Source organism: Benincasa hispida, chromosome 7 (genome assembly GCF_009727055.1).
Source record: "Benincasa hispida cultivar B227 chromosome 7, ASM972705v1, whole genome shotgun sequence".
In the NCBI taxonomy this organism is placed as follows: domain Eukaryota; kingdom Viridiplantae; phylum Streptophyta; class Magnoliopsida; order Cucurbitales; family Cucurbitaceae; genus Benincasa; species Benincasa hispida.
Genome location: NC_052355.1, coordinates 7,517,896 through 7,586,105, shown reverse-complemented (window position 1 = coordinate 7,586,105; position 68,210 = coordinate 7,517,896). Strand labels below are relative to the sequence as shown.

General features: G+C 35.0%; 3 protein-coding genes and 1 long non-coding RNA gene across 10 annotated transcripts; 2 read left to right on the top strand and 2 right to left on the bottom strand.

The window, feature by feature from the left end:
- Positions 1–7,704: 7,704 nt before the first annotated feature.
- LOC120081212 (DNA repair protein XRCC2 homolog) lies at positions 7,705–45,527 on the top strand. Of its 5 annotated transcripts, none has more exons than XR_005482725.1 (11): positions 7,705–8,024; positions 8,200–8,353; positions 10,147–10,259; positions 19,748–19,818; positions 23,930–23,992; positions 32,951–33,085; positions 33,468–33,521; positions 42,253–42,370; positions 42,526–42,616; positions 44,379–44,415; positions 44,509–44,522. XR_005482725.1 is itself a non-coding variant. In XM_039035912.1 (11 exons), the coding sequence occupies exons 1-11, from the start codon at positions 7,848–7,850 to the stop codon at positions 45,204–45,206; spliced, it is 1,020 nt and encodes a 339-aa protein (XP_038891840.1). In that variant the 5' UTR covers positions 7,722–7,847; the 3' UTR covers positions 45,207–45,527. The 5 variants fall into 5 exon arrangements, 4 of the variants coding, with proteins under 4 accessions (XP_038891840.1, XP_038891842.1, XP_038891843.1 ...); XM_039035912.1 differs by lacking the exon at positions 42,253–42,370 and adding an exon at positions 45,183–45,527 and having other exon boundaries at positions 7,722–8,024; positions 44,509–44,609; XM_039035914.1 differs by lacking the exons at positions 32,951–33,085; positions 42,253–42,370 and adding an exon at positions 45,183–45,527 and having other exon boundaries at positions 7,722–8,024; positions 44,509–44,609.
- LOC120081213 (40S ribosomal protein S23-like) lies at positions 20,226–22,205 on the bottom strand. The gene has a single exon (XM_039035916.1). The coding sequence runs from the start codon at positions 21,828–21,830 to the stop codon at positions 21,396–21,398; it is 435 nt and encodes a 144-aa protein (XP_038891844.1). The 5' UTR covers positions 21,831–22,205; the 3' UTR covers positions 20,226–21,395.
- Positions 24,617–32,907, top strand: LOC120081214. Its single transcript, XR_005482726.1, has 3 exons — positions 24,617–26,097; positions 26,180–26,663; positions 26,745–32,907. It is a non-coding gene; the product is annotated as an uncharacterized LOC120081214 (long non-coding RNA).
- A 4,225-nt stretch (positions 45,528–49,752) lies between the features above and the next one.
- Positions 49,753–54,476, bottom strand: LOC120082114. 3 transcript variants are annotated; one of them, XM_039037346.1, is made up of 8 exons: positions 54,316–54,476; positions 53,896–54,198; positions 52,786–52,920; positions 52,011–52,067; positions 51,382–51,462; positions 51,177–51,260; positions 50,799–50,933; positions 49,753–49,990 (listed from the first exon to the last, which is right to left on the bottom strand). In XM_039037346.1, the coding sequence occupies exons 2-8, from the start codon at positions 54,193–54,195 to the stop codon at positions 49,925–49,927; spliced, it is 858 nt and encodes a 285-aa protein (XP_038893274.1). In that variant the 5' UTR covers positions 54,196–54,198; positions 54,316–54,476; the 3' UTR covers positions 49,753–49,924. The 3 variants fall into 3 exon arrangements, with proteins under 3 accessions (XP_038893274.1, XP_038893275.1, XP_038893276.1); XM_039037347.1 differs by lacking the exon at positions 51,382–51,462 and having other exon boundaries at positions 54,316–54,475; XM_039037348.1 differs by lacking the exons at positions 51,177–51,260; positions 51,382–51,462 and having other exon boundaries at positions 54,316–54,475.
- Between the last annotated feature and the right edge of the window lie 13,734 nt (positions 54,477–68,210).

The window sequence follows — 68,210 nt, the reverse complement described above, 5'->3', positions numbered from 1 at the left end:
CCTGGATTCATTACTTGAGAGAACAACCTTTCTACTAACCCTAAATCGGGTAAGTGTGAATTCCATCACACACCTTATGTCCTTAGCTATCTACCCAGTCTTACCCCTGAAATGGGAGGCTTATTGAGCCAGCGCTATTGAGCCAACCCTCATCTATGTCAATTCAAGGATAATCCCAAATAAATAGGAGTTCATAGTTAGCTCAGGATTAAGGTTGAGTTACCTAGGTCATATATTTGACATAGACAGTCTTAAACGGTAAACAACATTATAAAGTAAGAGTGACTTATTTCTTGGTTCGATCTTATGCAAACTCATTGCATATGATGCCCCTATTTCTCATGTCTCCACATGAACGATTCAGGATCACATCATTTGTACTATCTACAAAGCGGGTAGTATCCAATAGTGTTACAAGAATAAGGTACCCAACCTTGTTCATATACTATAGACCGCTTTGGCTATTTACTCGAACTTGATCAATATTTAAGTCTCCACATAAAGTTCAAGTATTCATGTAATATCCCTGGATATTAGTTTATTGGATTTAGTCTTTATAAGTGCAATTTACATTTTCAACAAAAACTTTATTGAATAAATGACAATAACATCTTTTATTGATTATAGAATATGTTTAACTTTATGAGTTTTAAGACATACAATCCAACAGTAACACCATTGGTAGGTGGCCTTACAAGAAAGGTGGAAGGCCTTAGTGGTGGAGTGGATGACTCCGTGGAAGATGCAAGTTGTATGCCAGCTGCTCTAGATCATGAATGAATTTCTATTGTCTAACCCAAATCCATAGCATATTGATTAGGATCCATTGAAGCTGGAGTTGAATTTGAAGAGGATGGGCTTTTGCCTTTTGAAGAAGAAGGAGAGGCTATTGCCCTCTTATTTCACTCGCTCAATATTTGTTTTCAAACAAAATTTTTTACATCCAAGTATGAATTTTGATGCCCTAGAATCAAGTTTAATGGGTAAATTTCTTATTGATATTTCTCCTTGGAATTTTATAACACAAAGAACTATTACCAACAATTCCTTTTTTTACTTAGAGTATTTTTTTTAGTATCATTCCAAATTCCTGATTGAAATCGAACTATTGATTCAAACTTAGACACTATTTGACGATTCCTCCATATCCTCAGGCATCAAGTTTCCACTATAAGATTTGCTTTTGGATTTATAAGGCTTAAGCAAGGAATTTATTTGACTAAAGCCTTAATCTTTTAAACAACTTAAGTATGTTTTTTCGCCCATTATGGTGGATTATTTTTTAATCTTTGAGAAAGTGATTTGCAAATGGGCCTAAGATTTTGAATAAAATCAGACACATAGTTCAAACAGTCCAAAAACCTTTGAAGTTGGATTTTGTCAAGGATTTGGTCTTAGACATTTGAAGCAAACTCTATTGACCTTTGAATGGGCTTAATCATACCTAGGTGGATTTCAAATCCTAAAAATCTAATTTTGGTTTCAAATATTTGATCCTTGGTAGAGAGATTACCAAATAATGTCAACGAAATATTAAGGTGTTTGAAATGTTTTTCTATATTTGGAGAGAAAACCAAAACATTACAATATAAACTATTGCAAAATCTTGAAAATGACACTTCATTTTGTTAAATAAATAATTGGTAGAATCGAAGTTTATCGTCGGCCATAAACCCTTGCTACATAAATAATATTTATAAATCACCGAACGAACTACTTATACTAACTAGTAGTACAAGTGGCAAGTTCGAAGTCGAACCTCAGGGACGCACGGAAGTTCATCGAAGCACATTTTTAGTTAAAGAGATAGAGGGGAGGGGAAAGGGTTGGTATGGATTGATAATTGAAAGTGCATAAAATAAAGTGCGAGAAAAAAAAATAGAAATGCAATTAAAGGAAACGACCTAGCTTAGGGGATTTGGAATTGACCATCGCAATTTTTGTTCATCGAGTTATTTAAATGCAATTTTAGTTTCTTGACTATGCGTAGCCCAATTGATTGGAATCCCAATCAATGGTCCTAATTACCTAATTAAGCAACATGCATAGAAAATGAATCCGCTCCATATAAATTAATGAATCACATTAAGTTCTAGGGATAACGCTAGGATGAGTGTTCAACTTTCAATGTCTAATCAAATATTCAATACGATTTCTCTCTAGGTTGATAGGAGCAATATTATTCTTTTTAGGCAACATATCTCAGGCCTAATGAATCGCAAGCCTAACTAACCTATTGTTTCCAATAAGATTGACCTATAATTTCATGTCACATATTACAAGCTAATCTTCAAATATTAGAATCACACAACAAAATCATTGGTTGTCAATCAATAATAAAACCATGCAACTCATGAACACAAAATTCATATCAAAACCTATAGGCAAGAATAAAAAGAACACATTCAAACAAAACTCCCAAAAACTACATTGTTTTAGAATCCCCTAAACTAGAAAATAGCTAGAACTTACCCTCCCATGGAGATGGAAAAGACAAATCTCGGCATCGTTCCATTAGTTAAATGAGATGGGGAGAAAAAGAGAGAAAAATACAAATGGAGAGGTGAGAAGAGGAGAAAATCGGCCTAGGAGCCGATTGGAGGTCCATCCTTCTACCCTAAATCGAAGACATATATATATATATATAGCAGCCATCGTAGTGTCGCGACGTTGCGCGCTCGTCCGTTAGTCATAATCCGAAGCATCGTGAAGCTACTATGTGCTTCAGCAACAATCAACTATGGCCTTGTAGTGTTGTGCAATGCTCGTTTGGGTCTTGCAACGCTTCGTCCAGGGGCATTTTTATCCATTCACATCCTTTTGAAGTCTGGTTGCATAAATTAGCTCCTAATTGCTCCGAATTAACCCCGAATAGCTTGTAATGATGGATTCTACTTCCAAGATGCTCGATATCTATAAAATCACTAAATAAATACATTAAACATAGTAACGACCTATAATTAAGAAAAGGAAAATAACACATTTTTTGTGCTATCAATAACTTTTTGTACAAATAATTTACGAATTATGAAACCATGAGATTTAGGGCATCAACCCCAACAATCTCCCATTTGTCCTAAAACTAGTGAGGTATAGGAATACAAAGTATAAACAAGGTACAATAAATAATAAACTAGAGCATACAATACGCGCCTAGTAACATATTTCCCATTTTCCCTAGACTAGATGATGTAGGTCTCGTAGACCTAGACTCTCCAGGTGACCTTCAAACACTTTAGCCGTGAGAGCCTTTGTAAATGGATCAGCAATATTGTGCTCCGAAGCAATCTTCGTAAGGATCATGTCCCCTCAATACACAATCTCCTGGATGAGATGATATTTGCGCTCAATGTGCTTCCCTCTTTTGTGGCTCCTAAGCTCCCTGGAATTAGCCAAAGCACCACTAATATCACAATAAAGGGTGATGGGCTTTGACATGTCAGGAACTACTTCTAGATCTGTAAAAAGTTCCTGAGCTACGCAGTCTCCTTGGCAGCTTCACAAGCCGCTACATACTCTACCTCTATGGTAGAGGCAGCAATGCAACCTTGCTTGTGCTTCTCCAAACTATAGTTTCTCTTTTAAGAGTGAACACTGATTCTAATGTGGATTACCTAAAATTCCTATCAGTCTAAAAATTAGAGTCAGTGTATTCTATAAGGATCAGATCCTTAGCTCCATACATAAACATGTAGTCTTCCGTTCACCGAACATACTTGAGGATGGTCTTAATTGTTGTCCAGTGATCTAATCTTGGATTGGAATGATATCTACTAACAATCCTCACTGTGTCACAAATGTAGGGTCTAGTACATAATATTGCATACATAAGGCTGCCAACAACCGATGCATAGGGAATCCATCTCATTTCCTCAAATTCTTGAGGTGTCTTAGGACACTGTTCCTTAGACAATAAAATTCCATGCTTGAAAGTTTCATGAGTTAATATCAAGGTGAATGGAGAATGTGTTATAGTAAGTGGGAGAAAGACGTGTGTCAACACATCATGCGGTCTCCTTCATTGGACCACGAGGTCTAAATATACAAGTTCCAAGGTTTCTTTGCTCTATAACCCTTTTCAATAAAAGATCTTTTTGTCATTTTTCCTTTAAGGCGCTCACATATTGGTAAAAAGTTTTTTTCTAACTCACTTAGAAGTCCAGTTTTAACCAATCTTTCAATCCTATTGAGATTTATGTGACCTAATCTTAGGTGCCAAAGATTGGCATTTTCTGTAGGAGAAAACTTTTGTCTTTATTTTGAGTTGTTGCAGTTCTGAATATTTCAGTATTTAGAAGTGCCGTAGTTGCTAACAACCTTAGCACATAAAGGTTACTTTCTAAATTTGCAGAACAAATTTGAACACCATTCTTGTAAATAGACACTTTATCTATATTGAAATTAAGAGAATAATGTTGTTCAAGTAAACACTTTACAGAATTCTTCTTCAAACTTAAACTACATAAACATTGTTTAATAACAAAAAAAGGTTTTTGTAAAAGTAATCTAACGCCTTCAACTGCTATTGCTGAGACAACTTGCCTAGTTCCAACTCACATCGTCATCTCACCAGTCCCGAGTTACTGTCATGAACTAATTCCCTGAAAAGAAGAACAAACATGATTAGTGACCCCTAAATAAATTATTCAGGTCGAATCATCATTCTCCACTAAATAGGTTTCCAAAACTAGTAAATCATGCTTACTTTGTTTGACATTCTTTTTCTCTGCCAAATACTTAGGACAGTTTCGTTTCCAGTTTCCCTCCTGGTTGTAGTGGAAATATTTTTCTCTGGAAACCTTGACTTTTCAGCCCCTCTGGGCCGCAACAGGGTTAGCTTTATTCCCCCAACCTCCCTTTTTATTTTTTTATTTTTTTTATTGCCAGATGAAGAAGACATAAATTTTGTTCCATAAGTCGAACCTCCGTAGAACTTCTTGGAGGAAGTGACAACATTTATCTCTCCCTTCTGTTCTTTTACTTTCATTAATGATTGGTAAGTTTGTAATATATTAAGGAGGGTGGTCAGGTTGTAGTCTATCTTGTTCATAACAACATTACTATAGAACTGAATGAAACTCTCAGGCAAAGTTTCCAAAATAAAGCTAACCTGATTGACCTCATCGATGACGACCCCGTTCATTTCAGCCACATTAAAATGGACCATCGTGTTGAGAACGTGTTCTCTAACAGATGTCCCCTCTTTTATATGGGTATTAAAGCTAAACTTCTAAGCGTCATGTTTAAGCTGTGAGGACGGTTGTCCAAACATCTCATTGTTGACGATAACATATGTCAGAGGGTACATCTAGTTATTACAATCCATTGCAATACCAACCAACATTGTGCCTTTATACTCACCCTTCAAATGAGTGCCATCAACAACGATCACTAGACAACAACTCTTAAACCCTCTTAAGCAAGGACCTAGTGCCATGAACACATATTTGAAGTATTGGGATTCTTAGTTCAATCTTAGAAACGGTCCCCAAATTTTCAACCTTCAAAGCTTCACCATGAGCATGCAACAGGGCGTAAGATTCCTTCGGGGTACCCCTTGCAAGAGCGAAAGCATTTTCTTTTGCACGCCATGCCTTGTCGTAACTTATGTTCACATCATATTCCAGTCGTATATCCTCAATGCTATGGTGTGGGGTTTCAGCACGACCAACGCCGAACTTATCTTTTATTAATTGGCCAATTACAAACATACTAGCTCGCCTATAGTCATGATTAAGGACTTGAATCGAGCATGTGCGGGCAACTGTATATTTGTTGATCTTGGAAATGTCATAACCATCTATTCTAACTGCACGTATTCCCCACTTCATGTCTCGTGGATACATCAGACACTATAGTTTTTTTGTTTGATTTCCTAGCCTACAACTTGAAATTATTCTTTATGGCCAACAATGACAACCTCATTTTCACACCGTTCTTGCAAAAGAAAATTTGGCCTTCCTAAATATCCAATTCAGATGTAGACTGCGGTTGCATGATCATGTCTCCATTTCTCACAATACTCGCAAATAGTCGAACTTCAGGAGGACAACTCTCTTCTATTGCCTCGGTCCTCTGATGCACATTACCAATAAAATGACCAAAGTCATTATGAAAAATTGGGGTCGGAGTAAGGATAAAACCACCATTTTTAGTAGCCAGAGTCTCATTCATAAGGTTCTTATTCACGATGTTCTCATTCACAATGTTTTCGTTCACAACATTCTCATTCACAACATACTCATTCACAATATTCTCATTCACAACATTCTTATTACGACCCCGCTTTTGGCCATGAGTATACAAATCCCATGGATTCGTGTTGTCGTCTCCCATCGACACCGCTGATGGAAAAGTATCTGGTTCATTATTAATATCACCCACACATATTGGTCCACATTCTGCCTCTATGTCATCAAATTTTGCCACTTGATAGATTTTTTTAACACTTATGAATATCGGTGGTCTGTTACGATCCAAATCCAAAAGTAGAAATTTAACATTGTGGTCGTTCATAAAAAATACAGGAGGACATTCACAATCCAATTTATATCAGTGTTATACGTGCTAATTTCCATAAGGTCAAACAATCGATCCCTCAATTCACTATACTTCAATGTCATTGGCACTATAATATCCTTCAAACATTCTCCATTATAACATTGTTCCTTCTTATCCCATGACCCTCCATATTGAACAAACAGTTGCTTCTCGTCCATCATTCAATACACAAATGAATAAATTTAAAATTTTAGATTTTGTAAAACTCTCGTTATAACTCTCGCTACTTCCTCTCGTTTCTTCTTCTCTTTAACTATCGCTCTCGTTCATTTTTCTCCTTTAATAGATTGTACACGGTATTTCCTTCCTTATGTTGGACTAGCCTCACTCTCGTTTCTTCCTCTCGCCTATCTATAGTAGCATAATACCAACTCACAAACAACCATTTCCTATCACGACTCGTATGATTTAAGTAAATGAGAAACAAGGCAGTGCATGTGTTATACTTACTTGGAGTGTGAAATTTCTGGTATGTGTTGATTCAACAACGATTAGAACGTTACAAATTCGTATTTTTGGGAAATTTTGTAGCTAAATGTTATGGGTTTTTTTTAGAGAGAACGTTTTATGAGAATGAATGATACTCGATTCGGTCAAAATGTTTTGTTATCTTAGTGGGACTTAAGCGCGTATAACACATTTCATTAAGTTGATTTGAAAGAATTGTGGGTTTTTCAAAGTATTCAAAAATTCGTACAACGGCTATTAATTACATGCAAATTGGCGGGAAATTGATAAAGAATAAGATGCAGAAACGAGAGAAAAGAAGATGAAGTGAGAGGAACGAGAGAGTCAGACTGAAAATTGAGATTTAAAACGTACGATTTCTGTCCGAAGATGAACAAGAGGAAGACACGAGAATAAGAGGTAAAAAACGATAGGTATGCGCGAGAATCCTAGTCGAGTGCTTCCTATGGGCAATCCAACGAGAGGAATGAATGAGAAACGAGATGAACGAGCGAGAATTTGAGATGCATGCGTCTTCGAACGTTTTGAGGACTAAACAAATATTTCACACGTAACGAATGTCATCAGAAGGCCAAAATTTAAGCAGATTTGAAAGATGAGATAAATTTAGAATGAGCCTCAAAATTTGACCCATCCGTACGAAATTCCCGACTAAAAAGCTCAACCCACAAGTATATGCCTCGGTTAGAAGTGCCCATCTCCGGTTACGGTTAAAAAAAGAGAGAGAGAATAAAAAACTCGAGTCACGTTGGTTGAAGTGGCTCGGCAATTTCCCTCCAAAGCCCTAGGCCGCCGGTCCGGCCAACAAGGGGGTCGTTATGGCGCTCAGTCAGTGGATCGACGGCGATGAGAGCGCCTCGGAGATGCTTGCCAGAGTTCTCAAAGAACGAACCTCCTTGGTTGTTCCGCCTCTCCACAGAGTTCCTCTCCGCGTTGGCAATGTGGTCGAACTTGTTGGACCTTCTGGTTCTGCCAAAACGCAGATCTTAATCCAGGTCCAATTATCAAGTTCAATCTCTCCATTTGAACTTCTTGCATGATTTATATCCGATATATCGATAAAAAATTGATGGTGATTTACCTCGAAAGCATTTGAGAACAATTTGTGTGCCATTAAAGTTAGACCGCTTTTGTCTTACCAAAAGAAAAGTAGACTGCTTCTGTGAGCAGGCTGCTGTTAATTGCATTCTTCCAAAGGAGTGGAATGGGATCCGCTATGGAGGCTTGGAGTGCTCAGTGGTGTTCATTGACTTGGATTGTCGTCTTGACATCACAAGGCTGTACCAAGTTCTGAAGCTTCGAATTTTGGAAGCCATTAGCAACGGTGAGCTATTTGTGCCATTTAATTTTGATAAAATGTTAAGTTCAAGGTTATATTGACGAGCTGCAATTCTGCTTAATGATATCTCTTAATGTCTTGGGGTTATTTCTAGGATTTGTTGCGTCTTCGAATTTTATTATTCTGTACGCGCGTGTCTTCTTCTGTTATACATTTTAATATAGAGCAAGAGCTAGCCTCGATGACGTCTCTTTTGCTTGCCTGTTAAGAAAATAGCGCTCTCCAGTCTCCAAACAGAAATTTTGACCGCAAATAGTCCCTTTATTGAAAAAATAAAAGACCACCTTGGAATCATGTTCTCTCCCCTCTCTCCTCCCTTCCCGTGCCATAAACTGCTACCATGACACCTTTACTTGATCTGTCCAAGTTCCTGCCCACCACGTCTCGTGCAAAATAGAACAAAGCGATCTCGATAGAAAGAAAATCCTTTTCGATTGAAGTAGACCCAACCTCTCGAGGCACCCACATTGAATCTCAGAGTCTTCCAAAGACAAAACTTCTTCCTTATAGATTCACTGGAGTACATTGGATGGATCACATATACTCTTAAGTCCCTTCTTATTGCACCCTTGAACCAAAAATTCCTAAAAGAAATAAGCGTAGATGATCTAATAATTTGGATTAAGAAAATCTCCACAAAGTAGCCTTTTGGTTTCTTACTAGCCCAGCATAGATACACTAGTGATATGATTGGGGTGTTCCTCCTTCATCTGCTTTTTTGTGAGAAAGGTTGCTATTTATGGCTTGTTGAGGTGTGCACTATTTTATGTGTTCTTTGGGGGAGCAGAATAATAAGGTGTTTAGAAGATTGGTGAGGGATCCCATGTTGAAAAAATTGGTGAAGGCTGGAAGTTGATAGATGATAATTGAAGGAAGATGATAAGTAGAGGATGATCGGCTGGAAAGGGAGGACAGTACACAACGATATTAAAATCCTTACGAGGAAGTTGATGGATGGCAGAAATCAACGGTTGACAACAATTAGAAGAAGTTGTGAACAGTTGGGGCTTGAATAGTCAGGAGAAGGCTTTTTTTTTATAATAACAACTTTTAGGCACCCTTTAAAGAAAGGGACTCCAACTGTGCACAATATACCTAAAGAATAATTACAAAAGATCTTCGAAATCAAAGTCCACAAAGATACATGAAAGCAGGCAAAGGACCTAATCATCGAAGGATCCCTTTTCAAACCCCTAAACCCCCCCACCCCAAGATCCATAAAATCGCACACGCATGTCATAAAAGAAGGCCCTTCTACCCAAAAAGGCGGATTGAGGAGGAACTCCTCGATCATAGCACTAACATGACTGTGACGAGCATACATCATGCCAAACGTTTGAAGGAAGGACTCCGAAATATTACTTGCAAGATCGTAGTCAGGAGAAGGCTTTGCGTCAGTCACAAATGGAGGGAAGTGGGCTTTTGGTTGGATGGGTCTGAGATGAGCAACTGTAGTGAGATGATGGCAATGGGTAGTGACGATGACAATTGTGGCTTTCAGAAGCTAAGAATGGCGGGGAGGGAGGAGAGAGGAGGCTTCATATTTCTAGTCTCCTTAGCTTTCGAGAGAGCTCTTCTTTGGTCTTTACTTTTCTTTCAGAAGTTCGAGTTTTGGGGATTTTGTTTGTGGAGTATGTCAGTTGATCTGGTAGTTTTTTTTTGGAGGAGGATTTTAGTCAAGTTTTTCCTCATGTTGGTTATTAATTTCAATTGATATGCTCTGAGAAAACTTTATACTTAAAGGTTTATGTGCTAAAATTAGGGCTAAATTTTTCTAGGATCCTCAAGCACAGGAGATCAGGAAAATTTTGATGCATTACATGCTACATGCTTGAGAAGATTCTTTTATATCCGTTGCTATGACAGTTTTGAATTTCTTGCCACTCTCAAGGTAAGATTCTTCTTATTTAAAAGAAAGTTAGCCTTCTGCATGCATTTCATTCAGACAATTTTTTTATTTTTTTTAATAAGAAACAAATTTCATTGATAAGTGAAATAACAAAAAGATGAATGGATCTTATCCATAAAAAAATGAAGGGAGTAAAGCCTCAATCTTTGCCGAAGAAGTAGTTAAAACCATTTGTAGAAATGTTAAATTTACAGTAACTCTAAAGCTTATAGTTTTAGGTTCGATGGTGATTTAATATAGTATCAAAGTAGTATGTCTTGTGTTTGTACACTTTTAGTTTTCATGTCGTCTCCTCTTTGGGTGTCAGCTTTTTTTGTTCCTTGGAAGGTGAAAATTCTAAAAAAAGGTGAAGTTCTTTATCTGGTCGTTCGTGGACGAATCAATACCTTGGATAGGCTCTTGTGGAAGTTTCCATTATTGGGTCGTTTTTGTTGTATTTGTCGGAGAGTGGAAGAAGATTTAGATAATTTATTTTGGAGTTGTACTACGTTTACTTGGTTTGGAACTATTTTTTTGAGTGTTCGACATAGAGATGTCCACGGGGCCGGGGAAGCCTTCTCCGTCTCGTCCCCACCCTCCTATTTCATTCCCCTTCCCCACGAAATTCCCCACAGGGATCAGGGAGGGGATTCCTCATTTTTTTTTTTAATTTAATCATTTTTTAAAACAATTTTTAAATTATTCTCTACCAAATAATTTTTTACATTAAATGGGCCATTTCCAATATATTTTTTTATTAAAAAAAACACTATAAGATTTCAGAATCTTAATAAAAACAATAATATTCTGCAATAGTCTGCAATAGTTGACTAAAAAATAAGGAATGCTGTCGGATAATTGAAAATTCTTTGTTGATAAAAGGGCAACAAGATTGGGCTGGGTTTGCTTTATATTCCAGACTAAGAAGAGTAAAACAGAGTGTTAAAAAGTGGCTGACAAAGCATGAAAAATCACAGAAAATCAGAGAAGAAACCTTGCTGAAAGAAATCAGTGAAAGAGACCTCCAAGCCGACAGCTTTGAGAACTTTTCAGTAGAAGAAGATATGAGATTATCCTTAAAGGCTGACCTAACATCTCTTTACCAAATAGAAGAAAGAGACCTAATCCAAAAAAGCAAACTGAATTGGCTTCTTTTGGGTGATGAGAATAATTCCTTTTTTCATCGTTCCCTTGCAGCTAAAAAAAGGAAGAATCTTATTGCTGAATTATTCAACGAACAAGGATTGCCAACCAAATCTTTCAGAGAGATTGAAACTATTATATTGGATTTCTTCTCCAATTTATACACAAAAGGACTCAGGTACTCATTAAGTTCCTTTAAATTTGGCTTGGTCAAAAGTCTCAACTGAAGATAACACTCATTTGATTACAAGATTCAACATAGCAGAAATTAAAAGTGCTATTCAAGCCTTAGGTAAAAACAAGGCTCCTGGACCAGATGGCTTCACAGTAGAGTTTGTTCTTCATTTCTGGAATTTGTTGAAGGATGGTTTTAGAGATGTCTTCGAGGAATTTTACCTCAACGGTAAACTCAACTCTTGTATTAAGGAGAATTTCATTTGCTTAATTCAAAAGGAGGAGGAAGCAGTAAGGATAAGAGACTTTCGACCTATAATCCTTTCTACTATTATTTATAAGATAATAGCTAAGGTGCTTGCGGAAAGGCTCAAGGTGATCATGCCATGTTTAATAAATTCCACTCAAAGCGCCTTTATGGAAGGAAGACAAATCTTGGATCCAATTCTTATAGCCAACGAGGCCGTTGAGGAGTATAGAGCTAAAAAGAAGTAAGGTTGGATACTAAAGCTTGATTTGGAAAAAGAAAGTACTCCATGAAAAAGGTTTCCACTCAAAATGGATATCTTGGATTATGGGTTGTATATCTAATCCTAAATTCTCCATATTCATCAATGGAAGGCCTAGAGGAAGAATATTGGCATCAAGAGGAATTAGACAAGGAGACCCCCTTTTCTCCTTTTCTTTTCCTTTTAATTAGTGAAGTACTTTCAGCCTTGATCAAAAGAATTCATGAAAAAAGTTTGTACGAAGGTTTTGTGGTAGGAAAAGATAATATCCATATCTCAATTCTCCAATTTGCAGACGACACTCTCTTATTTTGTAGAAACGACGATGGAATGTTAGAGATTCTCCGGAAAACTCTTACATTATATGAATGGTGCTCCGGTCACAAAATAAATTCGGAAAAGTCAGCCATATGTGGAATTAATATTGAAGAATCCAAGCAAGAAGCCGTGGCATCAAGGTTAGGCTGTAAATCTGTACAGCTGGCTTTTTTATACTTAGGCCTTCCTTTGGTCAGTTATCCAAAGAAATTAGACTTTTGGCAGCGGGTGTTAGACAAGTTTCAAGGTAAACTCGATAAATGGAGAAGGTACAACCTCTCAAGAGGTGGTAGAGCAACTCTATGCAACTCAGTGCTTTCAAATCTACCGACCTATTATATGTCTTCTTTCTTAATGCCAGAAAAGGTCATTTCTTCAATGGAAAGAATCATGAGAAATTTCTTTTGGGAAGGACATAAAGGAGGAAAACTAAAATCATTTGGTAAAATGGGAGATTGTATAAAAAAAAAGTTGAAATGGGGGGCTGGCACTAGGAGGTTTAAAAAACAGAAATTTGGCTCTTCTTGCCAAATGGGGATGGTGTTTTTTCCATGAAAATTCTTCTCTATGGGCACAAGTAATAAGGAGTATTCATGGCAAAAGTTTTGGTGATTGGCACACTCTGGGAAAGTCCTTCTGTAGCCTCCAAAGTCCTTGGATTAACATATCAAAAAGCTGGTTGAAAGTAGAAGTCTTGGCTGTCCTCAAACTGGGAAATGGTAGCAGATTTGCTTTCTGGCTCGACTCTTGGGCTGGTAATTCACCCCTTAAACTCAGTTTTCCCTCTTTATTTAGAGTTGCTTCCAACCAAAATGGTTCTATTATGGACCATTGGGATTCACAATCACTCTCTTGGTCTTTACCCTTCAGAAGACTTTTGAAAGAAGAAGAAATACATGAATTTCAGACATTGCTTTCCTTGATTTCCAGCATAAAGCCTTCTTCCAGGCCTGACTCTCGATCTTGGTCTTTAGAAACAAGTGGTTCATTCACGGTAAAATCATTGTCTAACCATCTTGCTTTGGCCTCACCTATTGACACCCACCTTTTAAAAGCTTTGTGGAAGACCAATAGCCCTCGAAGAGTGAACATTACAACTTGGATCTTGCTGTTTGGATCCTTAAACAGTGCATCAGTTCTGCAACACAAGCTGCCCTCCCATTTTATTTCTCCGAATCAGTGTGTTTTATGTAAATCAGCAGGGAAAGACTTACAACACTTGTTCTTTGACTGTTCCTTCGCAAGAAATTGTTGGTTAGTCCTTTTTAAACCATTCAACATCAGTTGGGTGTTTGACTTTACTTATAAATAGAATGTTCAACAGTTACTCACTGGTCCTATCCTCAAAAAAGCCCCAAATCTGATTTGGTGCAATGCAGTAAAAGCAATATTAGTTGAAATTTGGTTGGAAAGAAATCAAAGAATCTTTCAAGATAAAGAACACACTTGGTTCTTCCGCCAGTCGCCAAACCTAATGCTTCTCAATGGTGTTCTCTTTCAAAGCACTTTGAAGCCTACTCACTTCAAGACATATGTTTGAATTGGCAAGGATTCATTTTCCCAGTTTGAATATGGTTCAAGGAGAAGGATCAACACTACCCAATTTTGAAGACTAAGTAGCTAGATTTTTTTTTATGATTCTCTTGTTTCCCTCTTAATTTGTATTTTGGCCATAAAAAAGAGGGCATTTTCTCTGTTTTTTCATTGTTCTGTAAGCTTTATATTTTCCGTCTTTGTCTAAGTTCTATGGATATGATGAGGAAGCTAAGGGGGTGTCAACCTAGTTGAGATGCCCGGGTGCGTCTCCTGATCCCGTATCTTGTATTGATCCTATTCAAGTACACATCTCTTGTACTTTCTTTTTATGAATTAATATAAAGATTGTTTCCTTTTCAAAAAAATAAAAATAAAAACAATAATATTCTATATGAAAAAATAGAATTAAAATATTTAATCTCATAGTTACTAAAAGTTAAAATTTAAATGTTATGATATCATAGCCTAGGCTTAACTTAAATATTAAAATATCTATATCTTAGAAATGTAGTAAAATATGAAAAAGTTCGGATGAAATTTAGAAAATAGCTAACTATTGAAGCTATTTTTTAATATAAATAAATAAATAAGTATATCTATATCTATGTATATATAATATGATTTTATTATATATGTATAAATACAATGAGGAGGGGTGGGGGTAGGGTTAGGGAATACATTCCTTGTCCCCCTCCCCATTTAGCCAACGGGGAGAAAATTCTCCCCGCTTCTTCCCCCATACCTGGTGACCACACGCAACACTTTAATACACACTAGCAGGGTAAACCATCAAACGACAGCACGCAAGTAGGATTCCATGTATATATAATTCCCTAAAGGTTTTAAAACGACATACCTGGCGATGACGAAAGATCCATTTGTGGCCATAAGGAACAGATTAGACTCACGATGTAAGTCAGTCTACAGAACCTAAAACTTAGGCTCTGGTACCAACTGTAACGACCCTAATTTCTTACAATATTCTAGGATGCTACTTCCTGCATGCATAGACTCAATCGTACAATGTCTTTTAAATCATCAAATTAAAGAGCCAAAATTTTTATTTAATAATGCTCAAATGAGCAAGGATGGGAAAACATAAGTAAATAATGGTAAATAAACTAAAGAAAAAATAAAATAAAATAATTTACTGGTCGGGGTACCCCTAATTTCTACTAAAACAAATGTTAAAAATTAAATAGTCAAATAATAAAATTAATATATTTTGCATAATAATGAAAGACGCCTAACTCCTAAACTAGAATTTCAAACATAATACTATATGCGGAAGCAGTGAAACGTCCTAATGGCCAGGTCATGGATCTCTCTTGTCATTCGCCAGCCTGTTGTTACTCTTACCTGAAAAATAGGGAGAGAAAAGGGTGAGTATAAAAATATACTCAGTAAGTGGTTCACTACTGGGCCCACTCAGTGACCTATTAGTTTATCCATTGGACCAAAAATGCACAACGACATCATAAACATAGGCATAGGCATAAGGGGCGAACCTGAAGGCACGCTTTCATAAGTAGTGACTCAAAGGTCATTGCATAATTACAAGTGGTGATCCCAAAAAGGACACCGTACTTAAACATAGGGTGTGGCCTGAAGGCTCACACATGCGATGTGCATGGCCCAATGGTATACTAACAGTCACAAAATCTCATATGGGCATAAGCTTACGAACATCAGTACATATTTAAACATAAACATACAATCAAGGTCATGACTCAACATTAAACTTTAACCCCATTCCCCATATTTCCATCAACTGTTTCAGCCTACTCATAATTCATACATCAAGCCTTAGCATATTATATAACTCATACAGCAGTACTCACTTCAGGCCTTAACACATTATATCCATGCTTCAACCTTATCACAGTATCCTTCAATCCTTACATCCATATCCATCACAACAAGAATAATTCAAATTCAACTTATCGAATTCAGCACAACACCCATAGCAGATTTCATATATGAAATAAAATATTTCACAGCAGGCCTAACAACAGCAATTCAGCAGTAACCCTTACCTCAAGATAACGCACTGTCCAAACAAGCCTACTCCGCTTGAAAAGTCCTTCACCGATAACATTCCTGAAACCAATAACAAATTAGCCCCAAGAATCCCCAAATGACAATGGGCTGCCAAAAACAACTTACCTTCAACAGACCGCTCGGCTGGACTGCCGCGAATCGACGACAACCGACACTATTCCGGTGCACAAAACGAACGAGGATGCTCTGACGCGTCGTTGGCGCTTCGCTATTGACGTGCGGTGGACGAAAAAAGCGGCGCGGAAGAGGCTCGCGCGGTTGGCCCGCGTGAAAACAAAAGCAACGGTGCGGCTTGCGTCGGGTCGAACGCGGCGGATCGGAAAGAGGAGACGACCCGGCGAAAGTGACTGTAGCAAGGGGGGGGGGGTGGGGGCGCCTGGAGGAAGAAGAAGAAGGAGGAGGAGAAGAAAGGAAAGGGAAAAAAGAAAAACCCTTTTTAATTTTTTTTTTGCCCTTTTTGCACGCATCCCACAGCCACTTAAAACCCTACATCTCTTCTAAAAATAACCAATATTTCCCCCCCCTTTCATTTTTTTTTTTACTGAATAACTTTGGGACGTTACAAATACAACAAAGAAGGGAGAGATGCTACAACTCAATTTATCATGCGTTGGATTTATCAAGCAGGTATTCCCTTGAATACAATTTGGTTGAAAAGTTTTCAAATAATGATTGAAGCCATAGGACTATTTGGACCTGGGTTGATACCTCCTTATCATGAGGCTAGAGTGACATGCTCAAAAAAGGAAGTAGAACATACAAAAAATTTAATGAGTAACCATGAGGTTGAATGAAAAAAAAATGGTTGTTCTTTGATGTCTGATGGGTGGATTGATAGAAGAGATAAAACCCTTATAAATTTTTACTGCATTCTACAATGGGGACATTGTTTTTGAAATCGATCAATGCATCTTCATGCATCAAAACTGGAGAAAAAGTATTTGAACTCTTGGATAGCATGGTGGAAAAGATAGGAGAAGAGAATATTGTCCAAGTTGTGACTGATAATGCCTCGAACTATGTCCTAGCTGACAAATATTTGGAAGCAAAGCGGCCACATTTATATTGGACACCACGTGTTACCCACTATTTAGATTTGATATTAGAGGACATTGGGAAGATTGATCAGATCAAAAGATATCTTAAAAGGGCTATAGCACTAAGTGGTTTTATTTATAATTACTTGTACGTACTTAACATGATGAGAGGGTTTACCAATCAACATGAATTGGTGAGACTGGCGGTTACATGTTTTGCAACATCGTTTTTGACCCTAGCAAGTATCCACAGGAATAAAGCGAACTTGAGAAAGATGTTTATTTCTGAGAAATGGACGACTTCCAAATGGGCAAAAGATCCAAAGGGAAAGAGAGCAGCCGACATCGTTTTGATGCCATCCTTTTGGAACTCAGTGGTCTACACTTTAAAGACATTTGACCCATTAGTTCGAGTACTTAGATTTGTCGATGGTGATAAACCTGCAATGAGATATATCTATGAGGCCATGGATAGGGCAAAAGAGGCCATTAAAAGTGAGTTTAATGATAATGAGATGAAGTACAAACCAATTTGGGAGATCATTGATAGAAGATGGGATTGTCAACTTCATTGACCATTACATGCTGCTGAATATTATTTGAATTCATCACTTCTCTATGACCACAAGGATAGAATTATTCAAGATGTTGAAGTCATGAGTGGTCTTCTTAAAGTTGTGCCAAGATTGATACCATCTACTAGTGATCAAAATCAATGCACAGTGGAATTAGAGTTATATTCTGAAGCTAAAGGCATGTTCGGCATTGACTTAGCAATCAACACGAGGAAAGTTAAGATGCCAGGTAAGGACATTCCCTACTACATTAATAGTGCCTGTATATAAGTATGTTATTTTTAATCATGTCAAATGTGTGAACAACATCATGTGGTGGGCTCTTTTATTGGTGGTAGTACTCTAGTTTTTTGCAAAAATTAGCCATGAGAGTCTTTAATCTGATGTTGTTAGCGCCTTCTAGGTGTAAGCGCAATGGAGTGTTTTCGAACATGTAAGTGATCATTTTTTGTTTTCTACATTATTAATTTAAAATTTAAAATAATTTCTAACTCCATATTGGTTAATAATCTATAGATCATACAAAAAGAGGAAACAAGTTGGAACAGAAGCGCCTTAAATGATCTCGTTTATATAAAGTATAATCAAGCACTTAAAGAGCGCTTTGATTTAAAGGATCAACTTGATCCAATCTCCTTAGATCATATAGACGAGAGTAATGAATGGCTGGTCGGAACATTGGATGAAGAAAATAATGAAGCTGAAGTTGACAATGAGCTAGTTCTTGATGACGACGACCACACATGGGAAGATGTAGCTCGTGCTAGTGGCATTAGAGAACCCTTCACGTACACTAGATCAAAAGGAAAGTCAACTGCCTCTGCCTCCACTTCTAGAGTACAAAAGCAAACACCAACTATACAAGTGTTTAGTGATGAAGATGAGGACCACGATGAAGAGGAATTAGACATTGAGGAGGACGATGGCCAAGGGGGAGCAATAGGCGAAACCTTAGATTTAGATGGGGATGATATTGAATTTGACGTTTGATCATGTTTTGAACTTTTACTTTTAGAGTTTTGTTCACTTTTATTTATTAGATTACTATTATTAATCTTTGAGGCTTTGATATTTGTATATAAATTTATGTTCTTCTTCTACATATGTTATATATTTATTTATTTAATCATTGCACCTCGCTTCGCTCAGGCGTCGTCTTTTTTTCGCCTCTCGCCTTGAGGCAATCAAGGGACTTGTCGCCTTGAGGTGCGCCTTGCGCTTTGAAAACACTGTCAGTGACTAGTGGAGGCCCTTCCTCTAGGTTGCTCCTTTTTGTGGCCTTTGTTTTTTTGTATGTCCTTGTTTTCTTTCATTTTTTTCTCAAAATAAAAGTTGTCCTTTTATTAGAAAAGGATATAGTTACATAGAAAGGGATAGCAACAATGCAACATTCTGTATTGGTCTCTCTTCTCTCTCCTTTTGCTACTTGGGCTTTTCCCCTTTCTATTTAAATCTAGGTATAGCAACAATGCAACATTCTCTATTGGTCTCTTTTCTCTCTTCTTTTGCTACTTGGGCTTCCCCCTTTCTATTTAAATCTTCGGGAAGTCAAGATCTCAAGGAGTGCTAGAAAGCACTTAATTACAAATACTCAATTGATACAACTCTCAAAGTTTAGGGTTATAAATTGATTTTTTTCCTAAAAAGTTATTGACCTGCAGTATAACAAAATGTTAGAAAGCACTAAATTACAGAGAGTCAACCTACCTCCACAACTGAAATCTCTTCGACTAGCCAATTTCTTCAATAATTTACTCCATGATGGGCCACCAAAAGAGGCAGTTTTAAAGTGACCTCCTCGTGGTAGACCAAGATAAAGGAAGGTAAGGATTCAACCTTATAGTGAAGCGTGGAAGCTACAAGAGACGGCTTTGTATCTTCTTTATTTAACCCTCAAATGGTAGATTTCTCCCAGTTTATTTTAAAACCTGATAGGCATTCCAAAAACCTGATGGTTGTTTAAAATTTCACTGCTTTTCTTCTAATAAAATTCCACTTTCTTGATCAAAATATCCAGCACTTTAAGTTTCCTTTTTTTATCAGCCGCTGTGCTTTTTTTAGCTGGCTCTCTACAATTATGTGTGTCCTCCATTGTATAAAATTCGTCTGTATAATTCTTTAGAGCTTTTGGATTTCAGACCATGCACCATAAACTTCAAAAAGAAAGAGATGGTCTAGGAGTTGGGTTACATCTACTCGTGATTGACAGGTTTGTGCTAAAGTTAATTTGGAACCTTGCGATGTGTCTTCTGCTAGATAGAATTTTCAATCTCCTTATTTTCGATATATTTCATGAACTTGAAAAGATAAAGATGTATACATTATTATATATATTTTCTATGCCAAAGGACTATAAATTGGTTTTGCTAGCAAGAGTATACTTTAGTCACTTCCATTGTTTTTTATTTATTAGTTATTATTATCATTTTTTGGATAGGAAACAATGAAATTGCTCAAATGAAACAATACGAAAGATGTATCCACCCAAAGGGGTTACAAAAGATTTTTCCATTTTGCAAGGATAGTGTTTAAGCAGTAATTGCTAAAACAATTCATAATGTACACCAGAAAAAGAATAAAAGATTGCCGTATCTAAAATGTTCTGTGGTGTGCATGTATCTTGAAAAGTCCTTCTCACTCTATATTCCCCAGAGGACAGCCTTGATCAAAAAGGTCATAGAGTAGCTTTTGTGGACTTGAAAGGGTGATTGTACTGAACCAAATGGAGCCAATCTTTTGGCAAGAGCCGGCAGGACAATGCTCCATCCAAAGGCAAAGAGTATCGACCCAACCTTTTCTTGTGCAGGAGCCACAAATAAGGATCTGACAGAGTGATCCCCCCAATTTCTGGCAAAGACCACCGATTTGGAGAAGGAGATACCCGAGGACATCTTTTCTGTAGCCTGTCAAAAGTATTGTGGCAAGAGTGGCTGATTTCCCATAATCAAATCTTTGATTTTCTTGGGGCAAGGACTCTTTCCACTTTTTCACGTATATCTCTTTATCGATGTTTTGATACCCAGATACGAGGCTGTTGAGTAATGATTTTATAGAAAAGTTCCGGCTTCATCAAGCTTCCAAGTCCATTTGTCCCGACAGTCTGAACTGAATGGAGGGAATTTTATTGTGAGGGCAGCCCATTCCTCAATTTCTTCTTCCTTGAGATGCTGACTTAAAGTTCAATCCATGAGCAATTCGCCGAGTCCCATGCTTATGCCATAGAAATATTCTTTGCTCCAGATAATGCATACAGATGCGGAAAGGTCAGACGAATGATTGGTCTCCTTTCCAAATATCATTCCAAAATGAGGTGTTCTCCTATTTTCAACTTTGTTTTGAATGTTCTCATAGACAAGAGTGAGAATGGATATTCTTCCATGGGCTCTTAGTTGCTTTATAGAGGGAGGCGGCTTGTAAAGTGTTGAGAGCCACATTTGTCTTTAATCACCTTTCTCCATAGAGCATGCTGTTCAAGCTGAAATCTTCATGTCCACTTAGCCAACAGGGATCTGTTTCGTTGTAAATCAGTGATGCCCAGTCCACCTTCAGAGCAAAATGGAAGGAATTCAGTCAAACGATGTCAAAAATCAGACTGCAAGGAGGGAGGCAATAACTACATAATAGTCCAAAACAACCACTAATTAAATCTGAAAATTACTCTAAAATCATTGATGGAAAACTATAAGAGGATGATGAGCTTTGCAAGCAAATTTAAGACTTTGGCTTCTCCTTCTTCTCCTTGAAAAGAGCAAGAAGACACACACCAGACACCTTCATGAACTTGGATCAAACACCAGGAATATCTCTGGCCGCATATCCCTTACGACCGAATCCGACAATCAACACTTCATCATTTTCTTTAATGTAACTGAAACATCCGTGATTGGGTACGAATGCGGCAATCTTCTTTCCATTTTTGATAAGTTGAACCCTGGCACATTTTCTAATGGCAGAATTTGGCTGCTTAGCCTCAATACCTATCTTTCCCAACACAATGCCTTTAGCATGAGAGGACCTGAAAAATGGCTTCTTCCATTCATTGCCAAGGTGAGACTTCTTATAGGCCTTGTCAGCCCATCTTTGCCTTCTACGGTGGGACTTTAGCTTGCACCCAGCTCCCATATCCCTTGTCTTCTCCATGTTTGCAGAGAGAGCGGCTTTGGGAGGGCTTCGAAAATTTAGGACGAGGAGCTGCCTAGTCTTCGCCCAGTCCACCTTCATTAATAGAATTTTTGACTTTTTCCCATATTTACATGGGAAAGTTCCTTTTGTCTGTTGCTTGACTGGAGGAAGTATTGAAAAATTTTCTCCATGGTTTCCACCACTATTGAAGATGCCAACAAGACCCAAATGGTATTGGCGAGAGTGAGACTTAGGCGATGCTGGTGATTGTGAAACTTAGATGAAGGCTACAATTGGCGAGCAAAGGGGAACAGTTGATGGCGAAGTTGATCCCCAAAGGTGAGACCGACAAATTGGATCTGATGAGTGCTGACGTTGGGACTCGTGAACACAATTGGAGAAACCCATAAACACCGAAAATGAAGAGAGGGGCGATGGGACCTACGAACACGATGAAAGAGAGCAACGATGGGACTTTGCAAACAAGATGATGAGGACATGCTTACAATGTCTAAAAATCGTTGGAGGCGTATGCCTTGAGGCGTGCCTTGAGGCATGCCTTGAGGCTAGGCGGCTTCTTCATGCCTCAAGGCATGCGAATCTGTTAAGAATAATGAGGCTTACGCCTCTGTCCATAAAGGCATACGCCTTTTTTAATAAGCACTGAGGGTTATGCGGACGACAACAACTTAATTGAATTTTCAAATACCAAATGCTTATTTAAAACCACACTAAACAACATTGAAAACCACACTAGACAACACTAAAAGACAAAGGTTAGTGGGCTAAACAGAATTAGTGGAGTTGGAACTTTTTCTTCAATTTTCACTTTCAGCCGGAAAATTCTACCAGTGGATTTGGCATCAAAGCATCCAAGTTTAGATTATTTTCCCTCCCTTTTTATCTTCATAGTTACTGTCCAATTTTAGAGAATTTTTTCCCCAACTTTTGAATTTTTTTATACTTACTTTTTCTAGACCACAAAGTTTTTATTTTACACATTTTTATGTATTCTTTATTTTCCCAAATAAAGATTTTTATTTAGAAGATCTTATAGTGATAATGATAATGATAATAATAAGATATTTTTCTCTCATGATTAATTTTCAGTATGTCAGGTAGTTTAAACAATATTATAATGTTAAGAACATATAAGATTCTATGTTTTATGATTTAATTATGATTCTTAATTTAAAATGAGGCTTACGCCTCACCTCTTCAAGAGAAAACACCTCGAGCCACCTTAAGCTTTTTAAAACATTCATGGCTGAAGCCCAAGAACGTCGATGATTTTGGTGGAGAGTGATTTCACCGGTGAGAATGGTGTCACTGGAGGTGGCGATGATGGTTGGCGGCTAGAGTTATGACGACTCTGATACCATGTTATTTTTGGAGAGAGATATTTCCTTATTCTAGAAAATGGCCCAATAATGGATAACTATAATGCAATAGAAATTCCAATAGAAAGGTTGACAAATGCTTTAAAGTCTTGGTTTGCCATTAACAGAAGTGAAAAGTGGGACGGAGTCTTTGAAATCCTTGGATAATATCTCTTGAGCTTGGTTCAAATTGAAATTTGGCTCCCTTTAATCTTGGTCGAGATTTTAAATGTTGAAGGTCGGAAAGGATTCAATGCATTTTCAAGACAGGTCACTTCATTGGTTAGGCCGTTTTGAGTTTGCTAGAGTCAAATCCTCCCCTTGGTGCTCTCTTCCCAATTTTTTATAGTCTATTCAATTCAAGTCATTAATTTAAAATGTAGTGCTTTATATTTTCTCTTTCTATCAGTCAGCCTATATTCTCTTGTTAAGTGTTTGCATTGTACTTGATTTCACTTCTGTTGGATACTTTTGTTTTGTCTCCATTATTGTATTTTGAGCATTAGTCTCAATTCATTACTTCAATGAAGAGGCTTGTTTCCGTTTCAAAAAAAAAAATAAAAAAAAAATCAGGGAATTACAAAAGTAAAGGATATCTAAAAATAATTAAGAGATAGAAAGACTAATGTTTTAGTCTAAATGCAACAATATTATGCACAAATCTACATACTAAGGTGCACATATATGAGAATTACAAATTTTTTTCTTCTGTTCAACGTTTTGTAAAATTGTTTGCTTAATTTTTATTAAATAGTCAATCGTAAATATTAACGTTGAATTTGGGAATCATTCCTTTCTTTTCTTTTTTTTCCTTATTAGTATTGGAGCTTATCATTGGGTTGATCGTGTCTCTTCATCCTTGCCTTTGTGGGGTCACAACAGGTAATGCCTTTAAATTTTAAATTGTTTAATTCTATATATACTTATTCACATTATCAAATCAGAATTCCCAATAAAATTTGAGAAAAGGAGACTGTTAGTTGCCACCTATTTTCCTTCCTGGTTAGACTTTTTTGGGTGTTCCAATTTGTCTTCCATTAACTTCTTATTGTGAGTTACTGCTAAAGTAGGTTTGTGAGAGTTTCCAGCTACTTTCTGTCGTGATTTTTTTTTTTCCTGAGCATGGATTTCAGCTCCTGACTTATTTCTTAGTTCCTCATTCTCCTTGATTGGTTTTTCTCTTTACAAGTGTGCCTCAACTAGCTTTCATTCTTACAACAAAATGCGGAGGATATTACTTCATTTTAATCTCACTGTCGATTTGAAGAACAAGACTCAGGAAAGTTGATTAGACATACTCGGATGTTTGGAAGTGAACTAGAATTGGAGTGTGTAAAAATCAACTAAAAATAGGAAAAAGGTTGGTATGCTCTCTCCTCTCTCATCCTTCCTCTGTCCTTTTCTCTGATCAGTAATCCCGAGCTCTTTCCGCACCTTCTTCCCTCTTTTCCAGCCACTTTCATCATACTTTCTATTCTTGCTTTTGTTTTGATTCATTATAGAGGTCAAAGGTTGCAATTCTTTTATGTTTGGCATGAGGACTCTGGATTTTCAGTGGAAGATTTCTAAAAAAGAAAACAGAAAGTAACCTTCAGCATGCAGTCGATATTATGGTTAGAAAGGAGATGCGTGATCTTTCTAAAGAGAAACCACAGGCATTCTTCTTTAAAAAGACTTTCCTGAAACAGGGAGTTGCACGATTAGCAAAATTTAGATCCAAGGCAGGTTGGTCTGCGGAAATAGCATTTTGGCCTTCTTCAGGAGGTAGATGGAATATTCATATTCCTGCAGGTGTGAATAATCAAGGATGACACTCTTTTGCTGAATTGATTAGTTCCAGTTTGAAGGATAGCTGCCCCCTCCTTCAATAGAGTCCTTTGCTTGAAGTTGATAATTCTACTATGGTTGATCTATATCTTCTAGAAGGCCCTATGCAACTAAATTGTGGAGAGGCAGCAAAGGTAAAAGAAAGATCAAGCCCCCCTCCCTTTCCAGTTTGGATTAGAAAAAAGAAAGAAAGAAAAGAAATGTTGGATTTAAATCTGAATTCTTTGATTGTGGTAACGAGATTAATGGAGTTCTATACATGGCCTGAAGTTAAAACCACCTTAGAAGATTTTTTCCCAAGGAAATGTTACAATTAATCCCTTCTGTGATGACAAAGCACTGATCAAGTTTCATATAGAGATTGATGAGGAGTTCTTGGAAGGTAAATGGTATGAATACGGTCGGATGCATCTGCAGCTTGGGCATTGGTCAAAACAAAGTTCATTCCATCCCAAAAGCTATCTCATGTTATGGTGGTTGGATTTCAGTTAAGAATCTTCCTTTACCATTTTGGAAGAATTCTGTTTTTGAAGCTATTGGGCAACATTTAGGTGGTTTAGTGGAGATCTCATCAAAAACACTAAATTGTTTGGAGTGTTCATCAGCCTACATTAAGATTGAAGAGAATATTTGTGGTTATATCCCAACCTCTTTGGATATTGAAGACTTATGCTTGGAAACGTGGCTATTGCTTTTCAATTTTATTCGGATGTCCCCAAAGGGACAAAGTGGCTATTATTTTTGAAAGTTCGGATCTTTGATCTCCCAAAACAATCAGCGGCTTGCAAAAGATGTTTTGGGGCAGAAGACTTTTCGAATTCCTTGGATAAAATCTGCATTAAAGAAGCAATGATGAATGAAGGATTCTTGGTCGACACACTAAAGGAGGGAATTAAAGTATCGGAAGGTATTCCAGAGGTCATTACTTCAGGGAAAGAAGGAATTTACTCGGATAACATGAGGAAGGTTGAAAAGACAAATTTGCCTGTTGATTACCATTCACAGCCATTTATTAATTCGGAGAGAAAATTTCAGCCCAGACAACGAGGAGAGAAATGATTCTTCTTATTGAAAATTCAATTCCAGGCCAAGAAGACAATTCGACTCTCTTAATTCCTAAAGACAACCCCAACTGCAATCTTGAAGGAGACAACTCAAAGGTTATGCCTGAAACAAAAAATCAAGATATTGCTTCAGAAGTTTAAAGGTCCCCCTCTAAAATCTGCTATGTTCTGCCTTCAGTTCAGGATCCGGATTTTCAAAACGAAATTGTAGAAGAGCTTGAGTTTGAGCAAGATTTCCATTACATTAATGAAGAGGCTTTGAGCCCCAAAAATCTGGTATGTTCATCACCTCGGACCTGTTTTCAAAAGTTCACACATACAATGGATTTCTTGGTGCACCACTCTCATAATCTAGATGATCTAGAAGATAAATGTGTTCGAGTACTCATTCCACAAGGTTCAAGACCTTCAAGAAAACGTCATTCCTCTCCAATAATCATTCAACACAATTTCAGGGTTCTAGGGTCAAAAGTTTCTTTCGTTCAAGGCTCCTTTCCTCAGGAGTATAAGAAGCCTTCTTCTCAAAGTCAGAAGACGAATCATATATTAGTATGAGTAGTGAAGATTCCGATCATGATGAGCCTGAAAATGTTGAAGATTCTTCTACTGATCAAATGGGGGAAGCATACAGAGCACTTTCCTTTCAGTGGTAACAAACTTTTGTAAGTGCTCCATAACTTTCTCCATCTCAAATTCCTTCCAAATTTTCCTCTTTAGTGACCGAGTGTGGTTTTCAATTGCAGGAAATAGCACCTCCTAAGGAGGTGTCATAAGCATGAAGATCGTTACTTTGAACACGAGGGGACTTAATGACAAATCCAAATAGTCAGTTTTTAAGCATTTCTTACAAAATCAGCATCTTGATTTAGTTCTGATTCAAGAAACCAAGCGACCTATTGTTGATGTTCAATTTGTTAAATCCATATGGAGCTCTAATGACATCGGCTGGACATTTGTGGAAGCAATCGACAAATCTGGAGGTATACTTACCATGTGGGATGGAAGCAAAGTTACGCCTCTGGTTCTTGAAAGGCGGTTATACACATTTTTCTGTTAAGATCGTGACTCAATGCAAAATCACGTGCTGGGTGGCAAATGTGTATATGTTGCATCTGAATATAGGGAAAGAAGGCATCTTTGACTGGAACTTGTTTCAATTTCTAATTATTACGAGGAAGCTTGGTGCATTGGAGGAGACTTCAACATAACAAGATGGAGTCATGAAAGATTCCCTATTGGAAGAACTACAAGAGGAATGATAAAGTTCAATAATTTTATCCAATCTATAGGGTTATTAGAAACACCATTATCCAATGGAAACTTCACATGGTCAAGGGAGGGCACTTCGAAATCACACTCTCTTCTAGACAGATTCTTCATCAATAAAGATTGGGATGATTTGTTTGATAACTCAAGAGTCAATAGAAAAGCAAGGCTATTCTCGGACCACTTTCCCTTGCTCTTAGAGGCTGGAGCAGTCTCTTGGGATCCTTCCCCTTTTCGATTTTTCAATAGTTGGATGAGGATTAATGAGTGCTCGAAGGTCATCCAAAAGGTTTTGGCTCATGATCGATCAGACGGTTGGGCAGGCTTTACAATAAGTCTCAAGTTGCGCAAGGTGAAAGATAAAATTTAATCTTGGTTTGTGGACTATGAACTATAAAGGAAAAGAAAAGAGAGACTTATTATCTTAATTGACTTTTTTTTATTCAAAAGCCGAGAGAGACGACCTTTCAAATGTTGAATTGGATATTAGACTTGCCATCAAGGGAGATCTTATGAATTGGTACCTTCTGGAGGAGTGGAACTTAATTCAAAAAAGAAAATTGAATTGGTTAAAATTGGGTGACGAAAATACTAGCTTTTTCCATAGATTTCTTTGAGCAAAGAAGAGGAAGAATATGATTACTGGATTAGTTTCAAGCAATGGGTCAATATTGCAATCTTATTGGGAGATTGAATCCGAAATCTTGAGCTATTTTGCTTCCTTGTATTTGAAAATTCTAGGTTCTCGGGCCATCCCTTCTGATATTTCTTGGAATCGTATGTCGGCTGTCAAAATTCAGCATTAATTTCCCCCTTTTGAAGTGAGGAGATCCTTCAAGCAATTAAATCTCTTGGCAAAAACAAAGCTCCCGGTCAGATGGATTTATAGTTGAGTTTTTCATTGAAGTTTGGCAGAATTTAAAGGCCGTCTTTCAGAAAATGTTTCAGGAATTTCACTCTAGTGGAAAGCTGAATGCTCACATCAAGAAGAACTTTATTTGCCTAATTCCCAAAAAGATTGACTCGTCACAAGTCAAAGGCTTTAGACCTATAAGTCTAACTACCTCCACTTACAAGATTATTTCTAAAGTACTCGCTGAGAGGATTAAAAAGATAATCCCAAGCATTATCTCTAATACATAAAGTGCATTTGGAGGAAGACAAATTCTAGACCCCGTTCTAATTGCCAATGAAGCAGTTGAAGACTATTGAGCAAGTATGAAGAAGGGGTGGATTCTAAAGCTAGACCTTGAGAAGGCTTTTGACCGGGTTGATTGGAGTTTTTTAGAATGGATTCTTAATCTTTTGGGGTTTCATCCAAAATGGATAGAATGGATTAATGGGTATGTTCAAAACCCAAAATTCTCTGTGTACATCAATGGAAGACCTAGAGGACGCATTCAAGCTTCAAGGGGAATTAGACAAGTTGATCCACTATCACCATTTCTTTTCCTCATCATTAGTGAAGTGCTCAGGGTATTGGTAAATAGAGCTCATGACAGTGGACTGTATGAAGGGTTTTTGGTTGGCAAAGACGACGTGCACTTATCAATTTTGCAATTCGCAGATGATACTCTTCTCGTTTGCAAGCACGATGAAGCCATGTTAGACATTCTTATTCAAACAATAAGTTTATTTGAATGGTGCTCCAGACAGCAAGTTAATTGGGAGAAGTCAGCATTATTTGGAGTCAATATTGATAAGAATTCTTTGATCTCTACTTCCACTAGGCTAAGTTGCAAAGTGGGCAAGTTTCCTTTCACTTCTCTCGGCCTACCTCTTGGTGGATACCCGAAACAACACTCTTTCTGGCAGCCTATTATTGATAAAGTTCACCTTAACCAAGATATAATTCAACTTAAACTTGATAGATGGAAAAGGTATAACTTGTCTAGAGGGGGTCGTTTAACCTTATGTAATGCAGTTTTGGCCAATCTTCCCACTTCCCACTTACTATATGTCTATATTTCAAATGCCTTCCTTGGTGATCTCAGAGTTGGAGAGAATTTTATGTAAGTTTTTTTGGGAAGGTCAAAAAGGCAGCAAGCTGAACCATCTGGGAAAGTGGGAGTTAGCTTCTAAATCTCTAATTGATGGTGGCCTAGGGATTGGTAATCTGAAAAATAGAAATACAACCTTGTTGTTCAAATGGAATTGGAAGTTTCTTAAGGAACAAGACTCTCTATGGTGCAAATTTGTTAAAAGTTGGAGTTGATCCACATCTTTGGCACACATCAGGCAAGCTTGTTTTAAGCCTGAGAAGTCCTTGGATCAGCATCTCAATAACATGGAGTAAATTTAGATCCCTTGAAAAGTTTAGGCTTGGTAATGGAAGGAATATTTTCTTTTGGACAGATTCATGGTGTACTAAAGTTCTTCTCAAGGACTGTTTTCCTAAGCTTTTCTGAACTGCTTCATCTCCAAAGGGTAGTGTTAATGATCATTGGGATGGGACCCAAATATTGGTTCTTGGAACCTCTTACTTCGTAGGAAACTTAAGGAAGAGGAGATCGTTGAAGTTCAATAGCTGCTAAGTAGAGTTGAGGGTAGCAGAATTTCATCTTTATAGGACTCGAGATTGTGGTCTTTGGATGCATCAGGAAGGTACTCGGTGAAATCCTTGTCAAAATATTTGATTGCTTGTTCTCCGATTGATAAGGTGTGTTACAAAGCTCTTTGGAAATCAAAGAGTCCCAAAAGATTCAATATTTTGGCATGGATTCTTCTATATGGTTCCCTTAATTGTTCATCCACTTTGCAACACAAGCTACAGAACAAATTTCTATCACCCTTGATCCGTCCTCTTTGCTTAGACAATGGAGAAGACATGCAACATTTATTATTTGATTGTTCCTTCTCAAGAAATTGCTGGTGAAAATTATTTGCTTGCTTCGGTGTGCAATGGGTTTTTGGGAACACAACTAAAGACAATGTTCTCCATTTGTTGGTTGGTCCTTCTCTTACCTCTAGAGCTCAGAAACTATGGTCAAATGCAATTAAAGCTTTGGTTTCTGAGATTTGGTTTGAACGTAACTAGAGAATTTTCCATGATAGTTCTAAAGATTGGCTTGACAGATGGGGTCCGCCCGCCTCTTAGCTTCTTCTTGGAGTTCGCAATCTAAGCTTTTGGAAGATTATTCCATTCAGGATATTTGTCTTAATTGGAATGCTTTTATCTTTTTTTATGTAATCAAGCAATTTAGTACTTTTGTATCCTCTTAATCCTTGTATCTTGTCATCGTATTGGAAATAGTGAGGGTGCTATGGGGGTGTCAACATAGTTGAGATGTCTGGGTGCGCCCCTGATCCTCAGATTTTGATTGTCTTGGTTTGCTATTTTGTCTCATTGTAATTTGAGCCTATTGGTCTTTTCATTATATCAATAAAAAAAAATCTATTCTAATTTGAAAAAAAAAAAAATACTCGGATGTTTGATGATTTTTACCACTATGATTTTTTGATAAGAATAGCTTTCATTGAGAAAAAAATGAACGAATATACGAGAACACAAAAGCCAAGCCCACGAAAAGGGGGAATCCCTCTACAAGAAGGGACTCTAGTCATACAAAATCATGACTATAGAATAATTACAAAAAACCTTCGAAATCGAAGCCCAATGTGAAACATAAAAACGAACAAGAGACTGAATTTTTCTAGCATCCCTCTCAACCCCCTGAACACCCTACTATTCCTTTCACCCCGCAACTCTAATAGCACAAATGCTTGCAAGCTAGAGAAAACGATCTTTCTCTCCAAACGGTGGATTAAGGATGAACTCCTCGAACATATCCCTAACATCTTTGTAACGAGCACACATCATACTAAACGTTTGGAAAAAAGAGTCCCAGACAAAGCTCGCAAACTCACATTGCCAAAGAATATGATCTAAGTCTTCCTTTACCTTCCAACAAAGAATACAACAAGAAGGCCCAACCAGTGATGACATCTTCCTAACAAGTCTATCCAACATACTAATACGACTGTGAAGAACGTGCCAAGTGAAAAAATCTCATATTTCTAGGAATCTTAATCCTCCACAGCGACGAAAAGACTGACCCACCCAAAAGAAAAGGATCAACCAAACATTGGAAGAAAGACTTACATGAGAACCCTTCCAAAGGATTAGGGCTCCAAACTCTCAAATCTCTCCTCCCAAGACGAAAAGGGTGACTCTCAAGAAGAGAAAGGAGAACAACTACATTCTGTCGTTTACCTATCGGAAAGTGCACCACGAAACCCGAAGGAAAACGAACAAAAGCTCCCTATCCACACAAGAAAATTAGCCACAAAATGATTTTTAAAAGAAGTCAAATGATTTTGCACAAAAAAAAAAAATTAAATAAATAAAGAAAGACAAATGATACAACTGCAGAAATAACTCACAAAGATGTCTCTCCCCCAACCTATTGATCTTCCCCAAAATATGTCTTTCTCCCATCCCCCACCGCACACTGGATCCAAAGAACAAAAAGCAGGGGGCTCTTTCGAGATATCTTTCTAAAGATTCCGATAGGTGTCTTTAATCCCTTTAGCCAATCACTCGAAAGGATTGGGGCCATGTTTACTAACAATAATCCTACGAGAGAATTGGGCTCAGAGGAAAAGCGCCACAACCATTTGGCTAAAATGGCTTTATTACGAATCCTAAGGTTCCCAATTGCTAAACGCCCCCAATGAAACCGGTTTTTCGATAACCTCCCATCTTATTAGGTGCAAGCCTTTTCCTTTTCCTTCATCAATCCCCTTCCAAAGGAAATCACGCAGCAGTCTCTCCGAAAGCTTACACACTTCATCCGGAGCTCTAAAGAGAGAAGAAATAAATCAAAATACTACAACCCACTTTAGAAAAGAAACCCTTTTTCCAAGAGGCTAACCTACTATGAACTTTGTCCATCACGGGATCCCACAGAGAAACATACTTCAGATTATTCCTGAGAGAAAGGCCTAGGTAAGAAGAAGGAAGGCTCCCAACCTTATCCGCCTCACTATTGATACCTGTTGAAAATAGAGGGTTTTAGCCCTAAGGGCATTTTAGTAATTTAGCTTTGCCCTGGTTTGTACTAGGTTTCCCGCCAGTCTATTTATATCAGTGTATTCTCTTGTATGAATTATTAGAAAATAATAAAAAGTTCTCTGTATTGTGGTTTTTTCTCCCTGTTCTAGGATTTTCCATGTAAACGTTGTGTGCTCTTTTCTTCTTTTACTTTCATCAATACCCAAGACACAACAGTACTTTGATTAGTCCCTTTCACAAGGTTTACTAAAATCATCTCTCTTTCTATTAAAGAACAGATTAGACATCCTAATCTAGGGCATCCCAGTCTTTCTTTCTTAAATACTTATTTTTAAATCAAATTTTCTAGTTAAGGGCGTAATCTCCCTTTCCTTGTCAGAGAATGACTTATCTCCCTGGCCTATAAATTTTGTAGGGCCCTTTTCTTTTCAATGACGTGATGGTTTCTCACTATTAAGGGAAAAAAAAAAAGGAAAACTCTTCCCCCTAATGCTTCATGTAGATATCATCAATAATAAAAGAAAATTAAACCACACCACATCCAAGCCAATGATAATTTTTTTCTCTTGTGCATACATTCGTGACAATCATCCAAACAGAAAACGTGTTTCAACTATGTACAACTGTATTCCTTGTGTTATGACAATTGTAGATATTTACTCTCTGTAGGAAAGGCTTTTCTCTTGCAAATGTGCTAGAAGCTGCTGTAGAAGAGGTTAGAAAGCTTTTGCTGGTTCATCCGAGTATTGTTATTGCTTCAAAAGCAACCATTTTTGGGAATAGATCTTCTGACATAGTTAGACGGTAAGTTTAAGGTCGAAAGGGACTTGTTTTCTCCTCTGTGAAACAAAAAATTGAGTAACATAGTCTTAACCCTTAAGGAATTATGTTTCTTGTACTTTACTGCCTGGTTCAACTGCTATACTTTACAATTGGTGATGTGTGCCTAGTCTTAACCGTTTCATATTTGAGATATGAATGCTCGCCCTGATCCATATACTTGCATACACATGGTCAAGTACTCTGACAACTTGTTACAATTCTCTAAAACTATTATGCTTAAAATTGCTTGAAGACTTGCTTTGCAAATTTGGAGATCTAAGATATGAATCTACGTACCACCAATTCTTTTGTAATTCTTGTCCATTTTTTGGTTGCTTCATTTTGATTCTCCTTTATTGGATAGGAAACCACTACCTTCACCGTTTCTTCCATCAAGAATAAAGAGAATGATGTTATGGTAGGCGTGACCTTGATTTTCAAATTGATCAACTTTCGAGGCATTGATATAAAATGAGAACTGTAAGTTTCAGTTTAAATGTTCTAGCTGCTAAGAGCTTTAGAGAGGCGAAATAGCATAACCAACCATTTGAACAAGCCGAACCAAAATGAACAAATTGTGAAGCAGAGGATTTTAGGACTTTTTAATCCTAACAAAACAAAAATCTAAAAAATATCTTCCATTGCAATAGACCACAGAATCTTTAATAGCCAAGGAAAGACCAACGAGTAACTGGAAAATATATTCCAAGTCTCTATATTGAAGATAATCCACTCAACAAGAGAAAATCCGAGATCTCTCAAGACCAACGTCTAATATAGAAGAACTATTTGGCTACCACTTCCAAACTTGAAACTGCTAAAGAATTCACTTGTTGCCCCAATTTTGAGATATTAAGTCAAGGGCAGTATTGACTTCGGTGAAGTTGCTGATGAAGATGATTAGAAACTCCTTTGATGAACTCCTCTGCGATATTAAGCCAAGGGTGCGTGAGGTGTTGAAAATTGCCCTCTGTTGCCTCGATTTGTCTTTGATTTCAATTTTCAGCCCTTCTGTGTGATCAGATTTGACAAAACTCGGTTGTGAGAATATTTGGACAAGTTGGTTTTTCTCATTGTTTCAATTTTGTTTTTTTAAGGTTTAGTTATATTTTCTGATTTTTTTTTGCAGTTCAGTTCTAATTTGGTCTATTGCTACTTGTCATTTGTGTAGCTTGTTGTTTCGTGCTACTTACAACTTGTTTCTGTGGTTATCTTGGTCATAATCGGCTTGGATTCGAATTTATTTTGTGAAATGATTAGAGTTATTTCATTGGAGTTCATATTGGATTTTCAGAAATTGGGTAGCCGTATGATTTTGTAATTTTGATTAGATTTTGTTTTTTCACATCCGTTATTAACTTATGGCCGGACAAGAACGTGTGGTGATGGCTAATATGGTTATTCAAGAAGCCATTCTTAGTTCGTAGTTGAGTTTGCTAAATTTCAACAATACCAGAAATCATCAAAAACATCTTCATCATTTGCACGTATCCCTACTACAACCATTGCAATCAGGTAACATGAATCATTGTCTTCTTTCGTCCTCTACCCAGTGAGTCATAAACTATGATGCTAGCTCCTATGATGAGTAATCCCAACTTATTTACCACCATTTTGTCATCTACATTCCTTCTAAGTGTTACCTTAGCAGATGGATCAAAATATTATGTTCTTAGATCGGGTAGAGTAAATCTCACTCTATCTCTTTCTTTGTCATATGTCCTACATTTGCCTCAATTTCTACATTTTTCACATTAGAGTGATGTCACCATCAACAATACGGATTTTTTCATTGCAATACAAAGGAGAGTATGATTCAAATAACTGAGAAGAACTGGTCCTGTGATCAGAGACTCTAGAATTTATAATCCACGAAGATGAATGAGACAAGAGAGAGCTTGAAGACAATTACTTGATTGTGTCAAGGAAACACTAACACTACCAGATGATGAATTAGTCTTTAGCAGTTTTAGAATTTGATCAAGTTGCTTTTCATTGAATGGGCTAGAGTCAACCAAATTGGCATTAGAAGTATGCTGGTTGGAATTCCTCTTACCTTGCTTAGAACTTTTCCAATTCACAGGTTTTCCATGAAATTTTCAAAACGTTTCACATAGGTTTGTTGCAGTAGTTACACTAGACATGAGACTTTTCATGTGTCTTGTTTGATTAATCGGAAGCTTTTATTGTAGTATTGTCAATCATGATCGCAGAGCTTTTAATTGAATAAGTAGTCTCTTTGCCAATCTTAACATTATTGCGACTTTCTTCCTTGGAAACTTAAAAAAAAACATCATTAATAGTTGGAAGAGTGGTTTTCGAATTATCTGCCTTGAACCTCATCAAACTTAACATTCAGGTGAACAAAATATTTGTAAACACGTCCATATTCCACAATTTTCCTATAGTGCTTTTGATCTCTTTTGACTTCCATTCATATGTATCAAAGAGGCCAAGTTCTTGCCAAATCCTTTTTAAGGAGTTTAAGTATTGTGTAATTGAGTTACCTCCATGTCGTATGCCACTTAATTTATGTTTAACTCAAACACTTATGATTGGTTTTCCAAATCGAAATGCATCTGAGTCACACTATCCCATAATTCTTTGGTAGTAGAGTAATACATATAGTTACAACTAATGTCTTCTACCATGGAATTTATGAGCCAAGTCATAATCATGGAATTTTCAGCATCCCACCCAACAAATGAAGGGTCATTGTGTCTGGTGTGGTTTTTCTCCAGTAATGTAATCAATATTTCCTTGTCAATGAACATATACTTGTACGCTTTGGGACCAATGGAGAAAATCATCCCTATTAAGTCAAATGGTGGTTATTTGGATAGTAGGACTGTTGGATTGGATTTGGTTATCTAAGACTTTAGCAATAGATAACTTATTTCAACACTATTGCTGAAGATACAGAGAATCAGATCCAAAAACAATAAACAATGGATAAAGAACAGATAGTTGCAGCCAAACACAAGAATCAAAAGCCCTCCTTCAAGGTCGGCTATGTTCTGACAGAAACGTAAGAAAAAAAGGCAAAAATTTGGCAGCCTTCGACTACTTATAATATGTATTTATATTGTAATTATGATTAGTTGTCCTTTATTGTAATTTTATCTCTCATAAATTAGGGTTTCTTAGTTGCCTATATATATATATGTATCTTCAGCCTGATTACATAATAAGATTATTATTCTCTCTAAAAGTATTGAGAACATGGGATCAGAGCAGTCTAGAGTTTATAATATTCGTTCGATGGGTACGTTAGGGTTTATGCTTCTCACAAGGTTAGGGTTTGAGTTGCATCATCAAGTTTGAGTGCCCGTTTGTCTACACCACCAATCCCAGGAGAAGGACTGTCACCGTCCGCCCCAGTCTGCCATCGTCAGTTATCGGGAACGGCCGTGCGTGAGGTTCACGCACCGCCATAAAGAATTTCCTCCATCGCCATGCACCGGCGCGTGGGACCACCGTTCCACGTTCCGTCAGTTGGGTTCTTCTCGATTAATCTTTTTTAATTATTTTGTGCTTTTGGTTCCATTGAAATCTACTCGGTTGTGAGTTATTTGGAAAAAATACCCTTTTGTGCTTGGGGTTTGTTGTTTTGTTTCAATTTGGAGCTGTTTTGCTCTTTGATTCACCTTTGATTTCGATTTTAATTTGCCCTTTCCGCTCGTGAGATCTACAAACTATTTGTTAGCTCATAATGGATGAAGTGAAGCATATAGTAGTATCTAATGTAATTCTCCTAGCAACGAAGATAACTAAACACAAGTTAAATGGATCTAATTACTATGATGGTGTCGGACAATTCAATTTTATTTGCTTAGTACAGATATGGATTGCCATCTAACTGAGGAGCCACCAAAAGATGATACGAAAAAGGCTTGGCTTCGTGATGACGCTCGACTTTATCTTCAGATTAAGAATTCTATTGAAAGTGAGGTTGTTGGTTTGGTAGATCAATGTGATTCTGTGAAGGAACTCTTAAAACTCTTAGAATTTCTATACTCTGGAAAAGAACACGTTCATCGAATGCTTGATATCTGTATGCAATTTTTTCAAGCTGAATAGAAAGCAGAATCTATTACAAGTTACTTTATGAGACTTAAGAAGATAGCTGCTGAACTTGCTTTACTATTGCCGTTTAGGCCCGATGTCAAAGTTCAACAAGCCCAGTGAGAAAAGATGGCTGTTATAATATTTTTGAATGGACTTTTACCTGAGTTTGGAATGGCTAAAACACAGATTCTTTCTAATTCTGAAATTCCGTCATTAGAGGAAGACTTCAGTCGTGTTTTTCGTATTGAGAGTTCTCAATATGGTTTGCCTGTTTCTCAACCTAATAGTGCTCTTATGAGTAAGAATAATAATAACTCCCAGGGTACTTTAGGGATGACTAACAATTTTCAAAAGCCTAGTTATGATAATTGAAGATTAGATTCTCAGGAGATTGTCACTATTGTCGTAAGCCAGGACATCTGAAACGTGATTGTCGAAAGTTTTTGTATAAGACTCGACGATCTCAACATGCTTAGATAGCTTCCATCAATGATATGGCTGAGAAGTCTATTACCATATCTGTTGACGACTTTGCTAAATTTCAAGTATTCCAAGAATCCTTGCAGGCATCTTCTTCACCAAATCCTATTGTCAACATTGCCGAGACAGGTAATATGAAATGTCTTCTTACATCTACCAAATGGGTCAGACTCTGGTGCCACCACTCATATGACAGGTAATTCTAACTTATTTTCTATGCCTTTGTTCCTTGCCTCATCTCCGTCTGTCACTTTGGTAGATGGATCAACCTCCTTTGTTCTTGGATCTGACATTGTTTCTCTCACTCCATCACTTTCTTTGTCCACTGAATTACATTTGCCTCAATTGTCTTTTAATTTAATTTCTATTAGCCAGCTTACTTGTGACCTTGATTGTTTTGTCTCGTTTTTTTTCCTAGTTATTGCTTGTTTCAGAATCGTATGACGAAGAAGATTATTGGTAGAGGACATGAGTTTGGAGCCTTTACATTTTTGACCACCAGATACTGAAAACTATGCATTGCTCTGGAGTTAGATCCCCGTTTGAAGTTCATTGTTGTTTGGGTCATCCATCGTTGTTCGTGTTGAAGAAACTTTATCCAGAATTTCATTCCTTGTCGCCTTTGAATTGTTATTCGTGTCAATTTTCTAAATTTCATCGTCTTAGTTCTAGTCCTAGAGTTCATAAACGAGTCAGTGCACCTTTTGAGTTAGTTCATTCTGATATTTGGGGTCCTTGTCTAGTCGTGTCCCAAACAGGTTTTTGTTACTTTGTTACTTTTGTTGTTGATTATTCTCGTGTGATTTGGTTATATTTAATGAAAAATCGTTTTGAGTCATTGTCTCATTTTTGTGCTTTGCATGCTGAGATTCGAAATCAATTTAATGTCTATCAAAGTCTTGCGAACTGATAATGCTGGTGAATATTTCTCTCATGTACTTGGATCCTACTTATGTGGTCATGGCATCATTCATCAATCCTCTTGCGCAGACACTCCATCTCAAAATGGATTTGTTGAAAGAAAAAATAGACACCTCTTTAAAATAGTCCGTGCCTTATCCTTTCAAAGCACGTTCAAAGAAATTTTGGGTTGATGCGGTGTCCACTGCTTGATTAAGAGAATGCCTTCCTCTGTCCTCAATGGAGAGATCCCTTATCATACCTTTTTCCTACGAAAATCTTTGTTTCCTATTGTCCCTAAGATTGATTGTGTTTGTTTTGTTTGGGATATTCGTCCAAATCATACCAAATTAGATCTAAAATCTTTGAAATGCATTTTCTTAGGCCATTCGCGTGTTCAAAAGGGTTATCATTGTTATTGTCCTACTCTAAACAAGTATCTCGTATCTCCTGATGTTGCATTTTTCGAAGATATACCCTTTACTCCATCGTCGAGTCCTGTCAGAGGGAGGATGATGATTTTTTATCTACGAAATTACCTCTTCTACATCATCCTCTCCTCCTCTTTCCTCTATGTCTCTTCCTTCTGACCCTCCGGTTACTCGAGTTTACTCCAGGCGTCCTCCACAGGTACCTTCAGACCTATGTCCTCAACCACTGGCTTCTTCGACATCTGATCCAGGACCAAGTGATGATCTTCTCATTGCCTTTCGAAAAGGTAAATGCACTTGTACTTACCCTATTTCTTCTTTTGTTTCGTATACCCAGTTGTCTTCTCCCAGTTATTCCTTTATCTTTGACCTCTTCTTTGAGATCATGAACAAATCCCTATCTCTTGATTCCACCTCTATCCCTAACTCTGTTCATGAAGCTTTATCTCATCCTGGGTGGTGTAGTGCAATTATTGAGAAGTTGACTGCTTTGGATGATAATGATACTTGGGATCTGGTTTTGCGTCCAGTTGGAAAGAAGGCTATTGGGTGTAAATGGTGTTTGCTATAAAGGTCAATCCTGATGGAACAGTGGCTCGATTGAAAGCTCCGTCTTGTTGCCAAAGGTTATGCCTAAATCTATGAGACTGATTATTCTGATACATTCTCCTGTTGCCAAATTGACTTCCATTCGACTATTTATATCCATGGCTGCTACTCACAATTGGCTTTTGCATCAACTTGACATTAAGAATGCTTTTCTTCATGGTGATTTTCAAAAGGAGAAGTCTATATGGAGCAACCACCTAGGTTTGTTGCTTAGGGGGAAAATGATAATGTGTGTCACCTTAAAAAATCTTTGTATGTACTGAAACAAAGTCCTCATGCATGGTTTAGTAAATTTAGTCAAGTACTCGAATATTTTGGTATGAAGAAAAGTACGTCCGATCATTCTGTATTCTATCGCCGATCTGACAATGGTATTACTTTGTTTGTTGTATATGTTGATGATATCGTTATCACTAGAAATGATGTCTCAGGTATATCTTCTCTCAAGACTTTTCTCTAGGGTCAATTTCATACCAAAGATTTAGGGCAATTGAAGTATTTCTTGGGTTTTGAAGTAATGAGAAGCAAGAAAGGTATTTATCTATCCTAACGAAAATATGTACTTGATTTGTTGTCTGAGACAGGTAAACAAGGAGTCAAACCATGTAGTACTCCGATGATACCAAATTTGCAACTTGCTAAAGAAGGAGAGTTGTTTAAAGATCCTGAGAGATATAGAAGATTAGTTGGAAAGTTGAACTATTTAACACGACCTGACATTGCTTATTCTGTGAGCATTGTGAGTCGGTTTATGTCTTCCCGACTGTGGATCATTGGGCTGCAGCTGAACAAATCCTATGTTATTGAAAAGCTGCACCTGGATGTGGGATCTTATATAAAGATCAGTCATACAAGGGTTGAATGTTTTTCAGATTCTGATTGGGCTGGATCTCGAGAAGATAGGAGACCGACCTCTGGATATTATTTTTGTAGGAGGAAACTTGGTGTCGTGAAAAAGTAAGAAACAAAATGTAGTTTCACGTTCGAGTACTGAGTAAAAAATAGACCTATGGCACAATCTGTGTGTGAAATAGTGTGGATACATCAACTTTTATCTGAGATGGGCTTCAGTGTTACTGTGCTAGCTAAACTATGATGTGATAATCAAACTGCTCTCCATATTGCATCCAACCCATTATTTCATGAACGAACTAAACATATTGAAGTGAATTGTCATTTTATTCGCGAGAAAATACAAGGAGGGTTGATATCTATAGGATATGTGAAAACTGGAGAACAATTGGTAGATATCCTTACTAAAGTAGTAAATGAAGCAAGAATAAGCTATCTGTGCAACAAGCTGGACATGATTGACATATTTGTTCCAGCTTGAGGGGGAGTGTTATAATATGTATTAATATTATAATTATGATTAGTTGTCCTTTATTGTAATTTTATATCTCCTAGATTAGGGTTTCTTTGTTGCCTATAATCATGTATCTTCAGCTTGATTACATAATAAGATTATTATTCTCCCCAAAAGTATTGAGAACAAGTAGGACTGTTGGATTGGATTCGATTGTCTAAGACTTTAACAATAGATAACTTATTTTAAAATTATTGTTGAAGATACATAGAATCAGATCCAAAAACAATAAACAATGGATTGAAAACAGATAGTTGCAGCCAAGAAAAGATAACACAAGAAACGAAAGCCCTCCTTCAAGGTCAACTATGTTCTGACAGAAATGTAAGAAAAAAAGGCAAAAATCTGGCCGCCTTCGACTACAAGATCTTGCAAAGGTGGTTGGCTGACAGCAACGGTAAAGTGAATGAAAATGGTCAACTGACCAAGGATTGTAAGTGAAGATAACTAGACAATAACATACACGATTAAAACCCAAGGAGCCAAACATGAACCGAGGCACACGAAGTACATACATGAATGTTGGAGACACGATCGACTGATGGTGATGAGCGAGGTGGCTACGATTGTTATGTTTAGGTTTAGGGTTAATTTTTAGGGTTTCTTATAAAATTAGGACTTTCAACTCTGATACCATGATGAAAGTAATAATTTTTGTCTTATTTTCTATGAGAAGGAAAAAATTTCTTAAATAAAAGAAACTTCTATTACAAATAAGGAAAATACAAAATGAGTAAATGTAATATTGAAGAATATATTTGACACAAAAGGAAATAATAAAAAATTTAATCCTAGCATATATTTATGAACGGGTAATGGAGACTGAAAGGTCTAGGTAAAGGAGACTCGACAATAGGTCTAGTTAACCTTATCAAAGTCGTCTATTTCATTTATGGTTGGAGAAGAATGCGGGGCTGTTTGTCTCAGAAAAAAAAAAAAAAAGGAGGATATTCAAAGATACAGCTTCTTCCGTTGGTTCTTTTCGAGTGGGCTTTAATCAGTCTTGGTGGTGATTTTTTTTTTTGGGAAAAGGAAATCAGACCATTTTTAAAAAAAAAAAAAAAAAATAGGAAACAAGACTTTTTCATTGAATCAATGAAATGAGTCTAATACTTAAAATACAAGAAAGGAAGGAAAAAGAAACGTAACAAACAATCGAAAATACAAGAGTATTACAAGATCAATACAAGCCTTGGGTGGTGCTTAAATCACTATAAATTCTTTTGTAACTATCGTGTTCTAATAATTATTAACTATTGAAAGGCTCCTCATCCTCTTTTGTAATATCCCTTCAGCCTTGCTTGCGTTGGGCGGGGTTATCTCTACCCCGGGCCTAGGGTGTCGTCATAGTGAACCTTCAAATATGGGTGTAGATCTCAAATGATCTTCTACTTCCGGGAGAATTTGCAACTGGTTGGTCCGACATTAGCCTTACTTTTTATACCATCAACCCTTCAAACTTGGATTCAGTGATAAATAATAAAACTATGGGCATTGTTGTTTCGATATTTATGTTTCTATGCTTCTTTAGATGATATGGCATACACTAACCCATATAGATTTGCCAGTGAACAATCCTTATCAGAGTCAGAATCAAGACATGGGAAAACCGATGGTGGACAAGTTTTGTACCGAGAGTATATGCCTTCTGCATGGCAGGTAATCTATGTAATTGACCCTATCTGTATTTTCTTTTGTGAAAAAAGCCATAACTTATGTATTTAGAAGTATTTTGGAGAGGTAGCAGAGCTATCAAATTACCTGGTAATAGAAAATTGGTAATAGAAAATTGCTTCTGTGATTAGACCTTCAGTTCTTTGAAAACATTTAGGTGCCGATATAACCATTTGATTTTTGGTTTTTGACTTTTTAGAATTTTATAACCAGTTCTCCCACCTATGAATATTTTGTTTTTGTTATCCACTCTATGAAATGTTTTAAAAATCCAAGTCAAATTTTGGAAACTAAAAGAATCTATTTTTGTTATTATCACTCTCCTCTTAATTCGATGCGGTCATTTAGTGATGTTTTGGATACATTGTCCTCACCACACCCAATGACCCAAAGCCCAATTTTTCTCCACTATCCTCATCATTACTACAATATTTTGGGATGGAACTTTATAAGTTCTGTATGATAACTATTTAATTTTTTTTTTCTATTTTCATTTTTAAAAAATTAAACTTATAAATACTCTATCAATTGGTTTTCTAATTTTGTTATGTACTTTTTAACAATGTTTTCAAAATTCAAACCAAATTGCGAACCTAAAAAAATGTGGTCTTTGAAAACTTATATTTGTTTATTTTTTAAAATTTGTTTAAGAATTTTAATCTTTAGTTAGGAAAGATGTTAGTAAAAACCAAAATCAAATGGTTAAGCGGGGCTGCAACTATTTATTTGGAGTAGAAAATTATCTAAAGCATCATAACTAGAATCTATTTGAAAAATTGAGTACTCCATTCTAACATTTGCGGAATGCCTCATGTAGAATTACAACCTAGGAAGCACCACTACTCTGATTTAGGCGGGGCATCTGTGTCAGACATGTTTCCGACACGTCAAAAACACGTCTGAATTGAACATTTATTATTTTCTAATTTCGGACACAGTTGGACTCGGTGGGACAAGGCCTGGAATCGTCGGAGATGGCCGATCAAACAGTAAGAAAACAAAAACAGAAAAATTAAAATAATGAAAAAAATACTGTGGCTCATTGCGAGGACAACAAAGATGGTGGATAATCCGGTACCAACAACCTTGATTTTCCATTGCCTAACGCTTGGATAGACCGTCAATCACAGTTGTGAACTGTGGAAGATGAAAAATGAAAAGGGTGAAATGAGGAAGAAGAAAGGAACACAAATGGGAAAGATAGTATGGAGGAAAATGAAAAGATAATATTTAAATTCATGAACACTAGAATTCTGGCAAGTTAATAAATAAAGATAATATTTAAATCCATGAAAACTGAAAATCCTTGAAATATGTGAAGTTAATAAATTAAAATAATTTAACTATTATTTAAATCAATGAAAAATGAAAAGATTGAACGAACTCAGGGAGTGTAACTTCTATATGTTTATTATTTTTTGAAATATTTTCTTTTGGCCACCATATCAGATAGTCAACAATCATAATAATTTTTTTAGACATATAAAAGTGCCACAACGTGCCCGTGTCTTACATTTATAGAAATAGACGTGTCGCTGAGTCCCGTCTGTGATAAAATTGACGTGTCGTTGTGTCCTGTCCGTGTTCGTACTTCTTAAATTACAACAGTAAATGTATTTTCATTTTCAAGCACTATCAATTAGAATGTTTCTTAAATTATGTACAAATAATGGAAAATTAATGAAATTTCAGTTAAAATCCCGTTATGTATACAAGTCTTATTCCATCTTTGTCTGGGTTTTTGCAGTCTTTTGTCACGCACAGAGTTTTTGTTCGAGACTCAGGTCTGATTACATATTATGCTCAAAAGTGGAATATGATTCGGCCCATTTTCTGTATAATCAGTCATTAATTTGATATTTTTTGTTGCCTTGCAGACGAACATCCTACAGGGAGCAGTTGTGATCGTCAACCAACATATTTTTCAGAATGGCTGCTACCGTCCCTAGGCTTCCTCGATAAATTTATTGTGAAAAATGTGAGAAACCAAGCCATTTTACTCCAATTACTTGTAAACAATAAAGTAATATGAAATCCTTAGAATCACGATACTTTAGTTTGGTTAGCGTGTAAAGTATCGTTAGCGTGTGAGTGTTCAACGTGTGTTGGACACTTGGACACTTCGACATTTGTTGAACATATATGACACTTGTTAGTGCAACAAATATGTTAGACATGCATAAACACTGGTTCATACATATATGATAATAACAATAAATTTGATTGTAAAATACATCAAACTAATTTTTTAAGCATATAAATGAATCAGTCCATTTACTTTAAATTCTCTTCTAGTATAAAGATGATCTATAATTTTAAAAATGTATATTCTAATAAACTTTGATAAAGTGAGTATAGCTCAGTAGTAGTTAGCATGTACTCTTTTTCTTAAAGTTATAGGTTCAAATCTCTATAGAGAAAAGAAAAAACTATTGTTTAATTTAAAACTTTAAATGGATAGATTACAGATTTTAATCACGTATGTATGTATTTGTAACCGTAAATAAAACTAACTTGAAGGGATTTTGGATTTTTACATATATACCTGCAGGCTGGCATCTTTTTAGTACCATGAACTGCATTTGTTTCATATGCTGCTGGCCATTTCATGGGTGTTGGGTGCTCTCATTATTCCAGGTCAGTTTTTTCGTTTCTTTAGTTGAAGGATGTTGAATGTGTAAGTTTTGTATTATTGTTTATTTATATAATTTTGGTCTCCATTGACGGCTAAAAAGAGCCATCATTCTAGTTGACGGTTTTTTTTTGGTTGGCTATCAACTATGATGGTGTCAACTATCTAAAAGCATCAACTTTATTGTTATCGTTGATGTCTCAAGTTAATGTTTTCACTGTTAATTTTATTTGAATATTGTCAACGTTTATTCTTTTATTGACATTCCATACTTGTCAACAAAGATTAATATTGACGTTAGAGATGCATGTGAAAATCGGAAAATGAAATAAATCGCTCAAATCGACTGAAACATTTGGCGGTTCAGGTTGAAAATGGTTCGGTTTTTAAATAAAGGAAACGAAATATTTTTGGTCGCTTTTCATGCTTTTTTAGGTTAGACTGAAAATAGCCAAAACCAACCGATAATAATTATATTATAAATGGCAGTAAAGTACCAAATAAGTTTGGCAGTTTAAAGCTCCGTTTGAGATTTTTGTAGTTTTTAAAATAATTGTGGGCAGGTGTACTTTTAGAAAAATCATCTGTGAAAAGAAGTAAAAAATGGTGTTTGATAAATTTCAGCTTAAATCTAAAAAAGTAGAGTAGAGTATTTGGTAAATAAATACAAAAACATCTTATTTTAGATATAATAACTAAAATAAACTTCTAATCAACTTTTTTTTTCTTTTTTATAATTTAAAATTTAAAATAATTGTTTAGTATGATACAATTTGTTTACTATAGATTAATTTTTAAATATTAAGGAAAATAACTTTATTAAAAAAAAGAATATTACTTTTCTTAAAAAATGGTGCATGTTCTTAAAAAAAGAGGAGTTGAGATAGAAAGAAAATAGATTTGATTGGATGAGAAATAGATAAATATATAAAATAAATCTTCTTTTTAAAGTATAAAATTGAAAACTAAATATTAATTAAATATTCTACCTGATTTTAGGAGAATCTAAAAGCTATAAGAATATTGCTTTTAAAGCCAACGTGGAATTAACATGTTCTTAAAAATGATTTAACAAGTTTAATTTAAATCTATTTTGCCAAATGCAAAAAATGGATAAGATTTTTTTCAATTTCACTTAGGGGTGTTTGATAACCAAGGAGAGTTGGGTTGAGTTGGTATTTTTTACCAACTCAATGTTTGACAACCAACTTTAAATGTTGGTGCCAACTCTTCCCAATTCTCTCTCCCTCCAATGTTTTTAATGGTTCCACCTATTGGTCTTCGTTGACGATTACCGCTACCACACTTTGGTGACATACTTTGATGATCACCTTCGGTTAACTCTGACAACAGACTCCAAGCTCCAGAAACCACCTCCGACAATACTCCAACAACCAATCCAACAATCACCTTGGTAAAAAAAAAATTCTGACTTCCACATTCGCACGACCAACTTTGACGAAGAACTTCGGGCTTCACCAACCACCTCCGACGACAACTTTAGCAACTAACTCCAACGACTACCTTCGCACAAGCAACTTTAACGACATACTCTACCTACCACCTTCGTGTGCCCAACTTCAATGAGCACTGATAAAATAAAACGGTGGGTTTAATTATCTACCATTTTATCACTCTCACTCTCACCTATTTTCCCTCGCGTTTTCATTACTCTTCTAACTCCCTCAATTACTTTATCGTTTCTCTCTCTCTCATGCTCTCTTCACATTTACTCCCCTTCTCTCATCTTCTCTCATCTTCTCTCTTCTTTTGCTGTCTAGTTCGTCTTTCTCATTTTCTCTATTCTTTCTTTTTCTGGCTCGAATGAGTTTTATTTTTCTTTCTATCTCAACTCCTCTTTTTTTATTTTCTTTCTATGATTGTTCTTTTAGATCTAATTATTCTTCTTCTTTTTCATTTTTTTCTTATATCTAAAAAATATTACATACGACGTCCTATTGTTATTTCACTAAACAAAAGTTCGACGATATATTTTAAATAACCTATCCCTTGATGTTTTCAAATATTCTATAATTCTAATGAAATAGTGATTTAAAATTATGGCTCAAGTTTGTTTGTTTTTTGTTTTTTTTTTAAAAAGATAGTTTGTACACTGATGCAACATAATAGTAGAAAAAATAGACATCAATATTTCTAAAATCATTTCACTGGTTTTAGAAAAAAGGTAAATCCATATTCTACAAAATGGTCAAAAAAGACTATCTAGTAGTTGGTTTTATGATTTAAATTATAAGATTCTGGTTTTTTTAAGATTAACATTAAGTGTCATCTTTTCTATCTAAAACAATGTCAATAGTTTCATTTGATGACACTAATCGTTTAAGTTCTTTTTAATTTTTATGGTAATTAATGATTAGGTTGAGTTTTTTAATAGAATAATCACTTATATTTGAGTGTTTAAAAAATTAAATTCAAAATTTGTGTTCAGTACATGAATACTTTGTAGAGAATTTGTTATGTTTTGAGAATAGAAAAGAATTGTGAAACCATAAAACAAAGGAACAAACACGAGAAAAACACAGACAATAATTACCAACTTAACTTTGCATACCAAACACAATCAATATAACTCTCTAGATAATAATTACCAACTCAACTCAACTCTCTGTTTTTATCGTGCATCATTAGCGTTATTTCCAATTTAATCACAAGTCCATTTCCAGCACACGACTCAGCTTGGTTTAAGACCAATCAACGAATTGCTAGACCGAACGAGTAGTAATTGGTTTTTGCATGTTGCCAATTGTTGTCGACACTATTTTACTCCTTTTTTGGTAAATAGAGAGTGGAGGGTTTGAACCCGATCTCTTAACCGCTAATATGCATGTACTCGAACATTGTTTTGATTACCATTTTCAAATGAAAAAGTTTCTCTATTCTAGATTTTAGTGGATATTGGTGGATATAAAAATTGAGTAATTTATAAAAATTACTTAATTAATAAATCTTTTTAAATAAGTTTAGTAATGATATCTTTTTAACATTTTGATTTTTTACGAAATAATAAAAATGTCGATTCACTTAGTATTTGAACAAAAAATTATTGATTTTTCTACAATAATTTAATACGTGATATTGGTTAACATTCTTATCACGCACTGCGGGTCAGTTTTGAAAAGTAAAATTTTGATAGTATTTTTCTGACAATTTTTCGATAAAATCGTAACTTCAATGTTATGGGTCTAAAAAGAAGGCTATTTATGTTGTTAACCCTCTTTATATAAGCTTCTCCATTTCACTTCAAGACATTCTAAGGTGGTGTTTGATAATTTTGGGAGAGTTGAGTTGGGTGGGCAAAAAAAAGTCCACCCTGTGTTGGCCCACTGATAAAACAAAAATGGTAGGTTATTAAACTCACCATTTTACTTCCCTTCAATACCTCTTAAATTGATGTGTTTTCTCTAACTCTCTTCTCAACTTCCTCATTACTCTCCTATGTCGGTTTCTCTTTTTTACTCACCTCTTTTCACATTTCTCCATCTGGTTCGTGCTCTTTATTTCCTCTATTTCCTTTTCTCATATTTTCTCTTCTCGCTTGATTATGAGCCTTTTCTTATTAAATCACTTTTGTTCTTCTTTATATATTTTTGTAGAGTTGTTTTCATGGTTTTTTTTCTCTAAGATCTACTACTTGTGTGGTTATTTGTTATAGATTCAACTATTTTCTTCTTCCTCTTTTGTTTTTTGTTTAGATCTACATTTTTTGAGAGTTTCTATTATGAGTTTTGGATATATCTTCTCCCCATACCATATTTTATTGTTCCTTGCATGTTCGTATTTGCCCACGATTTTGGATATGTAGAGTTTTTTTTAATAGAGTTTTGGATTTTGATTTCTTGACAGTAGGTCTACCGGTCTTTTCATTGAATTTTTGGGTTTCGAGAATATGTTAGATCTATAAGATTTTTTTTATCAAAATTTTTAGGTTTTAATGAAGAAAAAATATGTTATATAATTGAGTGTTAAAAAATTGAATTCAAAATTTTGTGTTTAGTATATGAATACTTTGTAGAGAATTTGTTATGTTTTAAGAATGGAAAACAATTGATTTTTTTTTTTTTTTTTTTTTTTAAAAAGTAAAAAAAATTTATGTATAGTTGGAATTAAAATCAACACTAACAAAAAAAAAAAAAATTAATTTCATTTAAAAAACTGCACCAGATACCAACTTAATTCTGTATCCTAAGCAAAGACTTTCTGACTCAACCCAATTAAACTCAACATCCCGAATAAAGACAATAGTTACCAATGCAACTCAATTCTACACCTTAAACACATACAATTTAACTCTTTAAATAATTTAATTTCCTAGTCAATAATTATTGACTTAGCTCAACTTTGCACGTCAAAGCTCCCTCAATTCCCATTGTTAAGTAGTTTTCTTGGGTGTTGGAGAGATTTCTCTACTCGACCTTGTTGTCTTTTTCTTTCCTATCAACTAAAAAGAAAATGTCTTGAACTCAAGCGATCGAAAAACCACCATCATTGTCACATCTTTATGCAAAACCACCGTTATCATCCAGTTGGAACTAGAGTTATCTAAATAAATAAAACGTGTATTTTTATTGGATTTTTACCTATACAAAAAAAATATATAAGAAATATACATTTGACATTTGAATTTTGTTTGTATAAGTAATCTACTTGTATATCCACTCATTGGCACGACCACCAGACTCGTCCATGTCGATAAAAATACTGACTGCCTGCAAAGTTTCAATAGAAACCAATGATAATATCCCATAAGAAAATACAAATCTAACACAACTAACAAGGGTATTCAATCTCAAGGTCATAGGTTCTTCAAGACAAGTGAATTCGTCATTGCTAAAGATCATCAAGTTGCTAAGTTTTGGCTTTGCTCAATGCTACTATTTGATCAACCTTTTGAATAATAATAGCTATTTTATCCACAGAACTATACTTAGATGAGTTGTTTTTCTGTTGGTCTTTTGCTTCTTGTTTTTGACATATTATTTTGGAAGCTTTTAGTCCGTCGCTGGCATATTCTAATAGCATTTTGAAATCCCTGCATCTCTTTTTATGGTACTAAGAAGACGGTTGGCAATTTTGCGAGTGTTCTTTCAGACTTTATAGGGAGAGCACAATAGTTGTCTTTTTAGAGACTTTTTTTTTTCCCCATCTTTTTCATAGATTCTTGGATTTGGTCCTTTCTACAGCTTTGTACTAATTGGTGCAAAACTAACACCCTTTTACTCACTACTTTCTTACTTAGTTTTCAATTGAAAATCTCTTACCTATTAAGTGCTTTGGGGTTTCTCCTTTTTTCTTTCATTCAATGAAGCGTTTCATGTCTAAAAAGATATGCATAGATTAGTTGATAATCAGGTTTATAATGAACTAAGGCTGTTCTAGACTCTAGTGCCCATTTTTGCCAAAAGTTTTCCCCTTCAACCCTGTCCTCGCTCTTCAGCCTTTGTTCATAATTCTAGTGGAGAATGCTTAAAAATGGAAGACATACACAAAAAAGAGCCTAGTTCCCAGTAATCTTACCTTTCCTATCCGAGGCCGGTCTTTAGTTTTGTCTAAGCTGTTTCGAATGTGAGCAACGGCTCCCCAGCATTTTAATGTATTAGCCACACCATCAAGCCGCAATAGATACTCTTCCTCGGACAATGGAAATGATTTCTACGAAATTGACAAATATCCAACAAGATTTAAATGTGGAAATAATCTCTCTGTGAAGTGCTCATTTGCCTTCATGCACATTCAAAATATATTGAGCAGGAAGGATAAAGAAATATACACATACATAGAAAAATATTTGATTTATAATTGTTTTTGAAAAATAGCCTCTCCCTTCTATTCTGTAGATTATTTACTTGCAATTCATGTTTGGTTTCAATAGAGGTGCAAGGAAAAACTAAGAACCTGAAAAAAACTGCTTGAACTGACCGAAACTGCTTGTTGGTTCGAGTTGAAGCCGGTCATGGCTTCAGGTTGAAAATATAAAAACTGAAAGTTATCAGTTAGTTTCCGGCTAGGCAGAAAAACCAATTGAAAACCGAACCAACCGATAAAATATATATAATATAACTTCAAAAGATTGTTTGGTCAAATTGATAAGTAAGCGCACCTTGATACACGAGGTAGCAAGTTCGAATCCAGGGAACATAGGATTTTGCTTTTGAAAACCGGAACCGAACCACTGACACCCCTAGGTTTCATTATCTCAATCATTAATTCACACATCCTTAACTTTTAGTGATTTTACTAGAGCTTCTGCTTGGTTTTTAGTTCTTGGAGCACCTCCCTTTTAATTTTGTATAGCAGCTAGTAATATTAAAATCCCTTCCCTTTTCTCCCAAAATTCTGATTTGCTAAAATTATCTAAAGGAACTTCAGGTAGATAGGCCAAATTCAGGAAAATTTTCGGGTACTATGAGAGCATACTACCCCCCTTCCATGAATTGCCAACCACGTCACATCCTTTTAAAAATGATGTGGGAGACACCAACACTAAAAGGATATTTATAAAGAAAACTATTGTGTAAGAGTATGATATTTCCGTAGTACTAAAGATTTGCCAGTCTGATTTCTTTATTCTTCAGAGTGGTTCAATTGTCAGGTTATTAGAAAAATGCCATTTTTTAATCTTTCATCAGCCTCTCAGATGTTATAATTCATAAACAGGTTCTCCTAATTTTGAAAAGGATCACGGTTGATTAAAGATTTTGGTGAAAAAGTAGAGTGGGCCTTGCATACCTGCTCTCTGTATTTCCACATGACATTTAAAGCAAGAAGATTCCGTCCCATGAACTCCTGAATTATCACAGAAACAAGATGAGAAATCCATAATTTAGTTTAAATTAGGAACAGACCACACTGATTATATGACATACCCAGAAACTAGACAAACTGAGAAAATAGTTTTAGCTTCTTGAATTTTGATGATAATGCACAACAAATGTCTAATATGTACAACATAGCATCCCTTAATTTTTAATAGTTCAGGGGAAAAAAGGTGGAAAAGAAGTTCAAAATTGAATCAAGTTTTTTTTTTTCAGGTAATAATGATAAGGTCAAAACTTAAATTACAAGTTTAATCTACAAACTTTCATGATTGTCTATTAGCCAAGTCTCTAAGCTTTAAACGCTATCTCGATTTTTGAAATTTCAATTTTGTATTTTATAAGTTCTCGAACTTTAAAATTTTCATATAGATATTTGCACTTTCAATTTAGTCTAACATATATCTAACATACTCATTTTTTTACATTATTGAATCTATTATTAGACATAAAATTAATTCTTTCTTAATAACACATTAACCGAACAACTTAGTAACCAGGTCCTGGAAATATGACAAAATTAAAAGTTTAAGGTCAATCAATGAACTTGTGAGAAACTTTTAAAGTTCAATGATCAAGACTTGTTACACATTTTTTTTTGAATTCAGAGACTTATTTAACACAAACATAAAAGACTACACTTGTAATTTAATTTAAGGAATCAAAGTTTAGAAATAAAAGTTGAATACCTTCTTTATTAGTTGAACATCATAAGACTTGCCATACTTGTTTCGGATAAGAGTAGCCAGGTCAATCCCACTAAATCTGGAATCATCTGTCCCAACCGATCTCTCCAAGTTCTCTCTAAGCATTTCAAAGTTCATCTGAAAATAGAAATTTAAAAACAATGAACTTAATAAATTTTTTATTAAATGAGCTGTGTTTCATATTTTTATGTGTTTGACAATAAATTCATAAATTAAATTTCAATTGAAACAATTGTTTAGAATATATATGATAATATATTTATAAACCTTCGAACTAATTATAATTACCCACTAAATAATAAGTTGAATATCAATTATTATTATTTAATTTATAAATTTGGTTTATATAAAAATCGTTGTAGAATTATTATTTTTTACTATAATATATATTTTAATTTAACCAAAAAAATAATTGAGTTTATAATCTGAAATACAATATTTTTTTTAATGTTTTATCTGTTTTAATATATTTGTGTATGTAATAACTTCACATTCAAAATCTGAATACACTAAAGCTATTTTAAAATTTGCACTGTTTGGATTGTGGACCATGGCTATAAATTGTAGTTTTTTTTTTTTTTTTTTTTTTTTTTTTTTTAAATTTTACAAATGACCCTTCATGGTGATTAAAGACCCGTTCCCACAAATGGTTATAAAATGCGGTTGATTTGTTTGGGAGAGGCGGATGCCTTTATGATTAAAGATCCGTCCCTACAAATGGTTATAAAATACGGTTGTGCTAAGCATGAAGTTAGAAACCTCTAGAAATTGCATATTCGCCAAACTCAGAAATCAAAGGGCACTTATTTATTAAAATTTAGAATCAAAATCTCGAGGCCTATTCCTTTTTAGTTAACAAAGAAGTCGAGATTTGAACTTCATACTTTAAATCGAGAATATATACTTAAACACAATCAGATTCAGGTCAGCAAATCGAAAAGTGTATAATTGGGAATTTTTTCTTTTAATTCAACGTAAATTGGAATTGGCAATGAAGATTTGAACCTCGTTGTTTAAACACCTATATTTGTGGGATGTTTTAGAGTTGAAACCAATAGAAAATATGTCAAGTGAAAGCAGTAGAGTACTAACCCCTCCATTTTCGGGTTTGGGAGACTCATTGTCGTTAATCCCGCGATCGGACTCATCTGGATCCATGGCACCGTCGACGGAACCGGCAAGAACAGGTCTTACATGCCGTCCACTTTGCCGGCGACAGTAAGCAACATGATTCCCATGGTGAGTGATTGTTGCATCTCTGGAAGGAAGAAATGGACAACAATACTCCGAATATGAATACGAAACCCTAGAAATCTTTGTTCTGCCTAGATGCTCTTGAATTCCAATCCCCGGCGACCAATTACTCTGGTGGCCGAACGTTACACTCGTCATAATCTGCAAAAACAATCAATCGGTTCCATCGATTGTACCAGTAAGGGCAACTGAAATTGGAAAGAAGGGAACTAAAAACTCGATGTTGATTTCGATGGAGAAATTGTAGATAAACGTTACCTTCGAGGATAATCGGAGGATCGAGAATGGAATCGGGAGCGGAGAATCAAGAATTTGAGAAAAGATGTGGTTTCAAATTGGTTTTTTGGTTTCATTTTGAGATTAATTTCAACCACTTGTTTGCTTTGCAATTGTAGACCCACACGACTTCTTTTCTTTTCTTTTTTTCTTCCTTTTTCTTTTGTTCTTTAAAAAAATCAATTTTTACCAAAATGGGTGGTATCCATTTAAATACTAAATAATTATATCAATTTAAAAATTCTGAAATTTTGTAATAGTAGACTTCGTTCAATTGTTACAAGTAAATCAATTTATGTCATATTTTTGTTAAAATTTGAAGAGAAAAGAATGCACACGAGCTTCATGTGACATGATAAGGTTGTAAGATTCGTACACCAATGAGGAGGTTATCTTTTAGTTCACAAGATTGAGGTAGGTGTCCAAGGGACATACTCGATTTGATATGTTAGTAGAGTCTATCGAGGTCGAGCACTTTCTCTTAGCCATATTTTCGATCTAAAATGATCTCATGGTCTAGAGCATGTGCAATGTCGTATTAGTTATTTTATTAAACTCGATCTTAACCATGGCCTGGGTTGAGGCCCAAGCCAATCCTCCTTTTCTAGACTCATTATGGTTCTAAGTTGCTATTTTTAGTTTGAATCTTACTGCCTTCTTGACTTCGTTTATATTTTTCCTTGGTGTTGTTATACTATTTCATCCAAAATCACCCATAACAAACCATTTGTGGAGATTATATCTAAAAATCGTCCATGTATTCAACTTTTATAGCCGTGTTTAGGAGCGGATCGTGTGGGACCAGGGGGCATGTGGTTGTTGGGCATGGATAAAGGAGTTGTTCCCCCCTAGTTCAGAGTTAACGTAAGGTTTTTTGTTTTTTGTTTTTTTCTTATTCTTTGGATTCAACGTTGCGCAACGTAAGTGTTCTCTTTTTCCCCCTTAGAATTCTTGTCATTTAGTTTTATTATATATTATTACAATGCTCAATTTTTAACTTAGTGGTATTGACATGCGCTCCAACCTCTAGGTCGGAGGCTCATTCCCCCACCCCACAATTGTTGTACTATAATTTTTTTTTTTTCAATTTGCAACCTCTTTTTACATTATTCAATATATTTTTCTTCAATTTGCAACTTAAAAGCATTTCTTTCATGCAAATGTTTCTATATACTATTTAATTTTTAATCTTTTTAAATAATATTACTGAGTATAGATGTTACATTACATCAATGTAATTTAGATGTATATCAAATATTAAATTACAAGTTTAGTCTCAAATTTTTAAAATTGGGCAAAATAAATATATAAATTTTAATTTTATGTCTAATAAGTCACAAATGTCTAACATATTGATGAGCTTACAATTTTGTATCCAATAGGTTTCGAAAATATTTGAAATTTTAAAAATGATTTATTTTATTGGACAAAAATTTTAATTTTGTATCTAATCCAGCCTTAAATTTTCAATATAGCAAATAATAGATACTCCATCGAACTTTTTTTTCTCAAAAAAAATTTACAATAAAACCTATTAAACACGAAATTAAATTTTATAATAAACTTTTGACATGTTCAAATATATATATATACACACATATATGTGTGTATATGTGTGTATATATATATTTGAACATGTCCAAAGTTTAACATATATGTGTGCATGTCTATATATATATAAAAGAGAACTATTGTTTATAAACTTGACCATGAAAATTTATAAAATACATAATAAAAAAACTAGGAATTTATTATACACATTTTAAAGTTAAAGAACCTATATATAGGCAAATTTAAAATTACATGCTCTAAACTTTTAATCATATATGAAACTGTGCACCCCTAGCATGCATTTCTAGATCCGCCACATGTTCATTTATTCAAATATTAGATTAATAAAATGGATAACTAATATTGATTTTTTTTTTAATTGAGATTCTAAAGTGATACATTTATAAAATTTTAGATTTAATTGATAAAGCTATGAGTCTCACACGACTATTTATCTAAAATGAATGTAATGGACGGTGCAAATATATACGTTTAGAAAAATGCGGTGTTTAGATTCATACACCTCATATTGGAGTGAACTTGATATATATATAAGAAATGAGTTGTCTAAGTATGTGTCAAGAGAATTCAAATGGGGAAAGTAACAAAATCTTGTACTTGTACGTTATACCCATTCTACTTATTGTGATGTGAAATATGGATTTGTCCAAGTTGACCATAAATTTGTTAGTCTTTTAGTAAGATAATTGTGTAGAGATGAGGAATCAAACTACTCATTTGAAGGAAAGAAGTATATCTCATCAATTACGAATTATGCTCATTTTAGTATAATTTTGCTAGTTCGATAGGTAATATGATGATGACGACAACGACGGTTATTATTATTATTATCAATATTAATATTATAATTATTATGTGATATAAATAATGTTAGAATTGGATGTTGACCGTAATATGATAGTCGAGTAGTAGAATGAACATCGCCTTTAAAGCAATTGAGACATGATTTCGATGTTAATTGTTTCATGTTGATTGCTCTGTAGGGTTAGCATAACACTCTTGACAAAGAACACTTGTTGAAAAAGAGTTAGAATCAAGAAAACTTCTCTCGGCAGAAAAAAAAAAAAAAAAAACAGAGATGAGCAAGAAGAAACATATAGTCGGCTAAAGTAAAATAGTTCATTTTAGTTCGTTTTTAGATCTCCAACCTTGACAAGTTTCAACATAGAACAAAAGCAAAAAGGTAATTTTTGACATATCATTTTCAATCTTGACAAGTCATTTTGAACGAGTAATGCAATATTTGAAAAGAACCTTCTTATATTTTAAGTATATCCAGACTTTGAATTTAAAATTTTAAAATATAGAATCATGTGATAACAATAATTAAAGCTCTGACGATAGGGTAAATTATATAAAAACTTGACCAATTAAAAAATACATATTCTAGACATTATGTGACACCTCGTCAGAGGTTACCCTACCAAACCTAGGATGTGGAGTGTTTAAGGAAAAGGAAGCAAAATTCTAGGTAATGAAAAAAATTGAATAAACGAAAATAACAAATGAGGGAGAAAAGCCTATTTCTAAAAGTTATAACTTATAAAGAAAAATAATTAAGCAAGGCCGCTAAAAATATAACAACGTAGACAACAAATATTGAAAAATTAGAATTACCTCAAAACTATGAAATGAAACTTAAAACCAAATTTCTACATTTTTTTTCTCTAATCTCACTTGTCTTCTCCTTTTTCAAAGGATTTCAAGTTGTAACAATTTCAACTTTCTATGAGATTCGATAAAAAATGATGTGTAGAAAATGAGTGAAACAAACTTTTAACTAAAATAATAAAGAAATTGAGATGAAGGAGAAACGATCAAAATTTAACTTAAAGAATTGAAATACATAAATCAAACTAAAATTAAACTTAATATATTGAAGAACAGACAAGAAAACTAAAATTGAAAAAAAAAAATGCATAGTAATCTTGGATCATCTTGATTCAATCTTTTTCGAGATGAATCAAGATGTGACACTCCCAACTTGCGAAGAAGATCGGATTTGTGTAAGTGTTTTAGCTCAAATTCTCAAGAAATGATAAAAAACTGACTAAAAGAAATATAGTGCAGAATTTTGTATTAGTGCATAATATCTTATGTAGAGAGTTTTTGGTGCCTTCTATAGAGTTCCAAATGTGGTGACGATTACTAACGATGGGAGGCTGATAGGTCTTAAAAAGAACTACATTTTAGTACATAACTCCCTCAATTTTATATTTCAATTTGCTTAATATGTCAATTTTATAGGTAAAATGGTGCCGAGAGCATTTTAGAGTCATTACAACAAAATTGGATTAAATTAGAGAAAAAAGGACAAAAAATAAGTCAAAACTGAGCAATGGATCAAAGGAAAAAAAGAAAAGAAGGAAGAAAATATGAAGATGTGCAGGTTTTTTGCCAACGACATCTTTTGTGTGTCATTAAAAGCAGATTTCTGCTGTCTGTCATTAAAAGGTCAAGGTAGAATGCTGATATACAGGATAGCTTTGCAACGACAGCTTTGTAACGCTATGAATTTGGATGGAAAGATAAAAAAAAACGCGCTTGTTTATGCAAGGGAGTGTTGCAATGCTTCCTACCAACATTGCAACGTTGCGACATCTGTGTAAAAGTAGTTTTTCAGCCATTTTTATGGGAGAGAGATCAAATTTGACGAACTTAAGAGCTTTTCTTTGTAATTCTTGAGAGGTTCTGCTAAATTCTCTTCAACCTCGTAAATTTCAATGCAAGACTCAATGGATTTCTTGAAGAATTTCCCTCTCAATGAGTAGGTAATTTCTTTCTTGAGGATTATGTAGATTAGCAAATTCTTGAGACTTTTCTTCAATTTCTTTTATGTAATATGTTGTTCTGGAATGTTCTTACTGAGATTTTTAATGAAATCAATTAAAATTGAATTGACAATCAGATTTAATTTATTTTTGTATGCAAAATTTCATGGCTTTATAGAAAAATTATAATTAGATTGCAAGAATTAGTGATGTTGATCGAAAATTTGAACTTCTTTACCTATTTTCTTGAAAGAATCCACTAATTTAGAACATTCATATAATCATACCTGAATTTTTAGTCTTTTGAGTTTTAAGAATGTCATAATTAAGAAAACCCAAAAGATTCATGCAATTTAGGGATCAATTGTGGAATGTCTTTAAGAAGCAATTCAGAACTAAATTAGGGCATTAGGGGTAATCCTTAATGAACATACTTATGATAGAATTGGATCAATCTACATACTTATGCTCCCTAAGTGTGTGGGATTTCCTCTCACTTGATGGTATCTTTTGTCCAACTTGTAATCTCTCTTCACATGATAACTTACTAAGTCTTGAGAACTCTCTTCTCGATGAGTAACACCTTAGGCTCCCCTTAAGGCTAGAGAGATCCCTTTTGATGAAAAAAAATCTTAGGCTCCCCCTAAGACTAATCAACCTTCGTGAATTGAAGAAAGAACCTGGGAAGAACATGCAGCCAAAAATAGCTTAAAAAGATCAAAGCACTTCTACTTGAAAATAATGTAGTGTTGTAAGAATTCTACGTTAGTCTCATGAAACAATTGATGCGGCAACTCTAGTATGAGAACTTCTTAAGCTTAAATAGCACAACGAAATGATGAAAGATAATCCCACAAAATATCGTCAACACACCAAAAAGGAAAGTATCCCATTTTTGGGATTGTTAATGGATTTTTTTTTCACATTTTTGACACCTTCCCCACACACTTAGTACTAATTGAGGTGTCAATTGGCTGAATAATTGAGTGCTTGCATGTTACAACTAGTTAAATACTTCATTATTCTGAATTTTGAAGGCATGCATTATGAAATTGGATGAAATTTCTGTAAAAACTCTTCAACTAAAAAACTCTCTCCAATTCCTTGGATCTATCTCAATCTTGAGTTTCTACCACTCAATCCAAGGCTGAGGATAGTAGAGAAGACTCTCTTGGTAGCCTTCTAGAGTTTTAGAGAACCAATCCGTGGAATTCAGCAAGGAATTGAAGTCATTCTACAAAGATATGCTCTTAGGAAATCCTCTTCTTTGTAATTTTTTTTTAGCATGTTTTAAGCTCAAATTAAGTGTAATTAGAGTGCTTAATGATTTTGTTAGCTTCCACTTTATGCTTGTTTTTCCTATCAAGCATTCCCAAGGTTGCAATGAAGCCCAGTGAAAAGAGGATTTTTCGAGAAGAGGTATTATAGCCATTTGGAATACGGGTCTCATCGTCCTAGATGGGAAGAGTTCTTTTGTTGGGAATTATATCCTAAATCTCGTAGTTTGTAAATTTGTAAACAAATTATTGAAACATAAATATTATTTATTTTCAAATAAATAAAGTTTAATTTATTATTTGTATAACTCAAATCCAATAAATTAAGATCCAAGGTTATTTAATGTAACTTGAACAATATGTGGTTGACATACAAGAGGATTATGTTTAAGTAGTAACCTAAAAGATATATAGTATATGAATAAAGTTGAGTGCCTTATCCTGGTAACATTATGGATATGACCCACTTTGTAAGTGTTACAAATGTTGTAATTGTTCCAAATTGTTTGATCCAAATCGTTCATTGAATACATGTGAGTGGAGATATCCTATACAGTAAGATTGTAAAAGACCGAACCATGTGATAGGATATACTAGCATGCAACAAAAACAAACAGAATCAATAAGCACTCTAATTATATTTAATTTGAGTTCTAAAGCATGCTATTTTAGAAAATCAAAAGGTGGGTTTCAAGTTTCACATACCTTTGATGAAATCTTCCAATCCAAGCTATTCTTCACGTTATTTCACCTTCAAATCTTCTGTGAACCACCAAGAGATCTTCTCTACTCTTCTTTGCCTTGAATTTGAGAGTGAATTTGTGAGGTGATTTTTCTAGGTTTGAGAGGAAGAAGATGAAGCTCTAGGAAACCAGTTTTCCAGCTTCAGTTCTTATCCATTTGAGCAATTATGGAGACCTTTTAATCATCCATCTCATGCAAGCACTTCAGAAGACATCAATGCCAACAGCTACTTTTGATTCAAGTGAAAATTGATGTGTGATTTTGCATGAAGAGCACCTCATGCTTGGGTGTTTGAGGGAAAAAATCACTATCAAATTCCTAATTTCCGATTTGTTATTATTTTTTTAAATTCAAATTTCAATCATTCTTCAATTAACTGAAATTTGATTTTGATTAATTCATAATTAATCAAATTTAAAAATAAAATCCAATTTCTTAAATTAGATTAAAATTGGAAATCAATTTGATATTTAATTAATTAAACACATTTAATTAATTGATTTAATATAAAATATTAAATTAACTACACAACTAATTTTAAACATGAATCCTATTCATGTAATTAATATTTAAATCAATATATAAATATTGTAAACTCTCCAATTTAATTTCAATCAAATTAAACTTTAATTAATTATATCAAATATAATTACACAAACCCTAATTTGATTTTGAACTTATTCAAAATCAAACCCTAAATTTCAATTTGAACATTCTTAAATTGAAATTCAATTTGAACCATTCAAATTGATATCATTCCAAATTCACTCAATTTAATAATTTAAGGTGTTCATGTTTTACGAGTTAGTAGAGGGATCTTATGAACCTACAGATCATGAGCTCCAATGATATAAGATTAATTGGCTAAAACTATTTAGACCGAATTAATCAAATATTCGTTAACTATCAAGTCACACCATTATAGCTCGATAGTTGCACTCTCCTCAATGTAGATATTGTGCGTCCACATGATTTAACTATAACTAGTAAGTCGACCATTCACAGGTTGTTCATAATTACGGTTGGGTCAATAAGTTGTTTTACCCTCGATATTACGTCTTGTTTCTTAAGTTTCTATTAATACTCTAATGAACAATTGGTTTATGATCCAATCACTAAATCAGATCCCTCTCGAGCCAATGAGAGGGTGGGCCCCTTGTTCAAGACCTGGATTCAGTACTTAAGATAACAACCTTTCTCCTCCTATCCCTAAATCGGGTAGGCGTGAAATCCATCTTGCAACCCATGTCCCCAGCTATCTACCTAGTCTTACCCCTGAGATGGGAGGCTTATTGAACTGGCACTGTTGAGCCAACCCTCACCTATATAAATCTAAGGATAATCCCGAATAAACAGGAGTTTATAGTTAGCTCAGGATTAAGATCGAGTTACCTAGGTCATCAAAGCGAAATAGTCTGTCTTAAACAGTAAACAACATTAGAAAGTAAGAGTGACTTATTTCTTGGTCTGATCTTATGCAAACTCATTGTATAGGATGACCCCACTTTTCATGTTAATACATGAACAAATCAGGATCACTTCGTTTCTAGCACATTTACAACAACTTGTAACCGCTACATAGTAGGCCGTATCCAATAGCATTACCAGAATAAGGCACCCAACCTTATCCATATACTATAGAACATTTTGGCTATTTCTCGAACTTGATCCATCTTTATGTCTCTACATAAAGTTCAAGTATTCATGTAATAGCCATGGATCTTAGTTTATTAGATTTAGACTGTATGAATGTAATTTAAAGATTCAATAACAACTTCATTGAAGAAATATTCAATAACATTTTTATTAATAATAGAATGTGTTTAACTTTACAAACTGCAAGTTTTTTAGGACACACAACCCAACACCACGAAATATATACTCTCTCTTTGTAACACTGTTAACTGAAGAGACTAATATTTCAAATGATGACCATCAATTTGAATCCTAAATGCATTATGTACTCTTGCTCATGAGTGGGTTCTTGTTTGAATTGTATGGGTTAGAGTGGCTCTAGTTGCCAATTCAATATGGCTACCATTTTGGGAATGATATCAAGAGAGGAGCTGGAAACATAGCTTCACAAGTTGTAGTTCGCTCTTTCTCGCTTTTAGGGTAAGTAGATAAGTTGTTCCCTTAAGTGTTGAGTCTGGAACATAAGCAATAAGCCCTCACCCTCTCGCGCTACTTTATTTATGGTAGGACCATAAACAAATTGTTTATTAGAGGATCAGTGGTACTTAAGGAGCAAGAGGTAGCTACAAGGGGTAAAATGGTAATTTGACCCAACTATAGTTACGAACAATTTCTGAAGGATTGATTTACGTGAAATGGTTAAATCAATGGACATAGAAATATCCTACAATGCGAATAATACAGTTGTGGGTCTTTATTCGAGTGACCCACAATTAATGAAAGTTGATTAATGTAATTAAAGTGTTTACTTAATTAGTCTTGGATCATTGAAGCTTCTAATTTGTAGGTCCATTAGGTCCCCCTGCTAACCCACTAAGGGTAAAACAAGGATCACATTGTTTTGGAAGAATTTGAATCGTTCAAGTGAAATTAAGAAATGTAAATTAATTGTATAAGATACAATTAAATATAATGTATATAGATATATTATATTATAAAGTTAATTTTGAATAGCATTCAAAATTAAACTATATAATATGAGATATTTAATTTATTTGAATAACATTCGAATAATAAATTATATGAATGAGATTCATATTAAAACTATAAGTTAAAATTAATATGAATGCGATTTATATTAAAACTATAGATTATGAGAGAGAAATGAATTTGAATATGATTCAAATAAAGTTTGATTTAAATATGAGATGTTTAAATTTATTTAATTAGACAATAAAATTTTAAATTAAATTAAATTATATTTAATTTTAATTAAAAATTATGTCAACTTCCCATTGTAGGAAGTGGTGGAGGGATGGAGTGGGGAGTTAGAGTACCCCTCTCTCTCTTTTGCTTTTAAGTTGTTTTTATTTGTTAAAAACATACGTACTATTTTTTATGTTTTCTCAACAAAAGATATATCTCTCAACAATTCTCTCTGAAAATTTACGGATAGAAAATATTTTCTTTGTACTTTTCCTTCTCTCTTCCAAAAAAAAAGTTCCCAAAAATCTGCATTCTTGCCTAAGACATAGTGGGAAAGACATTTTTTTGTGGTATTCAAGCTGTTGAGTCGTGCGTGAAAAGTCTTAGAGAAAATCAAAGAATAGATCTTCAAAGGTTAACTTCTTTTATTTGTTTTTTTTTTTCATTTCCACATCAAGCTTAATTTGTATTTTCTTTTAATTCTAAAAAAATCTTTTCTTCCATGAAAGACAAAGATGATAAAACGCTTCTGCATCGGGATTCAATCCATTCATCTTTTACTATAGATACTCAAGGTGGCAACGATGCCAAGATGCCCAAGCCCATATCACTTCCTGACAATCGACTCATGCTTAGTTTTCTAATTCAGGTAAATCTTTAGAGGCTTTGGGTACAGATCTTACTTATAGCACTTTTAAGTTTCAATAGGAGAACCTCCATAGGTAACAGGATTTCGAACGCTTCTAGCAGGAGAGTCTTTTCTCTAATGAAGAGGCTAGAACTAAATTGCGAAGTCTGAGTGGCCTTGTTGGTCAGCTTGCTACTTCAGTTTGGAGGTAGGACGAGCTATTGCCAGACCATTCCTTCGGCTTTTTGGTGGCTTTGAGACATGAGGTAGTCCATGTCGACGCGGTGGAGGATGAACAACTTCCTCGAGATCTATGCCTAGGTATGACTTTGGAGTTCTTAATGTTTGAACTTACTAGTAGCTCTATTTAGTTTCAACAAGAGACTCTAGCTCAGCTGCAAAGCATGGCTAACCATATTGTCCAGCTAGCTGGTATCGTGCAAATATTGGAGGACGTGCAGGTGCAACTCATCGTACCTCTGAGGCATAATTTTTTGTAGAGTACTATCCCTCCAGTGATGACAAGCCTTTCCTTGATGGTCAAAGCCGATCAACATAGATCCTTTTCTTTATGGACAATGGTTGTTAAGAAAAATGAATTCAAAACAACGTCATTTTGGTCTTTTCCTAAATGGTCAAAGTGAGTCAATGCAAACCTCTTTCTTGATGGGCCTTGCCCATCAAGAAAACCCACGTTTGCATGCTAAAGTTTCAAAATGCACGTGAATTAAATCTTGGTTTTCGTGGATAGATTCGTTGATGGTCATTGCCCATCAAGTTATGCTACTTCCTTGATAGCCATAGTCCATCAAGAAAGAGTTTTCTTGATGGTTTTTTTTATCATAAACGAATCAAAGATCGATAATTCACCATTTTGACGTAACTTACATATGTTTGTATCAAGAAAGGTTTTTTTTTCTTGATGTGCATGTACGTCAAATTAAATATAAACATTTGTTGACGCCTTACGACCATCAACAAATGTAATTTTAAACCAATATTAATTTTAAAGCTCTAAATTAAGGTTTCTGGATTTTTTTGCTATGCCACGAAGAAAAAAAAAATATTATTCATCCAGAAACGCCAAATTTGTAGTATTTTTTTTTTGTTGGGGGTTTCAAGGTTAGATTTCTCTCTGTCTTTTGTTGTTTTTCGCTTTCTCGAGAATATTGAGAAGTCAGTGCTGTGGTGAAATTCAATTCATTCTTTCAACTTGTGTTGGCTGTTTTTTTCAAACCCTTTTCATCAAAATGTGTGGTTTTGGCAGATCGATTTGTTCCTACTCATTTCAAATGCTCTGGATCTAACTGTTGTGTTATTTGGTTGGTTGATTTTTAAGCTGGGTTTTCAATTAGCAATTCTATTATCCTTTAATTCAATGATGTTAGATATATTTTAAATTTAATCTTATCAGTAATGTGGCCCATGTTCATTAATTTTATTAATTAAAATATAATTTTCTAATTAAATATCCTGATAAGAGATGTTTATATAAATATACCACCCTAAAAACACTCTCTAGCACATTAAGTAGTTCTTTTCTCTTTATCAAAAAACCTAATTAAGTTCTAAAAGATGGGTAAGAGAGAGAAACACAATCCCTTAGAAGATCATTACCATGGATCAAAGTACGTTATTCTAATTAATGTTATTGTGAGAATCATTTAGTTAAAAAATCTTGGTATTTATTGTTTTATATAATATTAGGGTTTTATTGTATAATCATGAAGTTGAAACTTACTAGTAATATCAGAATTTTGATTGAGAACTTATGATATGTTTAATGTATAAATTCATGTCTCTGCTACAAATGGGTATATGTTTTTTTAGTAGATACTTTAAATTACAGTAAATTGATTAAAACATTAAAGGATTAGGTAAGCTATCAACCATAAATTAAGGATTTTTTTTTATGACTGAAGTAATTTTGAATATTGATGTTAATGGTTTCTCTACAACGGATTGTTATTATTATTTTCAGTTCATAGGTCAGTGATGGTTCGATTCTTCGCAACAGGACGGGACAGATAGGACAGGGTTGGGTGTGCATTCCCCATCCCCGTCCCCTTAAAGAACTTTCATCATCGTCTCCACCTCATTCCCTGTTTTAGGAAATCGAGGTTGGAGTTGGGGATTCTCCATTTTGGGATTGAGTCACCACGGGAAAAATCCCTGTTCTAAGAAAATTTAATTAAAAAATTGATATTTATATTAAAAATTTTAATATTTTAGGAAAATCCCTGTTCTAAGAAAATTTAATTAAAAAAATTGATATTTATATTAAAAATTTTAATATTTTAGATTAGACGTCAGTATTACCGTTATTTTATTTATTTAAATGTATAATTAAACATAGAATATAGTGTTTAACTTACTTTAATTAATATAAACAAAAAAAATCTAAATCTAGCATTATAGCGTTGAAAAGTTTGTCATTATTAAACTTTATTTGTGACATTAGTGTGACTTTTGGGTTTTGTGACTTTTAGTTTTTTGTAACCAATAGTGATTTTTGAGTTCAATTATGTGAGTTATGAGCATTTGATGACATTTATAGCTTTAAACCATTGACATTCCTATGGTTATGTTTGTAAGCCTATATAAAGGCATGCTTAGTTGAATGGAAAATATATCTCTCATTTTTTATATTTGTCCTCCACGTTTTTTTATAACGTAGTGGTATCAAAGCTAGTAGAAAATATTGAGAGAAAAATGGCCAACGGTGGGATAGGTTCACTTCAACTATCAATGCTTACCAAGCTCAACTATGACAATTGGAGCATCAAGATAAAAGCGTTACTAGGAGCACAAGACGTGTGGGAGATCATGGAGAACGATTTCCAAGAGGTAGAAGCTGGAGTCGATCAAGCGCAAAGAGATGCGTTAAAGGAGACAAGAAAGAAGGACAAGAAGGCCCTTTATATCTTGTATCAATCGGTGGACGAAGATACGTTTGAGACCATCGCCAATGCGAAGACGTTAAAGGCAGCATGGGACAAGCTCCAATCGACTCATAGAGGAGCCGATCGTGTGAAAAAGATATGGTTGCAAACCTTATGTGATGAGTTTGAATCTTTACAAATGAAGGAGACGGAGGTGATAGCGGAATATCACACAAAAGTAATGGTTATCGTCAACCAATTGAGACGGAATGGTGAAGAAATCACCGATGTTCGTGTCATGGAGAAGGTTCTACGAAGTCTAAATACAAAGTTCGAGATTATCGCCACGACGATCGAGAAGACACAGGATCTCGAGAACATGACAATTGAACAATTTATAGGCTCGTTACAAGCCTATGAGGAGAAAAAGAAAAGGAGGATAGAGTAAACATAGACCGTTAAACAACTTCTCTAACTCAAAATCAAGGAGGAGAATAGTCGTGGTCGTGGAAGGCGTGGTGGAAGGTCCGGGAGAGATAAATCTGAGGTAAAATATTATAATTGTAATAAATATGGACGTTATGCGAATGAGTGTTACTCATCTCAAACAGAGTTGATTGATCGAAAGCATCAGGATCAATCAACCGCTAGCACATCAAAAGCTCATCAAGGGCAATCCAATTATGCAGAGGAGAATGGAACCTTATTTATGGTTTCAAAGGGAGAAGAAGAGAGTCAAGATAGTATGTGGTATCTTGACACAGGAGCCTCGAATCACATATGTGGAAAACGCGAGATGTTTATGGAGTTGAACGAGATGGAGAAAGGTAATATTGCCTTTGGAGACAATTCTTTAGCCGCCATCAAAGGAATAGGTAAAATTCTCATTCGGTTAAAAAATGGAGAAAATCAATATATCACAAATGTTTATTATATTCCCAATGTAAAAAATAATATATTGAGTGTAGGACGATTGTTAGAGAAAGGTTTTGAATTTCAAATGAAAAACAGTTGTTTGTATTTGAGGGATAATCATGAGAGACTTATTACTAAAGTCTCCATGACTAAAAACCGAATGTTTCCTTTGAATATATGTAATGATGTTTCAAAATGCTTGAAGACGTGTTATGAAGGTCTCTCTTGGCTATGTCATCTACGGTTC

Excerpts from the sequence above, each read along its gene's own strand:
- LOC120081213 (XM_039035916.1), bottom strand. The coding sequence starts at position 21,830 with ATGAAGGTGGACTGGGCGAAGACTAGGCAGCTCCTCGTCCTAAATTTT.
- LOC120082114 (XM_039037346.1), bottom strand. The coding sequence starts at position 54,195 with ATGACGAGTGTAACGTTCGGCCACCAGAGTAATTGGTCGCCGGGGATT. Across the intron at positions 51,261-51,381 it reads TTGCTACCTCGTGTATCAAG|TTTTTATATTTTCAACCTGA; the intron begins GTGCGCTTACTT and ends GATAACTTTCAG. Across the intron at positions 49,991-50,798 it reads ACCGGCCTCGGATAGGAAAG|GCAGTCAGTATTTTTATCGA; the intron begins GTAAGATTACTG and ends GAAACTTTGCAG.
- LOC120081212 (XM_039035912.1), top strand. The coding sequence starts at position 7,848 with ATGGCGCTCAGTCAGTGGATCGACGGCGATGAGAGCGCCTCGGAGATG. Across the intron at positions 10,260-19,747 it reads AATTTCTTGCCACTCTCAAG|ACCATGCACCATAAACTTCA; the intron begins GTAAGATTCTTC and ends TTTGGATTTCAG. Across the intron at positions 33,086-33,467 it reads TCTTCTGACATAGTTAGACG|GAAACCACTACCTTCACCGT; the intron begins GTAAGTTTAAGG and ends TTTATTGGATAG.